A 72,089-nucleotide genomic window follows, 5' to 3' on the forward strand; every position below is an offset into this window, starting at 1 on the left:
AATTTCAGTATTTGCGAAAATAAATAAATAGCTATGAATATGGGGGAACAGTTTTAAAGAGTTCCATAAAATCATTTAATTAAAAAACAAAATATCTGTAACATTCCATTATCAGAAAGTGAAGAATACGACATTTGATTAATTCTTTCGATGTATTCGTTATTAAGGGTTTCAATGTACCTAAATCTCAGTAAACTGTAAAAAAAAAATCCAAAATAAATTGTTTTCCAAATGCAGACAATTTTGATAATCTCTGAAGCAAAATTTGTTCAGATTTGATCGTCATTCGTCTATTTCTGCCATTTCCTTTTATCTTCAACACCTATTCTATAAATGAATTATGAATTATTTTATATCTTCGTATCTCTGTGGAGTTATTTTGTGTTCTTAAAGGGACTGTAAAATTAAAGGGAGTGACCGGCAATTTAGGGTGGTTGAACTGAATATGTAATATTGTGGAAAAGATTGTAGGATTCATTTGAGACATATAAAAAGTTTCTACGACGTATATTTACTGAGTTTGAGCGCAAAGTCGACGTTCAAAATTATGAATTTGGGTAGGTACGTTTTCAGAATCGGTTTTTTTTAAATTATTGAATAACGACGACAAAAAAGTAAACAAAATTCTACATTAAACTAATTAGTTGTTTAGGAATAAGTTGAGAAAATTAAAATTACCCTTGTCATCGAAAATAAGTAATCTTATTCAATTATTAGTTTCCATAATTTCTCAAAGTTCACAAAAAGTTTCTGCAGATTTTCTGGAATTTTTATTGAAAAGACGACATTTGAAGAATTTGTAGAAATCTGCAAACAAATTCATAGAAAAGAAGAAATTTAATGTAATAAAAATGATAATGATAATGAAAACGAAATAATTGATTCTAACATTGAATATCTTTTAAATTATTGATCAGATAAATGTTTCAAGGGTATATATTTAAATCTGTAATTGGAAAGCTACTTGAAATTACGTTAACGTCCCTGTATTCCCAATTATAAAGCCTTGCAATGTCATATTAGGTTTATTGAAATACATTTAAACTGATTTAATTCTAACCGTATGACTGTTGGAAAAATTTAGCTATTAAAATTCAAATTTAAATTTTTTCTTTTTAACTATTTTTTAGTGAACAGTCTCTTTTTAAAGTTTGTAATATCTCTTGCATTTTTAGTATCGGCTGTGTGGAGACCAATTAGTTTATTTTCTATCTTCATACTGTTCCATCTTAGGTATTATAACATTATTATTGACTAGCTTGGGAACCCTGGGGAGTCATAGTGAGTCCCTCTCAACGAGGTTATTGTGTACAGAGTGATGATCAACGAGATTATAGTGTACAGAGTGGCATTGTACGCTAATCCTTTACTAATTGTATATGCCATAAACTATACCGAGAGCGTACTGCATATTTGTTTATTATAAGTTGATTCTGGCCTAACATAGTATATCAATATTAGTAAACAGTTGTAAGTGTACAGTACAGCTAACTGAGCACACAGGTATGAAACCCCTCCGGTCTTTGTCGTACATCACGATTTTAGCTATTTGTCCCGTGAAATGTTGACGGACCTACTCAACTTAGAATCTCAAGAACAAAGCTATAAAAACATTGGCCTTAATCAAAATTTGAGACAAATCATTAGTCCAAGGGTTCCAGAGTTATAAAAGAACATAACAAACAGACACTCAAACAGAGATTACAACTTTATATGTATAGAACCAATACTGTTCCATATTAGGAANCTGGGGGGCAACATATGCTAAAAATAGAATTTTTATTTTTAAATTAAAAAATATTTTTAAATAATTATTTTGTTTTAAAGTAATTGTATCTATTTAGTATATATAACTAGACAGCCACGTGTTCAATCTGTTTTTCATCAAATGCAATTCTTTATTTTTAGAAATTTATAATAATTTTCAACATTTTGACATGAAGTACACATTTAAACACTTTTTAGTAGTTCACAATTCAAAGTTTAAAAGTTCGATATAACATTCAAAAAGTACGTTTACAACATTCTATTTCATATTATTTAAGATCATTTTTTGCCTTTTTTGCTTATTATCTTAGTTCCCTTTTCAAGGCACAATAGTTGTAATTTTTTGTATAAACATCTAGCAATTTTAGTAGTTCATTCAAAGTTTTAAAGTTCTATATGAAACATTCAAACAACGGTTTGTATCCAATAAAAGTCAAAACATCTCAACCGATCGAGCCCAAATTTTGTGTGGGACCTCACATGACCCCAGAGAAGGTTTATGGATGATAAAAATTTCAAAAATTTGCCTACAACAAAATTAGATTTTCAGTAAATTTTAAAAATCCACGAAATATTTATAAAATTCGCGAACTTTTTTGTTTTTGTGTTTAACATTGCAATGTATACAAAGAGAAAATATTCACAATTAAAATAGACCCTGAAAGCCTACTATTTTTGTTTAGGTATTAACCGATCCCAGTCACCTGGTCTAGCAGGTCAGGATCTGGATCAACATGTTCGAAACAAACGTCATCTGGAAGTTGATAACGTGGAAGCCAGGTAATATATTTTTTTAATTGAAAACATGGAGACCAGGTAACTTTTTATTGAAGATAACATGGAACCAGGTAACCTTTTCCTTGAAGTTGATAACATGGAAGCCAGGTAACATCTTGAAGCTGATAACATGGAAGCCAGGTAACATCTTGAATCTGATAACATGGAAGCCAGATAACATATTGAACTTATAACATAAAAGCTAGGTAGCATTTTAAATTGATAACATAGAAGCCAAGTAACATCTTGAAGTTGATAACATGGAAGCCAGGTAACATCTTGAAGTTAATAACATGGAAGCCAGGTAANAGATATCATTGCTTAGATTTTACTCAACTCAAACATTTTAAATGATATGGAAGCCAGGTAAAATTTTTATTTCTTAGGAACTTTCTTAAACTCGGTTAAAAGTTGTAAATTTATTCCCATTTATGATTTAAGACTACTTTTTTATCTTTAGAAATATTTTGGTTGTTATTTATATTTCTTTGTTTTTGATCCAAAAAAACTCAAGGACGGTCAAATTTTACAAATTTGCATGCACAAGTCAAAATTTAGTAAATTTTAGATTAGTAGATTTAAATCTTCTATGATTCCATTCAGAACTCTTTTTATTTATTACCTGTTGAAAAGAATAAAATATATAACCAAAAAAATGTTTCCCATAATTGTGTTTAATTAAAACTAAAGGAGCTACGAGGTCACGACGTCGGACTAGCAATTTCTAGCGAAGCGTGTTATAAAGGTTTTGATTCTCAAAACTGTTGTAAATCCAAAAGTGAAAAAGTAAAAAACTACGAAATATCTATTGTTATTAATTTGATCGAAAGGAAAATGTTTTCAGAGTTGAAAACTTTAGAATGGGATATCCTTAATCCAGATCGGTTAATTAATCTGGAGATTAATAACAAGAGGAGAGCAAGCATTATTTAATCTGGAGATTAAGAAAAAGAGTGGATCAAGCATTAATTCCGATATCCACCATTCAAAAGTTCCCAGCTCTGTTACAATTTGTATGTCATCCCACTTTTTTCTATCTGATTCGGTTCAAAAATATGCAAGAAAAAAACATTACAAAAGCATATGACTTGAGTTAAATAAATTTATGTTTTAGTCGAAGGAGAGCACATAAATCTGAATATTAGGATAAATGAGAAAATATGTCTGAACTTGAAAAATACATATGACTTAGCCATTTAAACTTTATGCTTCGCGCATTTCTTGAATTTAATTCCTGTTAATTAATAATTGTTTAAACACAGCCAATTAGGTAAAAAATTAAACACATATTTGAAAACATCAATTAATAAGTTCATAAATTAACAACGTAAGCAAAATAAAATTCGCCCTTTCTTGCGGATTTTCAAGTTGCTACAAAATAATTGTTTTTTATCGAAAAGATTGCTGAGGAGAAAGTATCATTTGTTAATTTAAATTGATATTAAATGGATTTTTACTATACAGGGTGTCCCACTTAACATGGAAATATAAAGACGACCAAGTAAAATATTGGACATACATTCCTTCTTGCTTGATTGACCGATTGATCGATGATTTATTGATAAATCGATTTATTTTCCAGATTTCTCTCCTCTAGTCTAATGGATGGAGGAGGAAACTCACGTGGTCTAGCAAACACGTGCTGCAGGCAGAGATGCTCACTTCGTCACCTGATTAACTTCTGCTGAACATCAGCTGATAAAATTCTGCTGAACATCAACTGATATAATTATGCTTAATATCAGCTGATAAACTTCTGCTAAACATCAGCTGATTAACTTCTGCTGAACATCAGCTGATTATACTTCTGCTGAATATCAGCTAATCAACTTCTGCTGAAAATCAGCTGATTAACATTTGTTGAACATCAGCTGATTAACATTTGTTGAACGTCTGCTAATTAACATTTGTTGAACATCAGCTCATAAGTTGCACCTAAACATCAGCGGATTAGTTTCTGCTGAACAATAGCTGATTACTTCCAGCCGAAAACAGTTGATTCGTAAAATGATTGATTTCTGCTGAACATCTGGTGATTATAAACTCCAGCTGAACATCAGCTTATTAGCTTCTGCTGAACATCAGCTGCTTAGCTTCTGCTGGCCCTCAGCTGATTAGTTTTTGCTTAATATCTTCTGATGTATTTCATCTGAACATCAGCTAATTAGTTTCAGCTAAACATCACTGATTAGCTCCTGCTGATCATCAGCTGATTAGTTTTGCATAATATCAGCTGATTAATTTCTCCATTATCCAACTAATTATTTTCTCTAATACATCAGTATAAATGTGTAGATGTGTTGTGTGAAAATCGACCTAAAAATAAACTGAATTTGTTTTTAAAAATAACAGATTAATTGAACATACAGTCGTACTTGAATTTTTTGAACTTTCTACATAAAAATCACACACAAATGATAGAAATTGCAATTACAGATGTTTGAGGGTTTATGTGCAGTACAAATTTTAAGAAAAAAAATGTTTTCTAGTTCATATTCCGGACAAGTTCTCTATTATATAATTTTTACTTTTTGGTAACTATTAAAAAGATATCATTGCTTAGATTTTACTCAACTCAAACATTTTAAATGATTCTTGATTTGATTTTGAAACTAATTAATGATCATTATTGTTAAGCTGTCTATACATTCATTATTTCTTCTTTTTATTCAAAATATTGATATTAAAACTATCACACCATAACATAATATATATTATATATAATATAATTAAATAATTTAGAGAATTAGATTAGAGCAATTAGTTTAAAGATTTAAAAAGATTTTTACAAATTACGGAAGGGGTAAAATTCGGAAATTCAAGCATGTTAAATTCGTAAAATAGAAGATAAGTAATAACACAAGTATACTCAAAAGGGTTTGTACAATTCAGGGAGGGGTCAATTCGGAAAATTGATCATGTTAAATTTGGAAAATATGAGATACATAAGATAATCTATATTCATTGATTAAGAATAATTATAGGACAAATTTTTTAGTAATACAATTCATCTATAAATTTTTTCAAACAAGTTAGATTTTTTGGGTCCAAATATAAAGGTTCCTTGAGATATAATACTGTTTTGGCATAAGAGTCCTTAAAACATTGAATTTGACCCGCCGCAAACTTTATTGGAAGAAGGGTTCGAACTCAGGTGTTGAGGCTTTAATGCTGGTTTGTTTTTAAGTTTGCATTTTCCATTGTGCTTTTCCCATGCATCTCCAAAGGTTCCCCCCGTTGACCCGCCATTACCGGAGTCCTAAACAGAGAGAGTTCTTTATATTCCTTTTATTCCAACATTTTACATGCATGGTTTTCATTAGGAATTCCATTGCGCGGAATTGCGCGGAGTTTATAGGACTGGTAATTGCGCGTAAGTAAAATCAAATTGCGTTGGAAACCCTAATTTTACACAGCTTAATCCTGGCTGAGCTGAAGAATTAATTGGATACCCTTAATCTGAATATCCACTAATTGGATACCATTAATCTGAATATCCACTAATTGGATACCCTTAATCTGAATATCCACTAATTGGATACCCTTAATCTAAATATCCACTATGAAAACTTTACATTTTCTTGTCAATCATCTCTTTTGAGTATCCCTGCTGGGTTCTAACCAATGAGAGTTCTCACATTGATTGTGTGCAACATTTTCCTGGCTTCTGATTGGCTAGTCGGTTTATGAAAAATGTTTAAACAATGGGTAGTCAATATTTATATTGAGAATTATGAATTATTTATATTGTTAGATAACAATTATGATTGCAAAAATAAAGTACAGGGTTATTCATAATACATTATTGGGTTATTGTCCACAATTATTTATTTCCTTGCTGTTAACTTGATTTAATGTTAAGTTTCTTTAATACTAAAATATAAGGAAGGTTTGACCTGAATAATCGGTCAACTTGGGTTCAAGTCTAAAGATAGATTAGGAGAAATTGAACTGTTGTTTTATATCTATTTTTAACTTTTAATTGCCTTTACTAACAAACTGTGTGTATTACTCATAATTTTAGAATATTAAATTAAATCATGAAAAGTCTAAAGCTTTAACTCGCTACCATATCTATCAAATCTCATAATTTAAGTGATCGACATTAATTACATACATATTTAATAATTCAAATAGAGATATACACGAAAAACTAACCGACATTTTTTACTTTAAGCGTTACACTGAAACATGGGTGCCGGGTTTTTAGGCCTAAAACGAGGAGTGTGAAAGAAAACAACAGAGGTGGGGTCAATTAGCCCCCACACCCCATTGTTAAACTTACCTTTATATTTCCCCAAGCATCCTGCACAGAGCTCTAGAAATATAAAATTATATAAATTTATTTTCAAAATATAAGGTTTTCATACAACTATACGAGACTATTAATCTTTACAATATAAGTTTTATTTGCTATAACGTTTTAACCCTAGCCCGCTTGGGCTATTATTGTCTATGTCTAATATAGATTGGGGGGATGTCCCCCCATGATTTTGCCCACAGAGTTGAGATAGGGGAGTTTGATACATGTCCCTGTTCCAACTTTTCAAGGCCTGCTGATTAAAAAACAAATTAGACTTCTGTGTATTTCTAAAACTAGGGTGCAAGGGAGGTTTTAAAAAAAGTTAAAAAAGAATGTCGGAAAAATGTTCAAAATTAAATATTTTCACTTTTGAAAAATATTGACATCTTTTATTTCTTCCATGTTTTTCAAGGGCTTTTCAAATATATAAATTTTAGCCCTGTAGCCTAATGAATAAAAAATTAACCATTTCTGATTTTTTTGAAACACCGACCCGCCGTTTAACTCATGTCCTTTCACAACTATGAAGTTAAAAAAAAATGAAATAGTTTAAGCGTTCTACTGTAAGCCGTTTTTAAGTCATTTAGAAAACTAAGCTATATGGATAAATGGAAATATTGATGAAATTACCATCTTGTATCTGGTTTAAGATTTAATACTGGAGACAAGCTGGAGACTAAACACGTCTAATCTTATATTTATATTTATAGTAAAGTGTTATTTTATAAACATTCTTATCAGTAAAATAGAGCAGACTAGATTAGAAAACAAGTTTTTTACCTTTTGAATGGGAGAGGGGGTTGTAAACAACCTATTTTTCTAAGAATAAACACCCAAGTGTCAAAACAACAAACTTTCAAAATACTCCAAATTTTAAACGACAAGCTTTTAATACACCAATCACACCCCAAACCCTGTAACCATCTCACTACAAAAAAAATATTTAAAAATAAACAGTATTTAAAAAAAATACTCAATTTAAAAAATATTAAACACTCAAGTTATAAATTATCAAACTTTTAAAAACCCAACTTTAAAAAAATCAAACTTTTAAAAAATGGCAACAGTTACAAAACACTTTCAAGCATCAAACTTTAAAGCAGAAAGCTGAAATTTTAAAACATTCAATTTTCAAAACGCCATACTTCTAAAACAGCAAACCTACAAAACACCTGATTTAAAAAAAAATTTGTTATAACACTTCAGGTCAAAGAACGATTAAGATTTTCAACCAAAGCTCAATAACGCCTGATTTCATGAAAAACAGAAACTAGTTTAAAATATTTAATCTGTTAATTATCTATATAATTGTTGAAATCTCTGTTTGTCTGATTGTTTGACCGATTTGCCTCAAATTTTGATTGATGAACTCGTGAGAACCAAGGGAATGTTTTTAGCTTGGTTTTGAGATTCTAAGTTGAGTGGGTCGACTTTAATGGCGAAAATTTAATTTCCCGATAAAATCGTTCAAGTAACAATTTACTCGTGACGTATCTATCCAGGTCTACTTGTTACCAAGATCAACCAGGACTAACTTCTCAGATTCTAACGAACACTCAGGTATATTATCTCAACCAGGATTAACTCCGAGGCTCTAAATGAAACACAGGCCAAATTCTCTACCACCGGCTTAACTCTCCGATTCTAAAGGACACAAAGTCCAAGTCTCAACCAGGCTTAACTCCCTGACCATTCTAAAGGACACACAGTCCAAGTCTCAACCAGGCTTAAACTACCCAGTTCTAAAGGACACACAGTCCAATTCTCAACCAGGATTAACTCCCTGGTTCTAAAGGACACACAGTCCAATTCTCAACCAGGATTAACTCCCTGGTTCTAAAGGACACACAGTCCAATGAAATTGCTTCACAGGCAATTTCTTAACCAGGCTTTGATCCCCGGTTCTAGATGACACACAGGCCAAATCTCAACTAGGCTACACTCCCCAGTTATAAAGGACACACAGTCCAAATCTTAACTCATATACACAGGAAATTTCTCAGCAAAGATCTCTGCTCGTCATGTTTCAACTAGAACACAGACTACTTCTAATACCGTAATCAAAGCAGAGTCTCAATCAACTAACTTTATACAAATAGCTTAGGTTACAAAGTGAACAGGAATTGACGAAATTCAATTCCTACGATGATGATATCTAAATCACATGATTAATACCATCGTATTACATATAAGATTAGATTAAGTGTATTATCACGCAGTATAACTTTCTACATACATATTTTTATCGCCTAATTCAATTATGTCGCATGATTCAAGCTAATCATATTAAATATTCCATTGTAACACAGTTTCAATGAATAATGTCACTATACAAGTTTACAACATTTAATTATTAGCAAATTCACAGAATATAATGCTGGCGCACTTTTTGCTACATGTTCACTACTGAAGAATTAAAATGAAACTATTGCGACGAAAGCATGTGATTGCGACGAGAAGAATAGTGTTGCAACATTTGTTGCAACAACTACAGATATTTAGACGTTTTCTAGAGGTTTATCTTAAAACAAAAAGTAATTTCATAAAAATTCGAAAATCTACTTTTTTATACAGGTTGTTATCCATAAAGAACGAGCCTTTAAGGATGACCTGAAACTCTATAAATAAGACAATCTTCTTTGCATGAGTACACGATGTTTTGGCAATAAAAAAATCAAGTTACAGCTGATTGAAAGCATCCATAAATGACAACATAGTTGCTGAACAGTCGTAACCCTGTAAAAAATATATTTTTGATCAATAAGTCAGAAAGCCTTTACTTTCGACCCTGTTTTAAATTCAAATTTAAATATCTTCTTGTTTATTTTGTTTTTGGACAAGTCGACGTTTTAAATATCATAGATAGAACAAAGCTCATTATTTTCTAATCCCAACCACCTTGTTTAATTTTTTTATATTAAATTCTTTGAAACGATTTGGACTGGCGGGAAGAGTTTAATACAATTTTTCTATTCCATTTGTTTGACCAGGGCCTGGCTGTATGAATTAAGTTTTTAAATTAAATATTACATAAATCAAGTTAATCATATTTATGCTTTAGCTAAGATAAAAATTAATAATTCACAACCTCTGACTTAAATAAGATTATATCTGGGCTTATCTTAAACTTGAAAAACAGGGGTGTACAACGTAGTTCAGGTTTACAGATATAGCGTTACACGATATTCATTACACATATATTTAAAAAAGCAAATTTTTTGAAAATTCGATCATCCATTAACCTTTCGTGGGGTCAAACGAGGTCCCAAAAAAAATTTGGGCCCGATCGGTTTAGCCATCTTGACGTTTATTGGAAACAAACAGACAGACGGATTAGTGACATTTAGCTTAGAACACTTTCGCCATGTACTCATTAGCCTAGTACACATTCGCCTAGTACTCATTCGCCTAGTACACATTCGCCTGTGTAAAATTTTGCCTAAATAACATTTTGCCTATGTAACAATTTGCCTTTAAAATATTTAAGTGTTTTTTTCGTCTAAACCATGATTTTCTTGAAACACTCACAAACTTTGAAAGAGGAAAACCCGCAAAACAAAATTGAAAATTTTCGAAATTCTGCAAATTCATTTGTATGTTTTTTCTTGAAATAGGCAGCACCAGGGGCGTATTCAGGAATTTTTCCAAGGGGGGCTTAAATTTTTTTCTCTTTCCAGTGGGGGGCTCAACACCCGTTGGGGCCTGAAAACCCCCTGAAATCAATAGATTTCAATGGCCCCCCAGAATACGCCTCTGGAAGCCTTCCATTATTGATAAAATCAACTCTTCATATATTGGAAATGGAGGCACAGAGACAACCATCTATTGCAGATGCTCTAGAAGACTACAACAACAACAACAACAAAAAGATCTCTTACAAACCGTGGAACGGATCAAGTTTTTATTGAAGGATTTGAGACTACTCCAAGGAGTACATACAACAAAATGCAAATGAGTTGAGCAGGGCAGCCATTCTATGCAGATAAATATGCTGTAATATTATGTTTTGAGAACATAATTCAAAAACCTGAGCTTAAAACTTTAGTATGGTGGATATCGATATTAATGCTTGATCCTCTCTTTTTCATAATATCGAGACTAACCTAATCTTGTACTTGTATCCTGAAAAGCTTATAAAATTCAGCCAATCAGAGTCGTGTATATAAAGCCGATAAATTTTAAAATTTTGCGCGCCATTTAAGATTATATACAGAAACGGAAGGGACTCTCTATTTAGAAAAACCGGTTTTTGTTTTTTCTTTACTAAATCCAAGAAAGAACGGTTTAAGAAGAAAATCAAAAGTGTGTCCATTGGATACTCAGATTAAGTAATTGGGATTAAGGATATCTCATTCTAAAGTTTTCAGCTCTGAGCTGGGAACTTTAGAATGGTGGATATCAGGATTAATACTTGATCCCGTCTTTTTGCTAATGTCGAGACTAACATAATCTCGAGATTAAATATTTAAATCAACAAATTTGATTCTAGAACGCCAGGAAAACAGGAAAACTGTTATACAGGTAAACTGTTATACAGGTAAACTATTATACAGGAAAACTGTTATACAGGTAAACTGTTATACAGGAAAACTGTTATACAGGAAAACTGTTATACAGGAAAACTGTTATACAGGTAAACTCTTATACAGGTAAATTGTTATACAGGTAAACTGGTATACAGGAAAACTGTTATACATGTAAACTGTTATACAGGTAAACTGTTATACAGGCAAACTGTTATACAGGTAAACTGTTATACAGGTAAACTATTATACAGGAAAACTGTTATACAGGCAAACTGTTATACAGGTAAACTGTTATACAGGCAAACTGTTATACAGGTAAACTGTTATACAGGTAAACTAAACAAATGTCAGTTATTTCGTTGAGCGGGAGATAAGTTTTTATTGGGCTTTATTATCGATTTCACAAAGATTTGAAATTGTTGAGTACACAGTTACATGCTATACATCATTAACTACCTTATCTCGCGATTTTGTTGTTATGCTATTTTTAACTGCTTGGAAAAATGAACGCAGTTAAAAAAAAAAAGATAAGAAACATTTACATAAATATACCTAGATTGCAGTACAGGTGTAGGCATGGATTGTTTTCACTTTTTTTAAACACGATCATTTCGATTTAAAAACGACGAAGAAAAAAAACGAAATGGTAGTTTTTGATAACAAAAGTTTTTGAATAAGATTGTTTTTTTTTATTATAAAACGAAGAAGGCGTTTTTAGTTTCGTTAGCGAAGTTATGTCGTTTTTAATTTTTGACGACGACCTTTCGTTAATGATCGTTATCGACGACCCTTCTTTAACGATCGTTAACGACCTTTTTTAGACAAAATACATTTTTTGGTCGGAAAACTCTTCGGTCAGAAAACATTAAAGTTATTTCTCTAGATAAAAAAAACATTTATGACAACATTCAAAAACTTATCTTTCTAAAAATAAAAATTTTATTAATTGTCATGAAACTCAGATTCATTAGCTATTTTTTTTAAACGATAGTTTTGTGACATACCCTTTTTTCTATAAATGAAAGGATCGTTTAAAAAATTAACAATCCTCAGTACTTGTACTAAGCTGTAAAATGCAGTCCACTATGTGTGTACAGTACACTGTACCATACAATGATACACAGTGCAATACAATATATTGCACTGAAAAATAATCCAATGTATCCTTGGAACTGTAGACGTCATTTCAAATAACCCTAATCCAACTAGGAAAGTCATGGGCAAGAAAGTATTTGAAAAAAAGTGTTTGGAATAGAAAAACACTAGAAAAAAATCCATAATTTTCTCAACGCTGGGTTCCCAAACTGTAGAAAATATTTTATTCTATTTCAAAAAAAGGGATAAGGAGTAAGGACCGAACTTTCAAATCTTTGTAAAGAAACGAGTTTTGAAATCCTTGTTTGCAAATCCTTGTTTGCAAGCGAACAAGTGTGCAAGAAAACAAGTTTGCAAACAAACAAATTTGCAAACAATCCAATTTTCAAACAAACAAGTTTGCAAACAAACAAATTTAAAAACCAAACAACCTTGCAAATAAAAAAGTTTGCAAACAAATAAGTTTGAAAGCATAGAATTATGCAAACAAACAAGTTTGCAAACAAGCAAGTTTGTAAAAACAAGTTTGCAAACAAATAATTTTGATAGCAAACAAATTTGCAAACAAATAATTTTGTAAGCAAACAAACAAGTTTTTCCTTCTTATGTTGAGAATTAAGATTGAAGAGTTATTTAAATACTAAAGATTTTGTGATATAGAATACTTAGATTACATGTTAAATTAGAATTCATTTGACACCGTTCACAACTTGATATTTAAACTCTTGTAAAATTTTAATTTTATTTTTAATTAATTAGTTACTCCGCATGTCTTGAGTGTGTTTAACGAATTAGAACGTTATTCCTAAAGATTGATGGTAAAATTATTTGGTTTTTGAGCTGAAAGTTTTTCTTTTAATAAGAACATCCTTTTAGTTAAGATTTTACAAAAAGTTTTAAGCATTTTCTAAGAAAATCTTATAAATAGCTTCTTTAATAAAATTTTGTAAAAGTAGATTTGCAAAATTTTGAAATAACGAAATTCTTCACGTTGCAAAAATATTTAATTGTTTTTTTATCATCTTACAGATAACTTATGATTGTTTTTTTCTTTAATTATTTTCTCTGTCTTTTTTTAAAGTTCGTTACGAATATTTTTTTTTGAGAAATCCTATTTCAAAATATCAAAATAAATATTTAGTTGGTGTGACTTGTTAGGACAGGATTATAAACATGGCTTGATTCCATAACTGTTGGTAAACATGGCCTGATTCCCTAACTGTTGGTTTTTACACATACTAGTTTCAAAAGTGAAGATACAGTGAAAACCGGAAAACAGGAAGGGGCTTTTAGACTCAAGTTATGACTTTCAATAGTCCAATAAACATTAGACAAAGCAAATTCATTTCACGAAATAAGTTGTTTCATAAGTCACTGGTAAAAAAAACATTTGCTTTGTAACTATATCCTTTAATGTCGTCAGCCTTTTCTAATGTTTTCTGGTTATCACTGTACGTCACAGATGTTTGTAAACAACCATTGTAGGTAGCCCCCTCTTTATAGTTCTACCTATACCTCCCTAGTTCTAGTAATTGATTCAATGTATCGTATGCATTAGTGGAGAGTAGAGAAGAGTATATAACAGTGTAGTTTCACATTTCTTCTAGATCTGTAATGATCTTCATCTATTCTTCAGTTCTGAACATCCTTGCTCAGGAATCCATCAAATCGACACATTTTTTGTAAGACATACATTTTTATACATGAACCAGACAACCTTAAAGGGAGTGTAGCCGTAACCATCCATTTAAAGGGGAGCATGTTCGATCCCAAAGGGGCCTTTTAAATATTTCGCTGAACTAGATGAGTGAGATATCCCTATTTTTCTATCGAAACATTGATTATTTATTGGTTTTTCTGTGAAAATTACAAGGGGGTTTATGCTGCGGACAACGAAGGAGAAAATGATAATTAAACACTTGTTATAACAAAGATATCTTCATCAATATTAATCAGTCAGAGGTTTAAAAGGCACGTTTTAAATCCAGAGAATTTACGAATGAACATGCAAATTTGAAATTGAATTTCCAATTGAAAATTCTCTTTCTCTGACAATTTGAAACTATATTCCTCTGACAATTTGAAACTATATTTCCCTGATAATTTGAAACTACATCCCCCTGACAATTTGAAACTATATTCCTCTGACAATTTGAAACTATATTCCTCTGATAATTTGAAACTACATCCCCCTGACAATTTGAAACTACATTCCTCTGATAATTTGAAACTATATTTCTCTGACAATTTGAAACTATATATTCCTCTGATAATTTGAAACTATATTCCTCTGATAATTTGAAACTACATTCCTCTTATAATTTGAAACTATATTTCTCTGACAATTTGAAACTATATTTCCATGACAATTTGAAACTATATTCCCCTGATAATTTGAAACTATATTCCTCTGATAATTTGAAACTATATTCCTCTGACAATTTGAAACTACATCCCCCTGACAATTTGAAACTATATTTCCCTGACAATTTGAAACTATATTTCTCTGACAATTTGAAACTATATTCCCCTGTTAATTTGGTACTATATTCTCCTGACAATTTGAAACTATTTGAACCTGATGGAATAAAGGTGACTACAGGATCCCAAATTATTGAAACTCGGAAAGGAAACTTTTTCCTCCAACTTGAGGAATTATTTAGATTAATATATTTAATGTACGAAAATTTAAATACATATTATTTTTTTGGGTTTTTTTTTCGTCCGAGAAACAATCAGGACTGGTTGCATTTTTTAATTATTTAAGGGACTATTGAAAATAATAATGTCTGATTCAGAGTGCTGTATAATTCTTCATAGAAGGGATATTCTTTAAATCAAAAAAGATCGAGATATCGTTTATTTTCTATCTGAAAAGAGTGATAATTGTAATTGCAAAGAAATTAAGTCTTTGTCATAAAACTCAAATCTTCATTATCCCTTTATCTTTCCAATTTTTGATAATTCAAACTTGACTATTTGATCTTACAGATACCATAGCTTGAAATATCTAAAGTTTAAGACATTGGGTGGCAAAGATAGGGATTAGAAAATCAAACGGCAAGAAAGAAAATTGACAGAGTTAATTTTTTTACTTAAAAATAAACAAAAAAAAATACATTTCAAGTGCGGCGTTTGTTTAGTTTTTTAGATGCTTGTTTCTAAAAATATTCAGCTAGATTATTTTGCTATAATAAATATAAATAATATTACATAATCATTCATGAATTATGAATTATAACTAACGTTCGCATAGACTAGATTGGGAAAATGTTTGCATGCAATAAATAATTGGAGTTATAAAGCATGCGGCAGGCACTGATCTTATTTAAATAGTCAAATCTGGACATAAAAATAATAAAATTTAACCAAATGACACCTTCCCTCAACTCTAATTTTCTAACCCCATTATTTGTACAACCTGTGGTGTAAATCATTAATTTTCTAAACTTTTAAAATTCGGTGATGGTGATGGACCAAACCTCTGTATAGTAAAAAAGTAGATGTTAGTTCCACATTTTATTGAAAATATATTTTGGTCAAGGTTGACACTCGTAAGTTCTTGAGATTGTTTCTGTCATAAAGATTAAAAGAAAACTTAAATTTTAAACTTTGACTGCTTGATCCATCAAAAAATGACGACAATGACAATATTAGAAATTTTTTTTCTTTTCAAATAATTATGATTGATGATTTTGAAAAAAATATTTAAATACTGGGGTTTCGTAGCCTCAGAATGGTAGAGGATATGGAAAGGGTTTGGATGTCCGGAGGCCACCCAAGCCAACCGGAGGAGATGATTATGCAGAAACCCCTCCACCCAGAGGTTACAGTTTGCAGCCTCCAATCCCTAGAGGATATGCCTCCGAAATAGAGTCCTCTATTGACCCTACTATTCAAACTCCAGGTAAAATTGAAGTCAAAATTTGAAAAATTTCACTTCAATTTTCATTTTGACAACGTATAAAATGTGAAAAATTTATTTAAAAATCAAATATTTATTAACTTTTTTGGTTTCCAGCTTTGTCAAGCATATTTCGCTTTTTTAATCATAACAAATGGCATCAGAGCGTTTTAGGGTAGTTATTTTGGAATATTTTGAACAAACTCAAGATTTTTCGTGGACCTCATCTTTCAACTGTCAAGAAATATAAGCATGTTTTTTGTTTCTTTTTCAACCACAGAAATTGATTACATATTTTAAACATTGACAGAATTGTTAAAGAGTTCTAAAACCATATTCCAGATCCGCTTGGAGTAATTGAACCTGGAGTACTTGGACCTGGGGTACCTGGACCTGGAGTACCTGCTCCTGGAGGAAGAGATGAGCATTGTTTTTGGTTCTTTTTTAACCATTCAATTTTTGTTTTTCCTGAACTGGACTGTAAGCGTAATTTCAAGTGACCCTTAATGCAAAGATGGCAATGACCGATCACAAGTTCACAACGTTGCTCTCTTTAGCTTTTACCTTTGTCTAATTAAGTATAGATTATAAATAGGTTGAAAACCAACTTATTAAGTAAAGTAGGTACCTGTGTTAATTTGGCAATTGCTGTCCATTGTTTAAAAACCCTTAGCCCGCGATTTAAAAAGTTCGGAAAAGTCAAGTCGAAACTTCTTAAGTCAAGTCGAAACTTCTTAAGTCAAGTCGAAGATCTTGCAGCTGTCAATTTAAGGAATTAAGGCTCGAGTCGAAGTATTTAAATCGCGGGCTCTGCATTGTTTAAAAAGAATAACCAAAAAACATGCCCATCATCAGCTGAAGGGTTTAATAGCAAGCAGAAGATTGAACAGGAAGCAATGAAGATTATGAGGTTAGTTTTTTTTCAGTCGTTAGAATAAATTCTATTTTTTTGTCTATAGAATGTTTTTGGGGGGATATACACTTCAAAACGGCTAAACCAATAGAACCCAAATTTCTAATATAGGTCAGAATAAAATCCACGAATTTTTGTGTTATAATCATAGAGAATAGAATATATGTAAATCTATATTCTATTCTCTATGGTTATAATACACTAAGAAAAAAATGTTTTACGTTACATTAAAAGCTGAAAAAGTTAACTTAATCTTTCTGCATTACATGTAATCTCTTATTGGCATATTTATATATTTATTTTTTGCAAAGAACAAAACAAGTTTACAGTTCCTGGGAATCTTGAATAAACAGAGACTATAAAAACTCTGTACAATCGTCTCTGAAGTCAAATTCTTTGTGGGTAACCCTGTATATGGAATAAATAAATCAAATGAAACATTAATTTGATTATTTTAAGTTTGTGAGCAAATTAAAACAATTATATATGCATAATATACATTTTACAAAGTCACAGTTCACAATCATGAGATAGTTCAAAATGAATTCTAAATGTAAAAAAAAGCTTTATAATTTTGATGAGTTAAAAATCTGAATGCATTTTTTTATTTAGTGAAACTAAGGCAGAATTCCACGATGAGAAAGAAGATACCAAATGTCAATATAAAAACTGGGGACCCTTTGCAGCATGCTCTAAACTCGAAACTGGTAAATTCCAATTCATCTATCTATATAATAGAGCTTTTCGCTAATCTATCTATTAATATTAAAGCTCTTCGCTCATATATATTTGTATATATGCTAGCTATTGCTGGCAATATGGCTGGACCGTATGGGCTGACATTTTTTTTAGGGAACCCTTGAGTACCCCAGGGGTAACATTTTTTTCAAATCAATTTTTTCTTTTAATTTAAAATTTTTTTTCGTGGGTAATGCCGGGTAATATTAGCTAGTATGTATTTCTGAGTGAAGAGCTTTATTATATAAATATGTATATTTATATAAATATGTATATATATGACAAATAACCAATCTTAATAAGCAATAGAAAATTTTCTTATTTTAATAAGATATATATATATGTCAGTTATAGCTGCAGCCAAACGGCTGGACCGATTGGGATGACATTTATTAAGTAAACCAATGGGTATCCGGGACATAAATTTTTTTATAGAATATTTTTCTTCTTCAAAATTCTACTTTTTTCTTCAAAATTCCAATGGCAACGCCGGGAAATTCAGCGAATATGTATTTATGTGTATATTTGTTAGCTATAACTGGCCAAACGGCTTGACCCAATTGGCTAAAATTGTTTGAGAAACCCCAAGGGTACCCAGAGGGGTAAAATAGGCTAAAAAAACGAAATTTTTGTTTTCAAAAATTGAGTTTTTTCAAAATTATATTATTTTACAAATTCAACGGACAACGCCGGGCACTTCAGCAAGTAAATAATAAATATCAATAGACTTTTTTACATATTTACAGAATAAACGTACTGCAGTTTCCCGGAGGATAAGAAACAAAACTGAGTTTGCTAATAGATTTTTTTGTTGGAAATAATTAAAAAAAAGGATTAAGAATTGTTTGCCCTTCTTTTATAATTGATTTAAAGGGACAGACCGGCCATGTCAGGTAGTTAAACTGAGTATGCAATGTTGTGGACAAATTNTAAACGTCAATTATCTAAACGTCAATTATCTAAACGTCAATTATCTAAACGTCAATTATCTAAACGTCAATTATCTGAACGACAATTATCAAAAAGTTTATTATCTAAACGTCAAATATCTAAACGACAAATATCTAAACGTCAATTATCTAATCATCAATTATCTAAACAGTCAATTATCTAAATGTCAATTATCTAATCGTCAATTATCTAAACGTCAATTATAAACGTCAATTATCTAAACGTCAATTATTTAAACGTCAATTATTTAAACGTCGATTATCAAAAAGTTGATTATCTAAACGTCGTATAACAAAACGTCTGTGATTCAAAACGTCGACTGCAACAAAAAGTCGAATTAAAAAACGTTGAAATTATAAAACGTCGACTGCTACAAAACTCAAAATTTACAAATTGTTTATATTTGTTTAATATTTGTTTAGGTAAATGTCGTCAGGCGAGAGTAAGGGAACCCATGTTTCCGGAACAATGTGATAGATTAAGCATTGAAGCTAAGGTCTAAACAATTCTGTTTTTAAGCTGAATAGTGCATACCCTACGGTGGACTTGGGTCAATTTGAATTCGAACCAGACCGACCCTTTGTACCGGCCCGACCCTATCATATGCCTGATCTGTTTCAACTTTGATGGCGCGGCAAGACTTATTACAGTACCCGGTAGCATAGGCCTATTTGACTAGCTATTGCTTAGTGTGACCCCCCACTCTATATTTAACCCTTTCAAGCTGAAGTTTATTTATTAAACCTTCAAAAACATTTAACACAAACACTTTTTCGCATTCTTAATCTCTCTCAAGCCAGAAATAATTATTTCATATTTTGACTTTTAGAATCAATGATTTTGAAACATTTTTAATGCAAGTCTTATTTTGATTATGTTCTCGTTTTTTCAATCAATGTCAAATAACTGTTAATTATATAGAACTGCTATTCAGGGAGGTCAAGGAAATTTAACTTTACCAAGCGCTGGAGAACCTAGTTACCGACTTTTGAGATGAAAATGCACGAATTTTTTCGCTAAACTTTGGAGAGCGGGTCGTTATTTTACTGAATTGTCCCAAGGGATATTTAGCATTTAACGTTCCTCTGTATGGCGAGGCATGGGTCGGTAATGTAGATTAAAAGCAGTAAATTTGTTTATGAGCGTTTTATAACAAACCATACTCCAACATGGCCTCAAAAGTAAATATTTTTCTGTCATGCTCTTTCAGCGTTGACACTTTTAAACTCTTTGTTTTTCTTTAAATCTTTATTATAATCTTTCTTATAGGGGTATTTCTATGCAAATAGATATAAAGCTTCTTCTGCAATTAATTCCTTTTTAGGAATGTAATTGTGAATCTGTAATTGATAACCCTGAAAACCCTACTGGAACTAACTGGGAGAATAGAGGTGATTGTTTTGCAACTTTAGCAAAGTTTTTTTTTAAACGTGTAATCTGAATATACCTAGAAAACCTAAAAAGTACGCTAATAGCCCTTCCTTTTTAGAACCTAGCAAGGAAAGTTCTAAGGATGTCAAAGAAACTACTGAAACCTTAATGGAAATGTCATCTACAAAACTGTCTAATATAGGTTCAACCATCCCTTTACAAAAAATCAACTCAACTGAATCTACTACCTTAGCTGCTGATATCAACCCAGCAGAATATACTACTGCAGCTGCTGCTGAGATCAATCCAGCTGAATCTACTACTGGAGCTACGGCGGTTATAAACTCGGCAGAATCTACTACTGGAGCTGTTACTGATATCAACCCAGCTGAATCTACTACTTCAGCAGCTGATATCAACCTAGCAGAATCTTCTACTGCATCAGCTGATATCAACCCAGCAGAATCTACTAATTCAGCTGCTGATATCAACCCAGCAGAATCTACTTCTTCAGCTGCTGATATCAACCCAGCAGAATCTACTACTGCAGCTGTTTCTGAGATCAACTCAACTGAATCTACTACTGCAGCTGCTACTGAGATTAACCCAGCTGAAAGTTCTACAACTGCTTTCACTTCAGCTGACAAGATATCTTCAAATGAAACTTCTACTACCAATTATGGTGAGACCAATGCAGACAAAATTACTACTGCTTATGGACATACCAACACAGATGAAACTGCTACCACCGCTTATGGAGTGACCAGCAAAGATGAAACGTCTACTACTGCTTATGTTGAGACCAACTCAGCTGAAACTTCTAATACCCCTTATGGAGAGCAAAGCATAAATGAAACGTCTACAACTGCTTATGTGGAGACCGATACAGATGAAAAAGATGATACTGCTAATGAAGAGCAAAACACAAATATAACTGCTACTACTGCATATGGAGAGCATAATACAACTACTGTAGCTAGTGAGATTAACACAGATAAAAGTACTGCTGAAATCGGCGAGATTAGCACAGATGAAACTGCTACTACCACAGCAGATAATTATACAATTTTACCTATCATCCAAAATGAAACAGATGATGCTGCACCAGGAGATCTAGCATCTACCATAGCATCAGATTTGGAAACAACTGAATCAGAGCAACCAACCACAATGGCATCTGAAAATGGAGCAAATGAGACAGCATCTTCCTTGGGCCAAGAAGTAGAAACTAATACAACAAATACTGGAGATAAAGCCTTGAATATGACCATATCACCTGAATTAGGAGCAAACCACACTGATCAAACTCAATCTAGCACAAGTACATCAGAAGCAGGAACTAATGAAGGAGATGAATCAACAACAATAGCATCGACTGAAACAGGACCCAACAGAAAAGATTCAGATGAGTTAGAAGATACTAGTACACTAGCAACAGCCACCACCTTGGGGTCAGAAAATTGGACTTCTGGAAAAAATGCTTCTGAAGAATTAAAAAAAGGTTACACTGAAGAGAAAGTAGATGAGGAAGGATCAACTGGAGGTTATGATGAAGGAAGTGGAGACAAAGCGGAAGGATCAGGTATAGAGGGGATAGATGATAGTTCAACTGATGATAATACTGAAAGTACAACCAAACCAACTGATACACCAGACATTACAACTTTTGATTATCAAAATACAATTTCTAACAGTGATATGTACACTACTGGAAAAGATTACAAGTATACCATGTTATACAATTACATTTAAAACTCTGTTTTTAAAAAATGGGCATAAGTAGTTAATGGAATCAAATAGTTAAATTGAAAGACAAACAAACCCTAAAATTTAATAAGCGGCTTTTAACTTAAAACCATCTTTAAATTTGTACCTTGGTTGTTCAGAGATAAGATTTTAAAAGCTTAAACCCAACTAAAACCTGGTCTTTGTGTCTGCTTAGACCCAAGTAAAGCTCAAGTCAAGACTAGGGCTGGGCACGTTCCGACTTTTTTGAAATCGTTCCGTTCCGTTCTAGAACGAGGGCCTTCAGCTAAATCGTTCCGTTCTCGTTCCTCTTTTTTTATCGTTCCGTTCTCGTTCCGTTCCGTTCTGAATAGAAGAACGGTCTTCCCGTTCCATTCCGTTCTGGGCGTTCTTAGTTGAAGAACGGTTGCATCCCTCTTGTTCTGTTCTTAATTAAGAACGTTTTCATCCCCCGTTCCGTTCTTAGTAACGGACAATTACATCAAAGACAAAAGTTTTATAGAAAAGAGTTGGTTAAAAAGTAAAAAAATTACAATATTTAAATAAAAAGTTCCTCACAGCCGTAAATAATACTTTAAATTATATATTTTAAAATTATATAAAATAAACATACTATGAAAATAATGTATCTACATAAAGTTTGAATTTTCGAAATTTACATCTCCTTGTCACAGCTGATCTGACAGGATTCTGTCTGCTACATAGAGAAAGCTTACAAAACAGTCTCTCATTGGTCGAATCAGAACCAATCCTGACTTGGGTTCTATCTAAGCCCGAGTTTGGGTTTTAGTCGGGTTTAAGCTTTTAAAATCTCATCTCAGTATTTGTTTCAAAAAATAAAAATGAATACAATCCAGATAAAAGGTCTTTCCTACAAGTGACATAATTTTAAACCAAAATAAGTATTTTAATCAAATCCTTTTAATTGATATTTGATTGATATTCAATATCTTCGACAAAATTATATATGAAATAAAATAAAAAGAAACATATATTATTTACATGTTTAGGCGAAGAGAGAAGATGAAAAATTTACTCATGAGTCATGACTAATCATTCTAGCATCCAAAATATACTGGAAAAATAAATATTTTAGCTCAAATTAATAAATACTTTTTGTAGTACAGAAAATAAAGATTAAAATTACATTTTTTCTCATGAAAGAATTGCGTTGTACATATTAAACTTTGGTACTGTATCTCGGTACAAAACTGAACAAACTTGACGCGTCAAAATATGAAATTTCAATCAAAATTTAGAATCAAACTTTGAGATAAAATGTGAAATATAGTAGTGAGATCTATATACCAAAAAATGTTTGAAAAGTTAAAATGCTTTGTTATAACAGATGATAGAATTTTAGCTAAAATAATTATTTTTCATGTTTTTCATTAATTAGGCATGTTTGTTCCTTAAAAAGTTTAAAGAGAATTAGAAACTGGAAAGTTCTCTGATCTTCATCTTGATTCTTGATTCTTGATTCTTGGTTGAGAACACAAGTTGTTGATCATAAATTGTTAAAGCTTAAAAACGGTTTACACTAGAACGATTAATCGTCTTCACTTTTTTAACTTCAGAAATGTGAAAAAAAAAAATTTTTTATGCATAGGGTAGGGTGGAGGACGGTCAAACGGTCTGTTCTTAAAATTAGTCCATAACGTTTTTATTGAATAGCTACAGATCAAAAATTTATTTATTTTAAAAGCCCTTGAAAAATGGATGTAAATAACTTACGATACATGTTAATATTTATCGAAAGTAAAAAAAAACTATTTTCAGCATTTTCCGACGTACTTATTAAAAACCCTCTACAGCACCCCTCCCAATAAAGTTGGAGGTCGTATTTCAACTTTAAGGGAAAAAACACCCCTCCCCCCTCATATCTATATTAGACAAAAATAGTCAAATCGAGATAGGGTTAAAACCAAACATGGAATAGTTTAATGATATATAATAGACAAGGAGAGGAAGCCCAAATACAAATAGTTTGTTTAAAAAAAAGAACTTCATTAAACTGTAGAGTAGAAAGACGACATTCAAGCGATATTTTGATTATTTGATTCTATATTGTTTTGGAGTAAAAAGTCTGAAAATAAACTTTTTCAAACTTTTATATGGGTCACAATTTTTGTATTAGCTATTGACATTTTTTGTGGTGGTAAATGTAAATATATTAATTGCAGTACGTTTGAAAAATGTCTAGCTCTCTACTCTATCACATCAATTAAAAAAATATCAAAATTTTAACTATATTTATTTAAAAAGATGAACTGGATCATTTAAACATTGTGAGAATATATATCATTCATAACATTGGAATTTAAATAGAGTATTGTGTGCGGCATTCTCCTGCATTTATGCGCACACAATCATGTGCGCATTTTCTCTTAAGGAAAATTAAACATAGATAAAAATCCGCGTCAAGCATAAACTACACATAAACTACTGGGCTATCCCAGAAAAGTTCTAGAAAAATTTAGGAAGAATTTGTCAATAAACTGTTGTTTGTATTAAAATCTCATGACTGAGGACTGTAAATGCGGGAGATTGTTCACAAATACGACTGACTGCTCTAAAGAAAGATCTAGCTATATATAGATAAAATCACACAGTGGATAGAATAAGAAAATCCTTAGTAAACAACTTTTAGTTCTACAGTATTTAAGATTATGAGATATATTGGGTGAGATTCCTTAAGTTCTTGTTTTTACCGCCATATTTATTTTTTAAACGTTGCTTAAACTTTGCATAGTTAGGACCAATCAAGCAAATGGTTTCTTCTTCTCAAAATAACTTTAACGGAATATTTTCAGAGACTATTAGCTGTACGAGGCCTTTTACTAATAACTGAAATTAAATGTACAACCGTTAGCAATAACTAAACAATTTTCAAATATATTATTTCTTTTAAAAGATCAAATAATAATATTGTTCCCGATCTTTCAATTTAAGCTTAAAAATTTATTTGAAGTCTGAAGTAGGCTTTCAAATTTTTAAGAGTTTCAAATCTAAAACTTTGCAAAATATAAAATTTACAAATTTGGATGATACTAAATTGTTAATCTTAAACTTCAAAGTAATAGCGATCTGTAAAAAAGGCCTCTCAGCAAACCAAAAAAAGATGTAATAACCTGAATTTAAACATGATTAGACAAATCCCAGATATTTGAGACCTATATAGGTACCCAAACTGCCACCAATGATCATACACAAGAGCATCATTATCTTCTTCCTACGCGCTTTACTCTGATATTCAAGCGCCTTCTTGGTGTCGTTGGTGGCGCGCGTAGTGTATTCAACAGCACTCTCAACATGGGCATCAATTCTAAAATATTTACTGTTTTCAGGGTCTGTCAAGAAGAAAAAACAGACAAAGTGAGAGCCAGAAAACTGTGGAATATAAAGACGGACAACATAGCACTACTCAGATGTACTCAATTTTATTATACAAATCAAAATAAGTCTAGGAACTTTATAATTACTTATTTCTTTAATTGTATATGTTTAAATTTCACAAATATTGTGTCTTAAACCAAGTCCGAAAGTCAACTTATTATTCCAGAGATTTTTGGTACACACTGTAGAAAATGAATACGTCTAGTCTGTACACTACACACTGTAGAAAACTGAATATGTCTGGTCTATACACTACACACTGTAGAAAATGAATATGTCTAGTCTGTACAGTGTACACGAGTCCTCGAAAGATGCTTAAGGATTTAAATAAAGGGGAAAATTCAACAAGATGTTTTCCGATATAAAGGGACTGTAAACATACTTTTAGGTGTCCCTCAAGGCAAAGATGGCAATGTCCGATTTGCAACGATACCCTTCAAAGCTTTGTCAGATCAAGCATGAATTGTAAATCCACGTTTTTGTTTCTTCAAACTCTTTTTTTCTTTTGAGGTTTCTCTTCAAAGTGAATCGCCCATTTTCTTTCACATAAAAAATAATGAATTATCAGAATTAACTACTTTTTGAGTCATTCGAAATTATTTTTTCATTTTCGATCAGATTAAGGTTTCAAGGGTAACATTGTAAATCGGGCATGGAAGGTACCGCATAGATCAATTTTTAAGACAGGGTCGACTTTGAAGTGTCGCAACACCTTGTGCTTTGATTTTATCACTCTGACTCCCTTATGCTTTTCTGTAGCCCTTTACATTTACATTTTAGCACTATTAAGCACTTGTGCTTAGCTTTGGTTTCGAGAAGTAATTAGCAAAATTATTTTCGATTTTTGGTTGAGACCTTTCCAATTCCATTGGCAATGCCGGGCACTTCGGCTAGAATTGCCTAATTTAAAAAGTCATATCTTGACATAGTTGAAAGAAAAAGTTCAAAGACTTTTTTATTCTACATGCTTTTAAATTATTCCTACAAATTTTAAAGAAGTTTATTATTCTCGAAAAATCCTTTTTCCCCCCTCCTTTTTTGAAAATAATTTTTTTCCGATAGCAAATATATTTTTTAAAGTATTATTTGATGAATTGGAGAAAACAAATGATTTTTTTTTTAAAAGAAATAAATGAATGAAAATTATCAAAAAAGTATCAAAAAGAATGAAAATAATTTTATAATTATGAAATAATTTTGCTTGATGTCACATTTTTCCCCCCAAATCATTAAAAAAAATTCCCCCCCTCCCCTCCTCAAGGTCCGAGGGGGGTTATTCTGAAAAAAAATCCCCCCCTCCCCTCCTCAAGGACCGAGGGGGGTTATTCTTTAAAAAAATCCCCCCCTCCCCTCCTCAAGGTCCGAGGGGGGTTATTCTGAAAAAATATACACCCCTGTATTTTACTTAAATTTAATCTCTATTGGAAAAAAAACCGTAATTAGAACAACATTAAGGAATTGTATAAACAAGGCAAGCCATACTTATAAAAAGGGTTTAAGATTAACATCAACAAAGGAATTGAGTTTTTGCCACAAATTCAAATTTTCTAATCCCTATATCGTGGCAATCTGATGGTGGAAAACCTTGATATGTCAAACTTATATTTGATTATTTGATTAATTTGATCGAAAGTTTCAAATATCTAAGGTCTACGACATTGGGTTGCAAAGATATAGGTAATAGAAAATCTGAGTTCCTTTGCGAATACGAGATAAAAAATGTTTGAAAATAATTCTTTTATCTGTTTAATTTTACTTTTCTTCAGTAAAACTTAAATTCTTATGGCATAGATAAAAAAGAAAAAAGAGAAAAGTTCAGATTGTTCAGAAAATACAAACTATCTATACAGCAAATTATCTTTGTTTCTTTAACAAAGTGCTTTTTAACACCCATAGAATTAAATTATCTATATATATATTTTATTCTGTTTTTTTGGTTGGTTTAGATCCAGTAAACGTTAAAATGACTGATCGGACAAAAGTATTGTAGGGACCTATTAGTCAGGCCAGGTCGGAGGATTCATGAAAGGTCATTATTTTCCTCGAATAAGTGCTATGAAAATAAATATTTTTGAAATCAATCGTTGATAACCCTTTCCAACCTGATCACACTGACAACCGTGACAAATTCAACCACCATGATTAATTTCAACCACCCTGACTATCCTGACAATCCTGACCACCCTGACCACCCTTATCACCATGACAACTTTGACCCCAACGACAACCCTGACAACCCCAACAACCCACACCATCCTGATCACCCTGCCGACCTACCTGTTGACCATCTCCCCCTGGTTCTCTATCAACATGGCGATATCCATGAACATCTCGTGCAACTCCTTGATGCTCTGTTCCAGCTTCATGAACATCTCGTGTCTAAACAAAATGAAAGTTAGTCATCAAATGTTTATACAGCCTCGACTTTAAAGTCGCCATTTGCATTTGGTTTTACTTCACCAACCACTTATATTTCTGTAGCTCTAGGAATATACATTTTAAAAGTGCAAATGGAGTTTGGAAAAATGCTTATTTTTGCATGAGAGGGTGCAGTTCACATCTTGGTTTGAAATGGCTGTAAGATGGTGAGAATTTTAAACATATCTTAATATATGTCACCATACAACTGAATTAGTAAATGCATCAATGTTTAAAATATTCTGAACCGATGAATAAAGAGAAGATATGGTGAGAGAACAAGATGAGAAGAATTATGACATGTACATTGTACAGTGGTCGGTGTTTATATAAACACAATGAAGACGACTTTCCGATTTTATTGATAAATTCGACATCGACTGTAGCAATTATTTAAATTCGGTGATGGTGATGAACCAAACCTCTGTAGAGTAAAAAAGTAGATGTTCAATTTTTAATAAATTTTTTAAGAAAGAAAACTTTTAAACATAAATTGGTTTAAAAAATCCAATGTTCAATAGTTTAAACAAAATTTATATATTTTTCCATACAAATTGCAGAAAACTTTTTTTTATTTAAATTTTCATCTTTTCTTACGAATTGTCGAATTATTTATCTGTGGACAAACTACGTTGTTTGGTAATCATGTAGTTTTGTAATCATGTAGTTTTGTAATCATGTAGTTTTGTAATCATGTAGTTTTGTATTCGACATTTCTTTTCAGTTTCTTTTAATTAATCATTAATAATATAATTCAATTATTAAGCTTCCACTCTTTTGGTTAAAACTTAATTATCTGTATTGTATACTTTTGTTTCATTTTGACTAATAGTTCACATAATGTTTTCAAATGAACAATGGTACATCGGAGTTCCGTCAAGGTATCATTGGAGTACCATCGGAATACCATCGGAATACCATTGGAGTACCATCAGTGTACCATCGGAGTACCATCAAAGTACCATCGGAGTACCATTGGAGTACCATCGGAGTACCATCGGAGTACCAATGGAGTACCATTGGGGTGCGATTAGAGTACCATCGGAGTACAATTTGAGTACCATTGGAGTACCATCAGTGTACCATCGGAGAACCATCAAAGTACCATCGGAGTACCATTGGAGTATCATCGGAGTACCAATGGAGCGGAATACCATTGGAGTACCATCAGTGTACCATCGGAGTACCATCATTAGAGTACCATCGGAGTACGAGTACCATTGGAGTACCATCAGTGTACCATCGGAGAACCATCAAAGTACCAATGGAGTACCATTGGGGTCCGATTAGAGTACCATCGGAGTACCATTGTGGAGGCACATTTAATTGATGCCCCAAAAGTCTCCTTCTTACTAGTTGTCCTATCACAAATCTATATTATCGAAGACCCAAAAACTAAAATTATTAACGACACACCAATATTTTTGTACTTCACAAAATAGAAACATTTTTGATAAATATGCTTTACCTTTGTTCAATATCATTGATGGTTGCACGTAGTTGGTCTTCATTTCCCTCTATCTGAATATGCCCGGTCAGGCGGGCACCTCCACCTCCCTGATAATAATAATAATAATGATAATATTGATAATAATAATAATAATAATAATAATAACAATAATAATAATAAATAATAATAATAATAATAATAATAATAATAACAATAATAATAATAATAATAATAATAACAATAATAATAATAATAATAATAATACCTCAAGCATTTGCTCCAACTCCTCATCAGTAGCTGTTTGACCAGCAATCTCAAGCTGTCTAGCTATCTTTCCCTTACTCTCCTCCCTGTACGACACCTACAAAAACAATTTTCAGAAGTGAGAAAGTCAGAAAGCCAAAGGTCAGAAGGTCAAAGGTCAGAAGGTCAAAGGTCAGAAGGTCAAAGGTCAGAAGGTCAAAGGTCAGAAGGTCAAAGGTAAGAAAGTAAAAGATCAGAAGGTCAAAGGGCAGTAGGTCAAAGGTCAGAAGGTCAAAGGTCAGAAGGTCAAAGGTCAGAAGGTCAAAGATCAGAAGGTTAAAGGTCTGAAGGTCAAAGGGCAGAAGGTCAAAGGTCAGAAGGTCAAAGGTCAGAAGGTCAAAGGTCAGAAGGTCAAAGGTCAGAAGGTTAAAGGGCAGAAGGTCAAAGGTCAGAAGGTCAAAGGTCAGAAGGTCAAAGGTCAGAAGGTCAAAGATCAGAAGGTCAAAGATCAGAAGGTCAAAGGTCTGAAGGTAAAAGGTCAGAAGGTCAAAGGTCAGAAGGTCAAAGGTAAGAAGGTCAAAGGTAAGAAGGTCAAAGGTCAGAAGGTCAAAGGTCAGAAGGTCAAACAGAAAAATATTAAGAGTTGTACTCAACCCAAGGTCAGAAGGTGCAAGGGTAAGAATTATGCATTCACAAACTCTTACAGTTAGAAGAATTTCTATTTACAAAGGTTAAAGGTCAAAGGTCCGATTTTGAGTACTAAAAGGTCAAAAAAAGATTCACTAAATATGAACTTTGCCAAACAAAATAAGTAAATTTTTAAACAAAATGTGGAGCTCATCATCGTTTAAAAAATATGAAACTTTGGTTTTCAACATTTAAAATAATTGAAAAATCTGGAATGAAGACGACTTTTAGACTTAATTTATTACTTTGAATAGTCCAATTCTAATGGGATACAGCATTTGTGCAATGTAAAGAGACCCATTTCACTTTATTAGTGATAAGTGTCAAGTCTAGTAAAACATTTTCTTTGTAACAACATCAAATACACAAGTATTGCTATAAAATCGTCTGGTTATAACTGTATAGATATAAATATACCTGTATCCTATTGTACTCGGTCATAACCTCCACAAACCGCCTGAAAATTAAATAATTTTATAAATCAGGAAACCGAGCGGCCAGATTTTGTATCTTGGATATCCGGATAAACCTTTGAATTAAGCGACTGACATCCATTAGACAAACTTTAAAGATAAAGAACTTAAAGTCCTAAATTGGGAAATCCTTAAGTCTGATCAATTCACTAATGTATAGCAATTCCAAGGGCAGCCGTAGTACATTTGAATTTCCGAGCCGGGTCAAACTTTCCGGTCCCAGTTTGTACTGTATCGACCAGACATTGGGTGAATAAAGCAGACACACAATAGTACTAGCCGGTGCAACAAAATTGGCACGGTTAGACTTTAGGTGGAATTTACTTTTACTAAAGGGTCAGAGGTGCGTGATTCACCCTTGAAATATATTCTGTGGCTAATTCCAAACTTAATGTAAACCATAGACATTTCAAATTATCAAAGGACTACAAAATTAAAATTCAGAAATTCAATGAATTCATTAGAGTTTGAGCAAATTATTTTAAGTCCTATTGCCTTTTTTTTAAATCTGTTTTTTTAAAATCTGTTTGAATATAATATTTTAAATCTGCTTGAATATACTATTAAAAATCTGTGTGCATATAATATTTTAAATCTATTTGAATATAATATTTTAAATCTGTTTGAATATAATATCATAAATCTTTGTGCATATAATATTTTAAATCTGTTTGAATGTAATATTTTAAATCTGTTTGAATATAATATTTTAAATCTGTTTGAATATAATATTATAAATCTGTTTGCATATAATATTTTAAATCTGTTTGAATATAATATTATAAATCTGTTTGAATATAATATTTTAAATCTGTTTGAATATAATATTATAAATCTTTTTGCATATAATATTTTAGATCTGTTTGAACATAATATTATAAATCTGTTTGCATATAATATTTTAAATCTGTTTGAATATAATATTATAAATCTGTTTGAATATAATATTTTAAATCTGTTTGAATATAATATTTTAGATCTGTTTGAACATAATATTATAAATCTGTTTGCATATAATATTTTAAATCTGTTTGAATCTGGGAATTTAATAAAATGTATTTAATTAAATTCTGAGAAAAAGTATCATAAAAATCTCAAATTAAATAGAAATAATAAATTCCACCGAAACTGTTTTTAGAAAAAAAAATTAGATTTGTTATCTGAGATTGGATATCAAATTTCAAATTACACTTGATTTTATTATTTTTTTTAAGTTGTTAAGTTGTTAAGTTGTTAAGTTGTTAAGTATGAAATTGCAGATATATTATTTGTTTATTTTTAATTAAATTATGAAAAACTTTACAAAGATCTAGACTGCGTGGATAAGTTGCATAAATTTTCAAGATTTGTGTCAACTTCACAGTGTTGGGTTTACTTCACTAACTTACATTATACTTTTTTGTAACCCTAGACATTTAAATGTTAAAACTAAACAATTGGAAAAATTCTCATTGATTTTAATATGAAAGGTTGCACTGGATCACTTGGAGTTTAGATTTCATACAGTGAAGCCCTTAATAACGAATACATTTATCAAATGTCGTCTTGACAATTTTTCAATGAGTTTTATACTATATTAAGTATTTGCGACAATAAATAAATAGCCATGAATATGCGGGAACAGTTTTAAAGAGCTCCATATAATCATTTAGTTAAAAAACTAAATATCTGCAACATTCCATTATCAGAAAGTGAAGAATGCGACATTTGATCAATTCTTTCCATGTATTCGTTATAAAGGCTTTCACTGTACAAAAAGAGAAGAAAAGCTTTTTTTGGATCTCTCATAATTTATCATCAATATTCTCTGTGGCAACATTTGCTTTATATTTGTCCAGCTTATATCAATATTAAAGGATTTATACGAGGAATATGAATATATTTTAATGCCAGAAAGGAACTGCGGTTTTGCCACAAACTCAAATTTTATAATATCTTTTTAATCTGTCAGTATAAACCCTTCAAACGATCGTTTGAAATATCAAAGATCTTTGAAATCGGGTTGCAAAGATATATGGATAAAAAATCAGAGTTTGTGAGAATCAAAATAAATGTTGCTACAAATCAGAAACGAAAATAACATGGTTGTGAAAGTTTTAAAGAAAAAGTTTATAATCACTTTAAATGAATTGCATATTAATCAAAATTAACAAAATGTTTCTTATTTCAGTTTTTTCATTAAATACAGTTAAACCCTAAATATTAAATACATCAAAAGAATTTATGAAATGTCGTCTTTACGTAAATTTCAGTTTTTGCAAAAATAAATAAATAGCCATGAATATGCGGGAACAGTTTTAAAGAGCTCCATATAATCATTTAATTAAAAAACTAAATATCTGCAACATTCCATTATCAGAAAGTGAAGAATACGACATTTGATAAATTCTTTCTATGTATTTAATATTTAGGGTTTAACTGTACCATAATAACAAATGAATAATATATATTCTCAGGATGTAAATCCCCAATAGTATTGTATTCCCTCCTGCATACTAAACAAATATCACTGCTTAATTATTTTGTATGTTTATATAGGGGTGAAACATTTTAAGAATCAAAAACGTATTTTACAGGGATTCTTAATCACGTTTATTAAGTAAAGTCTAATCCTAATCCTATTCTCCGCCGTAGCTCCGCCTCGACCCTTACCTTGATGCTCCCATATGTTGTGTTTTCCTAATCCTATTCTCTGCCGTAGCTCCGCCTCAACCCTTACCTTGATGCTCCCATAAGTTGAGTTTTCCTGATCCTAATCTCCGCCCTAGCTCTGCCTCAACCCTTACCTTGATGCTCCCATATGTTGTGTTTTCCTAGCAAAAATAGCGCAAAAGTTCGCAAAAATAAAATTTGCGCGAAAATAGCGCAAATTTTGCGCAAAAGATTTAGCCATTTCGTGGAAACCCTACTACGAAGGCGACATAAAAAATAATGTTGTCTTCGAACTTGGGGGTAACACTGCAGAGAAACTATTGTTGAAAATAATTATATTTTAAAGAGATTTTAAAGAGATAAACATAATTATCTTATTCATTCTTAGCCAGACAATGCTTTTTATGGTTTACGACTGGAAACTCGAAAGACATGACGATCCAAAGGACAAATTAGTCTTTCAATGGTTCATTTAACGAGTTGAAAAATGAAGAAACAAATTTACAGTTTGGGGGAATTATGAATTTAATGTATCTAACAGACAGTGTTAATTATGTAAAATCTAATCCTTTGTGGGTAACCTTGTTTTATCTTTTCAGATAGTGTGACAATGATTTAGAGAAATATAACTCTCTGCTCATTCTATACAATGTAAGAATACCTTGATGCTTCCATATGTTGTGTTTTACTAATCCTAATGTCCGCCGTAGCTCCGCCTCGACCCTTACCTTGATGCTCCCATAAGTTGTGTTTTCCTAATCCTAATCTCCGCCCTAGCTCCGCCTCAACCCTTACCTTGATGCTCCCATAAGTTGAGTTTTCCTGATCCTAATCTCCGCCCTAGCTCCGCCTCAACCCTTACCTTGATGCTCCCATATGTTGTGTTTTCCTGATCCTAATCTCCGCCGTAGCTCCGCCTCGACCTTTCTCCTCAGTATCCGTCTCCTGTTCCATCTTCTTCAATCTAAATAATATTAAATATATATTAATATAAAAATTTGTATAAACTAGCTAAAGTGCCCGAAGTTGCCCGTGGAATTTCAAAAACTCTTAACATAAAAATAAAAAATATCAATAAAACTATGGAATGAGAAGATAATTATGAAAATATATATTACTTTTGCAACAGCCCTTTATGTACGTGTGAGGAAACCTTACAATTTCACGGCAAAAATAGAATTTTTGGTTTTTAATATATATATATATATATATATCAGGAAACTCAGGATAAATATATTATAGGTGCTAGGTACTTTCCCAAAGGCATTTGCCGAAAGGCGACTTCCCAAGTGACTTACCTGGATCGACAACTATTCGCCATCTTTTTGATCTCGGCCATAAGATCGTCCATCTGCGCCTGCTGGGTCGAATCAACCTAAATTTAATTATTATTAAAGGGATTGTTCAGAAATTTATTAATAGAGCGCATTAAACAATTCACAAAGTTGTAACCCAAGAAATTTATCAAAAATTGTAACATTACTCTGTACAGTTAGAACAGAAAACAGTTGAAAAGGAAGACGACACAATAGCAATCCTTAACTGCATTTGATCAATAGTTTTATTAAATTTTGTATTAAGTAAAATGGGCTTGTTTACATGTTAATTTACTATTTAAAATCACAACTTGAACCGGAATGTCGTCTTCCTATTTCACAATTTTCTAGTTCTCACTGCAATTTGCTAGAACAAGGCTTTTAGGGCGCTTCGCGCCATCTTCTTTTTAAACTTTTAACTATTGCTTTATCTTTGAGCACTTTCTCTTTGAACAGTATAAAAAAAAATTTAAACAAATTTGCGGATTTCATAATATTTTTTCGCGCATTTTCAAAATTTTACAAAATTAAATAATTTAAGATAAAAATATTTTAAGATGACATATTTAAAGTCTGATTGGCCATAAACCTTCCCTGGGGCCACGTGAGGTCCCACACAAAATTTGGGCCTGATCGGTTCAGTCGTCTTGACGTTTATTGGATACAAACAAACAAACAGACAGACACCCAAGCAAAATTTATATATAGACTAGACTTATAGGGCGCTTCGCGCCCATCTTCTAAATTTATTGTGAACATGTGCTCTTTGTGTACATCGTAAAACAAAACAAAAATAATTCGCGGATTTTCACAAAAAATTTCGTGGATTTTCAAAATTTTCAAAAATTTAATGAAGATCGAATTTTGATGGAGACAAATATTTGAAATTTTGATCATTCATAAACCTTCCCTGTGGTAACGTGATGTCCCACAAAAAATTTGGGCCCGATCGGTTCAGCCGTTTTGACGTTTATTGGATACAAACAAACAGACAGACAGACAAACAGACAAACACCAAGACAAGCCAAATTTATGTATAGATAGTGAAAAATGACGATTGTGAATCTATTATGGTACTTTTTAAAGAAGGGTCATTTACAATGAAGGTTAATATTTTTATATTATTATGATTTATTTGTCCGAACACACAAATAATGTCTATTCGTAATAAATTGTCTAGGATTCCCAAATTCCAGATACTTGATATTCTTACAATTAATCCGATCCTAATACTAACAGTAGAGATAGATCAGAACAATAATAAGAATTGTATCAAAAAAATTCGTTTGTAAAAAAAGGTTCTTATAAAATATATACTGTTATTTACAAATAGATTACAGATGGCAACAGAGAAATGGACCAATAATACATGACGTCACAAGTGTCAAATAGGAAGTTAGTTGAACCCAAACCTCCTTGTTATACTTCTCTTATGGCGCATTTACTCTGCTTTAAAGCAGAATTTAATCCCTCAATAAGGAAGGAAAAGTCTATTCATGAGGCTTAGGCTCAAATTCCCATTAGAGGGAGAAATCAAGCTAAACTGCCTTTTTAAATCAGAGCTTAAAACTTTAGAATGGTGGATATCGAGATTAATGCTTGATTTCCTCTTTTTCTTGATCTCCAGATTAAATAATGGTTGTTCTCCTCTTGTTGGTAATCTCCAGATTAATTAACCGATCGGGATACAGTAAAATCTTTCGTTCAGAAAAAAAGATAGTTTTTTTTTTAAAAGTTTTTTGTTAAGTAAACCCCCTATTTTGTTCAATATTCCGCAAAACCGTTCGTTCAGTAAAAAACAATCGTTATTTCGAGATTTTTATCGTTTTTTGTTCGTTTTAAAAAACGAGAGTTTTTTCATTTCCCTGAACGATCCAAGATCTTCGTTCATCGTTAGTTTATTCCTGTTGGCACCATCGTTCACGAAAACTTTCCTTCGTTCACATTTATACTAAAATTTGAAATATTTACCTGGATCGGCAACTATTCGCCATCTTTTTGATCTCGGCCATAAGATCGTCCATCTGCGCCTGCTGGGTTGAATCAACCTAAAATTTATAATTGTTAAAGGGATTGTTCAGAAATTTATCAATAGAGCGCATTAAACAATTCACAAAGTTGTATCCCTTGAAATTTATAAAAATTGTAATATTACTCTGTACAGTCAGAACAGAAATTGTTGAATAGGAAGACGAAATAATAGCAATCCTTAACTGTTTTTGATGTTGTTACAAAACAAAAAGTTTTATTAAATCTCGTATTAAGTAAAATGGGGTTGTTTACACTGCACAATTTCACTATTTAAAATCATAACTTGAACCTAAAAGTCGTCTTCCTATTCCACAATTTTCTAGTTCTCATGTAAGTTTTTAGAATTGCGAAAAATGACGATGAGCTCTTATTGTGAACCTATTATGGTACTTTTTAATGAAGGGTCATTTACAACGACGGTTTATATTTTTATATTATTATGATTTGTTTGTCGAACACAGAAATAATGTCTATCCGTAATAAATTGTCTAGGATTCCCGAATTCCAGATACTTGATATTCTTACAATTAATCCGATCCTAATACTAACAGTAGAGATAGATCAGAACAATAATAAGAATTGTATCAAGAAAATTGGTTTGTAAAAAAAGGCTGTTATTAAAATATATACTGTAAATTGCAAATAGATCATCAAGTACAATAGCTGGCAACAGAGAAATGGACCAATAATACATGACGTCACAAGTGTCAAATAGGAAGTTGAGCCCAAACCTCCTTGTTATACTTCTCTTATGGCGCATTTACTTTGCCTTAAAGCAGAATTTAATCCCTAAAACAGGAAGGAAAAGTCTAGTCCTACCTAGAGCAGTGAGGTCATTTCCATCCAGAGTTCCTTAAATAGGAAGTTGTCGGAAAATGGCCCTGGTACCTAAGGAACTCACTTTACCTTCCTTATATAGGAATGATAAATGTTTCAAAGCAGAGTAAATACGTCATAAGAGAAGTATGACAAGGAGCTTAACTTCCTATTAGAGGGAGAAATCAAGCTAAACTGCCTCTCAATAATAATAATGACAATAAAATTGACAAAAATGATGATAATGTTTAAAAACTAAATATTGACCTTAGCACTGTTGAGTATCTGAGATTGGAGTTGTTTGACCTCATTAATCTTGGCATCAATCTTATCCGCTAGATCCCTCATCTCCTCAACCTCCTTGAAGAACTCCTTCATGTGCCCCTCCGTCTCCTCGTCCACCGGGATATTAAACGAATCATCGTCGTCGAAATAAGTGTTGGCCTGCATGGCTGCAAGCCTGTCCTTGGGTGGCCCCATCTTTGGTTTGGTTTGGTTCGGTTGCAATCAGCTGTTGGAAGATGGCGCCTTCAAAATGGCGGAAGAAATCTAAACAAATAGTTTTTGCATAAACAAATTAAATAAGAAAAAGATAACTTCCCTTGTACTCTAATCTTTTAATCCGTTGATTTGCTGTCACACGATTCAAACAGTCTAAGTTGGAAATATTAAAGGGTTACCCCATCGAGTTGTAAAAATAAAGGTAATAGAAAATTTAAGACAAGTAAAAAGTAACCATGGAACCTTTGTAGAAAAAATGGGAGATCGATCTAATTATTGAAAATTTAAATAATTGGACTTGGGTATGAGAGTTTGTGTTCAGTATTTTAAACTTTAACTTAGTTTGATGGTAAATGCGTGAAATGAAATTTAAAAATCTCCAAAAGTTTTCTACCGAAGAAAACTTTTCCTTTATACAAAATCAATAAAAAGTTTGGGAGTTTTTTGGATTATTTCCATTCGACTGCACAATGATTGATATAAGTACAATTGTTTCAAGTCGAGTTGTTTAGATAAGTCAAATTGTTTTTTAGGTTTGTCTTTAACGGAATCATTAAAATACAATTAGATTACATTAAATTAACGAAATTCGTCTCATTTAAGTAGAGAGAAAAAAAATAAAAATTTCTTTCGTTATGTGATAACCAGAAAATTTTTAAATAGGAAGACGACTTTTAGACTCAAGTTATAACTTTAAAATGCCCAATGAGCATGAGAAACAGCAGTTGTGGGGGTGAAACAGACCTATTTCGCTATATTTTTTATTTATTAAGCAAAACTAGTAAAATTATTTGTTTTGTAACAAAATCAAATATACATATTGTTATAATGTCGTGTTCCAATATCTATAGTTTCTGTTTATCACCTATTTTTAGATTATATGGGATTAATCGAAATCTTTTTAAACAATTCCTTTTAATAAACATTATTGTATACGATTCAAATAATTTTAATGATCCCATTTAATAAACCTCATGTTGCATACAATCCCTTTGAACTCACCTAATGTTGATTACGATCCCTTTAATTCTAGCGTAATGTTCGATACGATCCCTTTGATATTAGCGTGATGTTGAATACGATCCCTTTAAACTTAATTAATGTTGTCTACGATCCCTTTAAACTCAATTAATGTTGGCTACGATCCCTTTAAACTCAACTAACGTTGTCTTCGATCCCTTTAAACTCAATTAATGTTGTCTACGATCCCTTTAAACTCAATTAATGTTGGCTACGATCCCTTTAAACTCAACTAACGTTGTCTACGACCCCTTTAAACTCAATTAATGGTGTGTACGGTCCCTTTAAAATATCCTAATGTTTGTATGCGATCCCTTTAAGCTGACCTGATGTTGTTGTGAAGAGGGGTTTGGTAAGAATGTATCGAATATGCTCCCTTTGTCAACGGCATACAGTCTAGAAGCAACCAAAATATTAATGAAATGGACTGTCGAAGTGTTGAGTGTCGAAGTGTCGAAATGTCGAAGTGTCGAAGTGTCGAAGTATCGAAGTTTCGAAGTGTCGAAGTGTCGAGGTCTCGAAGTGTCGAAGTGTCGAAGTATCGAAGTGTCGAAGTGTCGAAGTGTCGAAGTGTCGAAGTGTCGAAGTGTCGAGGTCTCGAAGTGTCGAAGTATCGAAGTGTCAAAGTGTCGAATGCCCCTCCATGTATAGAGGGGTATTCTCGATTCATAAGGATACCTTTAACCATTAAAAAAAATAGACAATTTGCGGATTTATGTAGCAGAGACAAAGAAGTTAATTGTCAGAATGTAACTCTTTTTGAGAGAGAGAAAACGAGGATATCTTGAAATTTCATCAACAGTCAACTCAAGAAAAGTGTTATTTAAAAAAAAATTTTATTGATGAACATTGGTTCTAAAAACATTTCAAATTGAAATAGATTTGTTTTCTCATCATGAAATATATTATGTATATAATATACAGAGCCTATGAGATTAAATTTAAGATAAAATAAGCGTTTAAGTTTTTTTAAAGGTNATTGAAACCAGAAAAACATGACAGCTAATTGAACCCAGCAAAACATGGCAGCTAATTGAACCCAGCAAAACATGGAAGCTAATTGAACCCAGCAAAACATGGAAGCTAGAAAACAAGAAGATTGGAAAATAATTATCTGCATTCTGCATTAACATTTAGCAATAAATTTGTTTCATAAAAATCTGGAAAAAGAAATTAAATAAGAAATTTTTAAAGAGAAATGATATTTGAATAAAGATGCAGTGTCCGAATTTAATTAATTTAAGCCGCGTCTCAAATCCCCCAAAAACCGGTTTCAAATGAGCGCCGGCTTACATCTTGAAATATTAAATACAATTTTAAGTGGTACCAACCATATTTGAGCCACGGCTCAAATTCTCTAATAATTCGGTCTCAGAACTTTCTGATTACATAATTCTTCCACTTTTAACGGAAACAATCTTAAAAGACAATTTTTCTTCAGCTAAAATATATTTTTTTTTGGTTAAAAGTGAATTTGAGGATTAGAAAAATTAAGATTTGAATAAGCATTTAAAAATATTTCTAAAATAAGTAAAATTTGTATCTTTAAATTTTTATAAAAACACTTGCTGTAAAAGATTGAAATAAGGTAATTTGATTCTGTATTTTAGATACCAAAGAAAGATAATTGTTTAGCAGGAAAATGTCCGAAAAAATGCATCCACATCAACAATATGAAACATCCGTTATTGATATTGTATTTTTTGACACTTTTAGCAAATATTTTTGATTATTGCAAAAACAAATGCTTCAATCAGGTTGCATAGATTTAGGGATTAGCAAAGTTGAGTTTATGGCGAAGACTCAATTCCTTTAAGATACAAATTTATCACCTTGACGTTTTGAACTCAATTCATCTACATTTTTTCAGACATTTTCATGCCTTCATATCATCTAAAAGTATAAAATAATCAATATATAATTCACAAAATTTTGTATCATCTAAATTGGTAACAAAACTTTCAATTATAATTCGAGGATTTCGTTGGAAGTTTCTTTTAAATGGGGTATTCCCCTTAAAACACTGAATCTCCCAAAATAAGAGAGAAAAAACAACAACATTAATTAATAAAAAATGTGATTTTGTTAACATGAGGGGGTGGGGCGGGAAATCAACGTTTAACAAAAGTTTTTGAACCATAATCGTAAGTTTTCATCGTGATTTTGAACCATAATTGTAAGTTTTCATCGTGATTTTGAACCATAATTGTAAGTTTTCATTGTGATTTTGAACCATAATCGTAAGTTTTCATCGTGATTTTGAACCATAATCGTAAGTTTTCATCGTGATTATGATACCAATTTAAAAAATGTTTTACAGAGAAGTCTAACCATACAAAAGCAATATTAATAAAAATAAATAAAAAAGTAAGAATTTCTAATAAAAAAATACTCTGTAGATATATTTCTCTCTTATATGAACAAAAATAAATATTATTATATTCCTTAACATTTAATATTCTCCAACGGTTACACGTATATCTATGCTATAAACGAAGTCTAAAATTAGAAAACTATAGGAATAGAAAGGTTATAGGAAGGCAGGAAGCTACGCAACACAATATATTCATTTAAATCATATCAGTATCACTGACAAATGAAATTCGTTCACTTTCAGAAGTCGGAAAAAAATAAATACAAGTACGGTGTAAAAATAAATTAATGCATGTTATTGTTACACTGTGAAGTGTACAGTATGAATCGTTAAGCATGTGTATAATTTGATTAGATTTACAAGTCTAAGATTACAGTGTGAATCGTATTTGTGAATTATACTGGTGTACATTCTAGGTGTACAGTGTATGTAAGCAGCACAGTTTGAATTGTACATGTGAATAATACTGGTGGATTTACAAGTCTGTGTGGACAGTGTGCGCAGTGTAAAATGCATGTACGTGTGAATTATACTGTTGGATTTATAAGTGTAACGGTACGGTGTACAGTTTGAACTGTACGTGTCAATTACACTGACGGATTTACAAGTCTAACTGTACAATGTACAGTGTGATTTGTACGTGTAAATGATATTGACGGATTTCTAGGTTTAACTGTACAGGTGCGATTTTTACGTGTGAATAATGCTGGTGGATTTACAAGTCTAACTGTACAGTGTGATTTGTACTTAAATAAATAATATTGGCGGATTTACAGTCTAGGTGTGGGTGTATCCACTGTACTGGGATCACATGATGGTTGTGGAGAGGGGGGGGTGGTTGGGTGGCCTCACTAGGATGGTTAAAAGGGGGAGTCTGGCCTAGAACTGCCTGCCACCGGCCTCAGGCAGCCTCAAGCCTAAATATACTTCCCTTAATCTTCTCTACTCTATTCATCCAAGATTAAATAATATTTACAGGTTAGTAAATAATATATATATATTATGTAAATGTATAATGTACATATTAAATAAACTTAATGAAATGAGAAAAATCAAATAACATTCTGAATAAACAAAATACTTTTCCTCTATTTACTATAGCACTTGCTAGCTATTTAGCTATTTACTTTTGAACTAGCTATCAATATATATATTTACTGTATAAATAGCTATCTATATCTATATAACTTATCTACTATTGAACTAGCTATCTATTAAAATATATACTATTGAACTAGCTATTTCCATTTACTATGGATCTAGCCATTTATTTATCTATTTACTATAGCACTAGCTATCTATTTATCTATCTAATATAGATCTAGCTATTTATGTACTATTTATGTACTATTTATTTACTATTTATGTACTATTTATGTACTATTTATGTACTATTTATTTACTATTTATGTACTACCTATCTATGTACTATAGAATAGAACTAGCTTTCTATTTATCTATTGACTATAGAACTAGCTGTCTACTTCTTTATTTATAAGTATTGACGAACTATCTATTTCTCTATTTACTATTAAACTTTCTATCTATTTCTCTATTCACTATTGAACTTTCTATCTATTTCTTTATTTACTAATGAACTATCTATCTATTTCTCTATTTAGTATTGAACTATCTATCTATTTCTTTATTTACTATTGAACTTTCTATCTATTTCTTTATTTACTATTGAACTAGCTTTCTATTTCTTTATTTACTATTGAAATTTCTATCTATTTCTCTATTTACTATTGAACTATCTATCTATTTCTTTATTTACTTTTTAATTAGCTATCTATATCTTTATTAACTATAAAACTAACTATTTGTTTCTCTATTAACTATTGAGAACTAGACAGCTATTTTTCTATTTATACTATTAAAAAGGCTATCTACAATCTACATATTTCTCTTTATACTATTGAACAGGCTATCTATAAATTTCTATTTACATTATTGAACTATGCCAGCTATTTCTAAAATTACTACTAAACTATTATATTATCTAAAACCATATTCACTATTGAACTAGCTTTTCCACTAAGACTAATCTAATTAGCTATCTGTTCTCAGATCTTTACTATCCATTCCAACTATTTACTACATAACTATCTTTTGAGCTTTCATTTGAGTTATCAATTTATTTGGTCTCGAAAAATCTAATTATTTAAAATTATTATTTATAACTTGAATCAGTCTATAACATGTAACCAATCTTAAATTGTAATTATCTACTAATTATGTACTTTTACTTTTTCAATTATTCAAGTTTGTGTTCAAGCTATCTACCTATCCTCCGTCCAAAACCTTTTCATAAATCTCCTACAAAATATAATGCAAAACGAGTTTTTAAACTTTCCCGTAAACGAGTGAAAAATTAAATTTTTAAAACAAAATTTGCCTATTATTTAAAAATCTTTTTTTGCCTTCTATAGTCTGTATGAATTTATTATGTATTAGCTTGGAAGCCCAGGGTAGTCATTTTTAGTTCTATCGTTTACCCGCGCTTTGTCGTAAATTACGAATTACGAATCTCAAAACCAAGCGAAGAACACCTGTCAAGTTCTCCAAATCAAATTTTGAGGCAAATCGGTCCAGGGGTTCCTGAGTTATGAGCGAACAAACAAACAGACAGACAAAAAGAAATTATAACTTTCTATATATAGACTAGCTTGAGAACCATGCGTGTGGATCAGGGGGTCATAGTTAGTCCCACCGTTTACACGCCCCTTGTCGTAAAATACGATTTTAGCAAATTTTTGATAAATAGATACTGACAAACTTGTCTACAAGGTTACCCTAAAGAAATAAGACTTTAAAGACAACTGTACAGAATTTATTCGTCCTTTTCTTTAAATTCATTGTTCTCTTACAGCTATAATTTCTTTTTTTTCCGGAGTAAATTTCATCTAATATTTTATTTAAAGGCATGTATCCGAATTGAACCTTTTTCTCATTAAAAAAATAATCTTAACCCCACAGTTGAAATCTGATTGGTTGCTCAAAAACTGCATTTTTCAATGATAAATGCATATTTATCTTACAAGAAAAACAAGCGTTCGTATATTCAATACCCATACAAGCGTTGAATTGTCTAGATTGAATAAGATGGGCCTGTTTTTTTATTGATTATCATCATTTCTGTGGGTTCCTTGTAAAAGTGTTTTGAGAAGAAGTAAATCTAAAGAACAATATAGGAAACATTGGAATTCAACACAATTTTTTAACTGTAAGGTACTTTCCCAAAGGCATTTCCCCAAGGGCAACTTCCCCAATGTGCAATTTCGTCAAAGGTTAGGTTAGGCCCTCTGAGGCGTCGCAGGCTGCAATGGGGACCGAGAGCGGCGACAAGGACACACTTGAAAGTTGCCGCTTGGGAAATTGCACATTTGAGAAGTTGCAACTTGGAAAACTACCCAGGGGAAGCTGCCACTTGTGAAAAATCCTTTGGGAAAGTATCTAACATCTGAAAAACGACGATATCCTCCACATTTTTGAAGAAAACCATTGTGAATCGGACATTTAGTCCCCGTTGAATGAAGAGTGACTTGAACTTACAACGTATAGTCCCTTTAATGCACAGCTGTAAGCTATAGTATCACCAGATTGTATAAAAACCTAGCCTAATAAATATTCTATCATATTATAGACAAATATTCTATCATATTATAGACAAATATTATATCATACTATAGACAAATATTCTATCATATATTCTATCATATTTTAGACAAATATTCTATCATATTTTAGACAAATATTCTTTCATATTATGAACAAATATTCTATCATATTATTGACAAATATTCGATCAAATTATAAACAAATATTCTATCATATTATAGACAAATATTCTATCATATAATAGACAAATATTCGATCATATAATAGACAAATATTCGATCATATAATAGACATATATTCTATCATATTATAGACAAATATTCTATCATATTATAGACAAATATTCTATCATATTTTAGACAAATATTATATCATGCTATAGACAAATATTCTATCATATATTCTATCATATTTTAGACAAATATTCTGTTATATTATAGACAAATATTCTATCATATTATAGACAAATATTCTATCATATAATAAACAAATATTCGATCATATTATAGACATATATTCTATCATATTATAGACAAATATTCTATCATATTAAAGACAAATATTTTATTATATTATAGACAAATATTCTATCATATTATAGACAAATATTCTATCATATTATAGACAAATATTCTATCATATTATAGACTAATATTCTATAATATTTTAGACAAATATTCTATCATATAATGGACAAATATTCTATTATATTATAGACAAATATTCTATCATATTATAGACATATATTCTATCATATTTTAGACAAATATTCTATCATATTTTAGACAAATATTCTATCAAATTTTAGACAAATATTCTATCATATTATGGACAAATATTCTATTATATTATGGACAAATATCCTATCATATCTTAGACAAATATTCTATCATATTATAGACATATATTCTATCATATTATAGACAAATATTCTATCATATTATAGACATATTTTATGGTCTCCTTAACGAAGAATGTTTTAAGTGTTCAAAGAATTTTATATTTGTACACCGTTTCTGAAACAAGCGACATATTTTTGTTAACACTAGGTATACAGGGTTAACCCACAAAGGTTGAGACTATAAAGACGATCTGAAACTCATAAAATGACAATTCCAAGGTTAAACAAGTTATAATTGAAGACTATCCGAAGAAAGCTTCGCCGAAGAAATTATTCTGAAATTTTGGTAGCTTAAGACTTCCACTTCCTGTACATCCTTGAAATCATCTCTGGATTGTTCGGTAGATTGACCTATCCAACATCTCAAAACAAAACCCCTCCGGACATTAATTATTTTATTAATAAAAGGCTTATTGTTTCATCATAGCATCTTAAAAGTTCTTCGATTAATACCTAGAATGACCATCTTAAACTCAAACAAACCTTTTAGTGGCCTTTTAAGCAATTTAACAAAGATAGAAACATGTTTACAATTATTGCAGTGAGAATCATAAAGTAAGGAGCAGTATAAATGCAGTACAATCGTACAATCGTCTCTGAAGTCTCTTTCTTTGTGGGTAAACAGCTAGCTGTAGATGCTATCTAGTTAGAAATATTGATCATTTGAACTACTCACATGTACGCGCAATAGTTTGAATAATCAATGTTCAAATTCACATTTTTCAAACTGATTTGAACTATTGATAAAATAGTTCATTCAAAAATTAAGTTCCATTGAACCATACATAGCTAAATTGAACATAAAAATGGTTAAAGTGTACATATAATAGTTAGAGAAATATAAGTTCGATCCAAAACATGTCTTCGACTATGTCACGTACAAAGTATGGAACAAAAAAGAACCGTTTTTCAAATTACAGACCACAGGGCGTCCCATATCATAAAGCTTTATTCAATATTTCAAATTCAATGCTTATTTTCTACGGACATTCCAATAAGGTATGGGACCTACTGTCTTTTAGTATAACTTTGAATCAAAACCGACCATGATGTCGTCTTTGAATCCCAATGTAAGAACAATTAAAACCCCGATTACCAACTCAAAAAATACAAAAAAAGAACAAAAATAAACTTTTTCAAAAATATGGTTTGCACATAATATATTTTCTCATCTTTAATCTGTCATTTTAACTATATAAAGGTTTCGAAAGATTTGAAAATGCATCAGATTTATCTTGTGAAGTTCCTTCCATGCCTCGGCCTCTCATCCCTATCCTTCCCTCCACGTCCTCCAAACTTATCCCTTCCTCGGCCTCCACGCTCCCATCCGCGTCGTTCCCCCCGGCCTCTAAACCTCCGATCCTCCCTAGGTCCAGGCCTAGCCTCCCTACCCAGGTCCCTAGGTTCACTAGTCCTATATCCTTCAGGACTCCAACCCCGGGAATCCCTCCGAAAACCGGCTCTTTGTCCGTTACCCCTAAACCCCCGCCCCCTATCCTGTCCTCTGCCACGCCCTCTGAAAGGGGGCGGGAGAACAGGCTCCCTGGTTGCTTCTCTAAGCTGTGAAGGTGGTTTAAGAGCTGCGGCAGCTTCGCGCTGCGCAAACAATTCCTTTGCGGCCTTGATGGACTGTTTGTTGTACCCGGTTGGACCGGTCGGCTGCTGACCTTTCAATTCTAACACTAAAAAGTCGTCCACATGGAGGGATGGTGGACGACTTGTGTTCGGCGGACGAGTTCTAAATGGGTCGGGACGAGTGAAAGTACCTCGGTTAAACCGTTGAGTTCTAAGATTAATCTGTCCTCCACTCTTGAAGTTTGAGATGATACTTTTGTTGTAGATAGCTTTAGTCTCAAGAGCAGACTTCTTCACCTTCTTCTTCCGTTCTAGAGCTAGGCTTGACTCCTTACATACCTCCAGGCACTCCTGAACCAGGTTCAGTTCCGGGAGGTACCTAGAGTTTAGATCCAGTAGATCCGTCTCTTCTCTCTCATCCACCAAACCTGAAATAAATCAGAATATTGAGGTTTCAAACTTTTTCTAAATATCTAACTGTCACAGTTTAAAATATTAAAGATGTATAAGATGCAGTGAGACCCATAGAACTGTGGAGTAGGAAGACGATTGTTACTGTTAGATTGAAGTACTGATCTTAGATCAGGATCCGGAAAAATATGCGGATCCACGGATCCGGAACCAGGGGGTAAAATGTCAAGCAAAAACTGAAAAAAAACTTGTTTACTCCTAAAACCCAAATCTGAACTTCTGAAAAAAGGGAGATTATAAAAATTTCCTCATTTCTGAATGGTTTTAGGATCAAAATAAGCGAAAAAAAATAAAACAAAAAATTGAAAATTATTTTTTTTGTTTAAAGAATTCAGTAAATCTTAAAGAAATGAGCTGGATCCAGATTTTGAATCCGGATAAATTTTTTTCCATTGTGGATCCAGGACCCGCATCAAAATTAAATGAATCCTAAGCACTGTTAAAAGTCAGTGTTTATTTGTTTTTTTTTAGTTGTAAAGTACAAAATATTTTATTGGTATTCACATATGTGTGAAAAAAGTGACAATGTCAAAGGTGGCGTGATTTTAAAACATTGGAGCCTCTGGTTTGTAATAAAAATCAAGAAAATTTCAGTTCGAAAAAGCAAAACAAGTAAAAATTGCAATTCTTTATTTTTTGACTCACCATTAAAAAATGTCACCCAGGAAAATAATAACCTTAATCAAAGAAAAAAAGAGCAGACACATTTTTTTGTTACAAAAAAATCTGAAAGGGTTGTTGATAACATTTGTAGATGTGTTTGAAACAATACCCCATTTCGAAAAACACTAGAAACTGTTTACCCTTTTTTTATACCAAATATCGAATTTTAAAACAAATTGTTTATTCTTAAAGGTTTTTTTTCCTCAAGGTAAAACAAGGTCGAATAAATGTTGAATAACAGATCCCGTTAAAGGGACTGAAAGGGTAATTTAAAGTGACCCTTTATTCAAAGATGGCAATGCCCGATTTACAATGGTACCCTTCAAATCTTTTTCCTGTCAAGCATGAATTAGATATCCATGTCTATATTTCTTAAAACTGTTTATTTTCATTTCCGGATTCCCTGAGAAAATTATTTGCACATTCTTTATTATAAAAGCAATGGGAAATTCACAGAAAAACATCGGTATCTTTCGCTATTTTAATCAGATTTCAAGAGTACCATTGTGAATTGGGCATTGCCATCTCTGCATAAAGGATCACTTAAAATTACGCTTACAGTCCCTTTAATATTAAAAATTATAAGGGAGCGAGATAATTTACCCGTGTCAGTTGAGGACGAGTGCAGACCGAACCAGTATTCCTGAGTAAGATGAACTGTCTGCTCCGGGTGTACTGTAACCTGTCTCCAGTCCCACTGTGTGAGTAGAGGAGTAGGAGAAGGAAGGATGGATTCCTCCTCCTCTACCTCCAATCCTTCAACTCCAGGCCCTCCAACCTCAATATTCTCCAGCTGCTCCATTAGCGCCTCCAGCTCAAACTATACAACAAGAAATAATCAAAATCTTTAAAGGTTTAAAGGGACTGCGCCGACTTTATCTTTACCAGGACATAAATAATCTTTATTTTTTTAAGTGAATAACTGGACATAATTGACAGAAACGAATGATATTGGGGAAAATGATCATCTGCAATAAAAACTTGCATCTATCAATTACTTGTCGCTTAAAAATTGTAATTTGTAAAATTATGAAAATAAAAAATTCCAAATTTGTTGATACTTAATATTTGCTTGCACTTTACCAACTGTTAACCCTTTTCCCTGTACTTTTTTGATGATACAAATTTTGCATAGTTTAATAAAAGCGAACTTACACAAAATACGGTTTTGAAATATTGGAACCTTATTTTTATGGTGCCTTTTAAAAATCCAAAAATTTTAAACTCATTAAAAAAAAGAAACAAGATACTTCGAACGAACATATAGGTGCCAAAAAATGAGACATCCATAGTCCACACATCAATGCATCGCAACATTTTATAACTGTACGAGTACACATTTAAAAATGGAGAAACTGTAAGATGTGGATCAATTTCATATGCAAAACTGTACTCTTCACAGGGAAGGAGAAATATTCACAAATTATTTGCATTTTCGCGTTTAAACGTGCGCCTAGCTCTGCATGAACTGCAAGGTGTCCCACGAAGCACGACAGTAGCAAGACGATTAGAAAGTCATCTTTGATTTTTAACTTTATTTGTCACATTTAATCGTCAACCTACTTAAACATGTATGATATTTGAAAACAATAATCACAAAATTCTCCTAGTCCAAGCGTTTCCAAATGTGGTCTGCCTTTTTGTGCTGTCAATATTACAAAAGATTGCAATTTTATTAACTTCTACACATCTCGGGTAATATTGAAAGAAGAAAAAGGCAAACCAGATTTTAGAAATGCCAGGATTTGGGGTATTTTATGATTATTAACTCTAGAATTTTACTTCTAAAATTAGGTTGACAAATAAATGCAGCAATTTATATCAAAAATCAAAGACTTTTGCTACTGTTGTTTCGTGAGACACCCTGTATATTATCACCTTTGTTTGGTTCAGATTTGGATAGGCCTCAAAATGATCCTTTATACTGTTCTGGATGAGTTTAAGAGGATGTTCTTTCTTTCTCTCATCTCCTTCCTCCTCAGATTCCTGCACGGTTCAAATATTCATTAACAAGATCCTATTTTCAACTGCTTGACAAGACTGCTTATTTTTGGCGGGAGAAGCCTTTTGGTGGATTTTGACGACGTCCTAAAATGCTCAGTCTCGAAAATCCACCATTATTCCGCAAAAAGTAAGGCATTTTTAGTTAATTAAAACAATGCAATTCTTCCCACTTACCCTTCTTTTTATTCTGACTATTTTTGAGGGGGGGGGGGGATAAATGGAAGAGTTTGCATATGTATCTCAATGAATGAATCCATTTTAATTTTAATCCAGGAAAATCCTCAGAATTCAGAATCTTTTAACAATTAAAAATTCTGAATTGTTAAGGAAAATGTAAATGAGGAATTAGGGGAGTTACGGTCAAGTAAGTGAAGTAAGTAAGGGTAGCAACAAAACCCATTATATTAGATTCGTAAAATTTCTTTATCGATAAAATGAAAATATCTTGATTCCTTATTTGCAATAATTATTTTCGCAGATTCTTCTTCAAAAGTCGTCTTAGCAATATAAGCCAAGGAAATCTGAAAGTTTTGAAACAATGACTGAATATATGAAATCAACACTAATAATATCCTGACATTGAATTCTATAATGCTCTCAACCCAACTTCCCTTTATGCTGCTCATTCACTTTAATGCAGTTCTATTCAAACATTTCTAAATATTCACCATAAAAATATTTTTAACTTTTTAGAAAACTTCAACTTAAATAAAGTTCACTAGAACTTGTAAAATATTTCTTTTAACTAAAATCTAGAAACAACGAAATAGAAAATATTCAATTAGGAAAATGGTCTTTAATTTCTAAAAAGAACTGAACATATGCCTCATACTTTTCAAGAAAACCCCTGTATCATTGCAACCTGGTGTGAAATTTTGATATTGCAGATCTAGTATTATTCAAAGTTTAAGATATCAAAGGTCTAAGAAATTAAGTTTAAATGTAGGGATTTGAAAATCAGAGTGAGGAAAAAGTTGGCAGTTCCAGAATTTTTAATGAGAAAACAGTTCTAACATTGTAAATGCAGTCAAAGAATATTTTCCTGAGGTATATTGTACTGAAGAAGCCAGGCTAGCTCCGGGACGGATAGAACCTGAATCCGAGCAGGAAATCCGTCCTGCTCTGCTCCAGGTACAACCAGCATACGGAGAAACTCCACCGTCTCGGTCAAACAATCTACGTACACGGGATCACCGGGATCAAAATCCGTGGCGAGGTTCCGCAGAAAGGAAAAAAGCGTCCGATGCTTAGTATTAAGACAAAGTTTAAGCCTACTAAAACTATGACCGTTTCTTGTAAACATTTTAAACGTCCGGATGCTCAAGAGCTGGATTGAATGATTAGTCTTGAGCTCGAATGTGTACGGGTTGAGTAGAACTCTGACGAGTTCAAGAAGTGAGTTTCCATCAGGAAGTGAGTCAGATAAATACTGATCCCAACCCTCAACACTTCCTAAAGGTTTAGTTCTTAAACTAATCGTTGGATCACAGAGGCTCTGTATAACTGAAATGGCGGACTCTTGGCAAACATCTGAACCCTGAGTAAAGCAGAGTTCAAGAGTTCTTGATAACTCTGTTCTAAAACTCTCCTCCTGCAGCTGGGAGTATATCACACTCAGAACATGAGGTAGAGAGGAGATCCAACTGAGAAAATTCATATTTCTACCGGACACAATCATTGCTTTACTCTGCAGAGCACTAGTACAGATTCTCACCACACCCTGGAGTATACAAACTGCTACTGGTGGAGCTAGTCCTACAAGTTGTTCACAAACTTGTTTCACCAACTGGAGTAGTGGAGGATATGCAACTCCTACAACTTGTTCAACTAGTCGTCCTAGTTCCTCCTGCAAAGGGTGCAGGTGGGCGGACCATAGCTTCCTCGAGTTTAAGACCACACGATTTTCCTCCTCGGAGAGAGGGCGTGGTGAAGGCATGGGTAGAGGTAGTGGGAGTAGTTTGGATACAAGACTTAAGCCTGGTATATAGAAACAAGGAGACTTGATCACGTGACTTAATACTTCACGGAGCATCTCAGTCCACAGCGACTTTGATATATCATCCTGCAAATACATAACGTTTTTAAAATTAAAAATATTTTTAAGAATCAAAAATCTAAAAAAATTTGGTTCTCCATTAATGACTTGCATGTCCGATTCCGGATTCAGAAGGGCAACCCCTTAAATGCTTTGTCTAAAGGAGAAAAAGTGAGATATCAATGTTTTTCTCTTTGAAAAATGGTTATTTTTAATTGCAGATTATCTACACAGTCCATGGAAACAACTACATCCTTTTCAGATAAGAATTTAAAGGTTACAATTGTAAATCGGACATACTCCACCCTAAAGTTTCACTTGAAATCACGACTTACAACAGTCCCTTTAATGGACAAAAAAATCCTGAAGTTGAATAGAAAATTGCATCGCAGAGACAAAACCCGTATTTTCGTAACCTTTTCTGTTTCTGTCTAGACATTCATATTTAGCTCTAAACCCGAAATTTTAAAGAGTATCGTTGAATGAAACTTTTGAGTTTCCTTTTTGGGGTCTTAACATTTTGTAAATTTTGATTTAAGAAATTCGACAAAAATGGAGAATATGAAAAAAAAAAATTCATAGCAAGAATATTGATATCCTTAAAACCAGTGTTTCGGATCCGTATCATTTGGTCGGATCCGGATCCGTATCAGAAAACGTTGATATGGATCCGGGTAGCGCCAAAAATTAACCAAAACCATGGAATAAATAAATCAAAATGGTTCGTAAATGTATTATTTACATGACGAAAATTTTTCAAAATTATCTTTAATAATTTAATGTTTACATTTATATAATAGTAATGACGACATTTTCAACTTTAGGATTACTATAGTTTATAAATTATAACCTTGCATAACATTTAATAGGGAAAATCCGATTCACAGAATCAAAAGTTACCTCGGATCCGGATCCGGATCCGAATCAAAATGATATGGATCCGAAACACTGCTTAAAACTGCCTAACCCCATTCGTAAAACCCGGATTTAAAACTGGTTTTCATAACGACACCCTGTCTTAAGTTTTGGGCTCTGATTAAAACTTGTAATTCGTTTTTCAGGCGTGAAGCAGCAACTAAAAGATTTAATGAATATTTGCTTCTATAAAAGCTTTCCTCGTCTGTCTGTCCGTTTGTATCCAATAAACGTCAAAACGGCTGAACCGATCGGGTCCAACTTTTGTGTGGGACCTCATTTGGCCCAAGAGAAGGTTTTTGGAGGCTTAAAATTACAAAAATGTGGGTCGAAAAGTTTTAAATGTATGTAAAATTTTCAAAAATACGCGAAAAAATAATACTAAGTTCTCTCGAACTTTTTTGTTATTCTTATATATTGTAGAAAGAGAAGATGCTTAGAGATAAAGCCACAGTGAAAAGTTGAAATAGAAGATGGGCGCGAAGCTTCCTTAAAGCCAAGTATACCTTATCTGGACTGAGTGTAGGTTTTGTGAATGAAAGAAGAGTTTCCACAATATCTTCTGAGCATTCCTTTGCCTGGTGTCAGAACAATATTGATAGATATTATAATTCGAGATTTATTGCGTCAGATTCATCAAAGGGACCACCGCGCAAATAGATTCTAGTACAATAGATGGAAACGTAGAATTTGTATACTCTCAGTACAGCTGTATTCTTACGACACAAGTGTCAATTTAGTTTTTGTGGCGGACAAAACTATTAGTAATCGTAAAAATTTTGGAACAAAGTGCTTATCTTACAGAGAAATAAGTGCAATTTTATGTGTTATTTATTTTCTGTTTTTACGCTTTTTATTCAATCTTGGAAAACATGTCAACTAATGTGAGAAAATTTGTTTTCCTTGTTATATTTGACACTTGTGACGTCGTGTTTATAATTGGTTCAATTCTCTGTTGCCACCTATTGTACTTGATAATCTATTTGGGGCCGCGTAGTTTGGTTTAATCTTCACATGCAGTACGAGGGGTATTTTGAGGACCCATTGATTTTCAAAGAATTTGTAAAGAATGTTAAAAAACTGGATATCAACTGACCAGTTTTCCTCCTTTTCTTATTTTCCTCTGAAGTCAATAAAAAAAATCGAGATTTATCGCTTTGTGTATTAAAGGTAACGCTTTATCTCCACCTAAAGGGTTTGTTGAAGTCCCTTGGTGGGGGGGGGGGGTGATTTTTAAAAATTTTGAAAAGAAAGTTTGAAAATTAGATATTAACTGACAAGCTCTTATCCACGTTTGTCAGACACTTTTAACTCAAAGTCTTGATTTTATTTCACAAAAGAATTGCAGTTTACTTCATGATTTAACAAAACTAAGGGATTTCCTAATCAATATTTTGGTTTTATTCTTTTAATGAATTCAAACTATTGTTCCTGTAAATAATGGGCAGATGATGCTGGTACTACAGCTAGGAGAGTATAACATCGTATCAGGGTTCCCAGGGGAGTCACGTCATGGTAGTCTGATCCACGCGCAGATATCACAAGGTCTAAATATTGAAATATATTAAAGGGACTGTCAACGTAATTTCAAGGGACCCCTCATGTCAAGATTTGCAACGGTGCCCTTTAACCTGCGTGATTAGAAAAAATGGTGAACATATCTTAATTTTGTTTCGAAAAAATTATAATTTCTAGCTAAGTGACTTACAAAGAAGAGCTTAATTTACAAAACTCATTTCACTTTTTAAAGATGAAAGACGGTGCGATATCTTTCACACTGTTCCACAGATAAAGATTTAAAGCCTAGAGACAGTGCTTAGGATCTGGATCCGTTGGATCCGCAAGATTTTGGCTTCCTGGATCCGGATCCAAAGGGCAAAAATTTAACCAAAAACTGCAAAAAAAGTTTACTCTCAAGACCAGAATCTAAAAAAGAAAGGTTATAAAATTTCCTGATTTCTGAAGGTTAATCATAAAAATAGGCGAACAATTTGAAAATTCTGCTTTATACATTAAACGTATGTCCTAATATGGAAAATGGAAAAAAGACAAATTATATTAATTACGTGGAGTAAAATATAATTATGTTACCTAGAAGATTGTTGAGTATGGCTAGAGTAGGTTTGAGAAGATAATTATGTTACCTAGAAGATTGTTGAGTATGGCTAGAGTAGGTTTGAGAAGAGCAAGTATAAGCCCCCCCTTAGTCCCAACCAGTGTAGCAGTATGTAGGGCAGGTTGTGAATGCTCTTCACATAGTTTATCTAGGAGAGAAACTAGGCACTGTACTCCCTCCCTAGAGTAGAGGAGGAGGCAGGCGTAGTGGTACTTCAGGTCGGAGCTCAACCCGTTCTTCATCCCTCTCATCCTAGAATAGTCATTAGTACATAGTGCAATTAATTTCTATGAATATGTATTTAATTATCAAGAAATACCTCCCCAGGGGCAGGGTAATTAATTTCTATGGTCTGGAAAGAAAAGTAAAATTGAAAAAACTGAACTTCAGTGCATAGTGCATATTTGCACTATGCACTTCATAGTGCATATTTGCACTATATTTGATATCCAATTCCCCCAAAATATTTACATTTCCCCAATTTAGCGAGAAAAAAGTTAGATTTCTTTTGCGCTTTAGAAATTACTGAGTTTCAATAATTTCTATTTGATTCGTTTAAACCCACATAGTCTCTCATTACCCCAAAAATGAAAAAGAATTTCATGGATATCAATTTGGGTTGAACTAAGGGTACAATTCTAACTATTGATTTCTTATAAGATTGGTATTTCCACTTTTAACAATAATTAAAAATCTCCCATATTGTTAAGTATATTTCAAGGGATGGGCAACAACTATATTTTTCCAACCAGAGGGGGGGGGGGAGGCGTGGGTTATGGGCCAAGATGATAAATGTTAGGGGACAACTCAAAAAAGATTTTTTTTACGTTAACAACCCAGACATTAGTAATTTGCCCCAAAAAAATCTTTATTTCCTGAATGAATTTTTTTAACATTTCTAAGTAATTTTAAAAAAATCATTATTAACATTGGTACCAGGAGGGCGGACTGAAGAAAACTTTCCCTGGAAATATATACCCCTGAAATCTAGTTACAGCTACCTGTTTGGATACTGTGGGATGGTTAGATGTGCAAGGATCCTGAGACACGTAATCACCTCCTGGGACACGTGACTTGAACTCTCTACATTCTTCTTGATGGAGTCCAGCAAGGCCGGGATACAGTCCACTGTGATGGACTCCTGCTCCCCGCAGAGCCGGGTCCAGTTCACCAGTTCAGATAGTTTACTGTGCTCGTCATGTTTACCAAGATCAAGTAGAACCTGAACATTTTCATATACAATTCAGGGATTTGAATAAATGAGTAATTAAACAATATACATCAACCGTCATTCCGGAGAGATCTAGGATCAAAACACAAATATCAACTGTTTACTACTAACCAATTTTATTAAAACTTCATAATTACTAAATGGTTCATTAAGTTTAAGAATAAAAATATGCGAATTAACAACAAAATTTGAATTTTTATTCTATCTTTTAATTTTTTTTAGTAAATCTTAAGGACATGTTCATGACCTGGATCCGATTTTTTTTTCAGGACGGATCCAGGATCCGGATCCGCATTAAAATGAATCCTATGCACTGGTTAAAACATTTAAAGATAGTTTACCTTAGCGTACTTAGAGAGGAAGTCCATGTTCTCTGAGAGACGAACACAGAGGAGAAGCAGCTCGTTAGCATAACCTCGGACAGCCGACTTCTTCATGTCCTTCTGTCCATCCATGGTGGAGTGGTTGGTCAGGACGAGGACGGTTTCAATATTGTCTCCCAGACAGAGGACATGCACAACAGCCTCTAGTCCTCGTCCTGTCAGGGTCATACCGTAGAGTACCTGGATAACCTCGAGGATACGAGAGGTTTCCATCCCTCGTCTGTCCTCTGATCCGTCCTCTTCAAATCTGAGGTTATCTATACACTGTACAGCGTGTATCCTGTGAACCAGGGTCAAACCACAATGTTTGGCCGAGGAATTGATCAGATTTGGTTTACTATCAATTCCGTTAGCAAGAGGGAGGGTCACACTGGTGTCCATAGCTTGGGGGGAGAAGGGAGAGGAGGGGGAGGGGTTGGGTTCGGAGAAGTTAGTCCGTAAGAAAACTGATATTAATCTGTTCGTTTCTATGGTTTGACTTGAAAGAAACAATAATCCTGAAAAAAAATATTTATTAAAAACTGTAAAACATATTGATTTTTGATTTTTAACTGATTTTGACAAAAACGGATTTTTTTTCATCGCCCCTTTTAAAAAAAACCATGTGCATTTTTTCTTTCTTTTTGTTTTTGCTAAATTCGGGAAAATAAACAAAGTAAATTTTAACGAAAAATATACAGAGAGTTTATAGACTTAATTTGATAAATGAATTATGCTCCTTTCAATTTTCTTAAAATTTCCAAATATATGCAAAAATCAAGAATTTATCAACAAGATCAAAAACCCGGAATGTATAACACACTCATAAAGAAAAAGGCTCATTTAACCCTATTTAGCCTGATGTCTGCTTTGCTGACTGGCTGCCGGTAATACAAATTTATAACATTTGATACGTTTTTGGAAAGCCTTTGGACTTTACTTTAATAATTTGCAAAAAAAATGACAAATTTGCAAAAATCCAAATGTTTATTGAAAAATCTAGTTAAGCAAAAAATGTGCAAAAAAATGCGTAAATTGCAACAAAGCATACATTTTTGAAAAGAATTCAAATAAGCAAAAACATTTTTTAATTTGTAAAACCTTAATGTGTATTCAAGAAAAACTAAAAAAGTGCGAATTCCCGTTAAAGGCGTCTGTGCAAAATTTCTTTGCTAAAATTGGTAATCTCCTTGCTTTTGACATAGGCTTTCCAAAGAGCTATCCAATGTTGAAATCCAATTATTGAAAGTAGGTCTAAATATAGATTTATTCTGGTATGGGTAAGATAAGGCATTAAGGCAGTATGCCTGATACTCAGGCAGCAGGTATAAAAGCCCAACTTTTAACCTTAAGTGAGGGTGATGTGAAAATTCGAGCTTTTTTGCTCAAATACTTTTTGAATTATCGCAAAAAAAACGATACTTAATTTTCCTAATGAAGTTATCTTCTAATAAGTATTATATCAAGAACCCCGTTATATATATATTTAAGTTTGCAATTTTAACCTACTCACAAGAAGAGCTCAAGAAAATTTTTATTTAAACAATTTTAACAACATTTTATTTGTTATTTACATCTTAAGCTTAGTAAATTATATGGTAATCGAACAACATAATACAACAAATTTAATCTTTAGTTTAAGATACACAAACTTTTTTCTACCTGGAAGTGAGTTGACCCATTGATGTAAAAGTTCGTAGATACAGGAAGTAAGGTTGACATCTGCCCTTGCAACTTCCAGTATACTGGACAGAAGTGATATTACCTCCTGTGTCGCCATTAAACTGAAAAACCCCCGCTCCGGTCGGTTAAATATATCCTGGTCCATATTAAACCTTCTCCCGCAGGGTAGATATCTAGAGGGATGCGAGATAGACTCAAGGTTGGAGTAAATTCGTCCTAGCTCTTTAATCCCTGATTCTAGAGCGGAGAAGACCTGTCCGTCCTGTAAAGAAGAGCTGAGCTCTTTAAGTTCGAGAACTAGCTCGTACAGATGTATCTTATTAACTAGACTGGACAAAGCAAACTTAGTTCTTGTGCTCTCATTTTTGGCGAGGATTTCTACTATTTCCTGATACAAGGAACCTGATCCATTGTTCATTACAACCTGCTCCATGCCCTGGTTAGAGTCTAAAGTTCTATCTATGACCCGGAGGATTAATAGTTTTCCAGGTATTGTCATAAACTGTTGAACAAAGAGACTCCATAGTTTAGAGATAACTCCGGAGTCCAGAAGTTCTCTCATTACTTGTTCACTGACCTCCATTAGTTCTAGAACAAACTTTGTTCCAGATTTGATGTGGCGGAGTTTATTTGCCGGCCTAGACTGTTGAAGAGCTACATTGTAGTTTAAACCAAGACATGCTATACGGATAACTGCCGGATGTATTGACACATCTATAGAGCAGCCAGGCTCCTCCTGTAGCTGTCCTGTCAGTTGTTCCAACAATTCAATCCACCGTTCATCGATCTCAGAGATAGTATCAAGTTTACTCACAAGGTTCAACACTCCTTCATTCCATTCCTTGGATGCGGGGAGGTTTCTAACCCTGTTGGGATAAATATAGTCGGCGGGAGAAGTAAGAACAAGAAGCGGTTTTAATTCAGCCTCAAGAGGATTAAAAACTTTCACAGGGTTTACTGTCTCCGTCTCAAGATCGAACTCGGAGTCACTGAACCCCAGAGGTTCAAAATCATCCGACCACTCCGCCTCCTCATCCGATATCTCCTCTATATCCTCCCTTGAAATGTATGTTCTTGTGATTGAGGTCTGACCGACGACCTCCGTTTGCTCCTCTGGCTCCGGCTCTGGCAGGTCTGGGATATCTCCTTCCGATATATCAGATACATTGTCTAAGATCTCTGAGTCTAGTACTGGACCTGCGGCGGGCTGATGGACTGCTGGAGGAGGAGAGGTCTCTCTGAACCCATTCCTGGAGCCAGGAGGGTGGGGAGCCGGAGATCTGGAGTATCGGGGGGAGAAGGGACGTTTCCCCCAACGATCTGGGGATCGAGATCGCCGATTAAATGGAGATCTACTTCTTGATCGGTGAGGACCGTAACGTGGGGATAATGATCGGTTTTTTCTTGGAGTTAATGATCGTCGGCGAGGTGAGACGGAATGTAGGTTGCGAGGAGAATGAGATCGCCTGATCACAATTTCAAATTAATTATGTAACTTGATATATTTTGCTAACCCCACCAGCCCCCACCCAACCATTCGTCTTATAAATGTTTTCCAAGTGGTCATAAAATATTATAATTGACTACTTCCGTCTGCAAACACGATTACAAACTTTAAATCGGGGTGAAACTATTTGGCACTTTTTTGACAAAAATGTTAAGTCCACCTTACACCAGTTATCTATGATACAGTTAAAAAAAAGATTACGAGAATTTTTTTTTTCAAAAATCGCAAATGTAAGCCAGAAAAATATCGTCAAAATAAATCAAGATAGATATCAAAATATCCGTCTTGAAAAAAAGGGACAAAAGCAGGTTCTTTTTTTAGGCGTGAATATCATTTTTTAATCCTTAGCTTTCGGGTTTGGGGAAAAAATGAAGAAAAATGGGAAAAGGGAGATAGAGAAGGGGAAAGGGAGAAAGAGAAGGGAAACGGGGACAAGGGAAAGGGAAAAGGAAAAAGGCGGACTTTATTTTTTATCAACTGGTTTTGGCTCTCACTGGAAACTCAGCATTTTTTCCCTCAATAGCAATGTCTGGTTTTTCCCCTTTCAAATAGTTAGTCTGTTACTGTGCACATTCGTGCCTGAAAAGTTTAAGAATTTTTTTTTTTTTAATTCTCTAGGGGGACATGGTGAATGCAATTTAACTTTTTAGGACACCAAAACGCTCCTAAATCCAAAAATTTTCTTAACTCTGTTGCAGCAAACATCCGTGGCTTTTGGTGGTCAAATTATTCGATTAAGGAATTCTTAGTTACAAACTCTGAATTTCTGATCCCTATATCTTTGCAACGCTGTCTTAGACCTTACATATTTCCAGTGTTTCGGATCCGGATCCGGATCCGTATCAGGAAACGTTGATATGGATCCGGGTAGCGCCAAAAATTAACCAAAACCATGGAATAAATAAATCAAAATGGTTNAATTAATATACACCCCTGATTTTTTAAAATTGTTAATTACTAATTGTTAATTTTTTTATTTTTTTATTCTTTTATAATTGCTGCTATTCATTTTCTACTGTATAAATTTTTGCTGGCGCACAAGGATTTTTGACATTTTTTGATGAATATTTTAAGGAATTCTTAGCTACAAACTCTGAATTTCTGATCCCTATATCTTTGCAACGCTATGTCTTAGACCTTACATATTTCTTTGAATTAACTTTGAATCTAAGTACAAAATATCAGATTGGTCAGATATTGGGATTAGAAAACTAATGATAGTGGCAAAGACACGATTCTTTTTGAATAAATGATGATCCCAGTCTCTAGAGAGGAAATAAAGTTAACATTTGAATTAGACACTTGGATAATTCGTAAATGGATTGCATTTCCTTCTAGAAATATTGGCAATCTATATATAAATTTGGCTTGTCTGTCTGTTTGTTTGTTTGTCTGTCTGTTTGTTTGTATCCAATAAACGTCAAAACGGCTGAACCGATCGGGCATTGGGTAAAAAATATGAAAAGGATGAAAAATTAAGGGTTTAATTTGTTTCATTGGGGAAAATAAACTTTTGGGTAAAAAATATGAAAAGGATGAATAATTAAGGGTTTAATTTGTTTCATTAGGGAAAATAAACTTTTGGGTAAAAAATATGAAAAAGGATGAAAATTCAAGGGTTTAATTTGTTTCATGGGGGAAAATAAACTTTTGGGTAAAAATATGAAACAGGATGAAAATAACTTGCTATTTCATGTCCAATTTTTAATTTTTTCTCAAATAAATATATACAAAAAAATGTACACCCCTGATGAAATGGAAAACAATCATATTTCGAATTTGTTAGTTCACGACCCCCATCAAACTATTCCCTATAAAGTAGTTTATATTTGAAGTTTTCCTGGGGGAATGATGTCTTCTACTCCCGGATGAATGATGGGAATTCTTGTCATACTCCCGTGGAGAACCATCCCTTGAATAACCCCTAGCACGAGGTGAACAGTCTCTTGAGTAGTCCCTTGGACGGGGAGATCTATCCCTAGAGTAACTTCTCCCTCTAGGAGATCTATCACGACCATAGTCTCGTCCGCCCAGCACTCGGGGGGACACCTCCCGAGCTAGTGATCTCGCGGCGGAGGCTCGACCCGCCGGAGAATAATCTCTAGATACATCACGGCGGTAGGGCGGAGTTAAATCAAGTTTAGGCGATCTATATCCTCTAGGAGTCCTTGATCTAGTTCTAGGAAGAGCAGGGGTGAGAGGACGAGAGGATGAGTTGGGTCGGGAGGGAGTGTGTTTACGAGCTGGAGAACGGATACCGGGAGAATGAGCTCGAACTGAGATAGGATATTTCTCTCTCTCTGCTGACTCTCTGAAAATCATCAATATACTTCTCAAATTTTTTATCAAACTTGAGTCAAATGGTTTTAAAATTTTAGGAGATGGAGGAGGGGAGGGGGGGGGGGTTAATTCAAATCTAAAGGGACAGTTTACATAATTAAAATAACCTCTGTTTGCCTGCTACCCTTAAAACCGTTATCTGAGAAATAATGAGAAAGATGTCAAATTTTCTTTCAAAGCTATGTGAATCGTCAATTTTTATCCTAGTCCCTTTAATAGATAACCAACCACTTTTTAGCTGGAAAAACAAAGCTATCTTCGACACTGTTGCAAGTGTACTATTATTAATCAGGCATGCAACTTACTGAATGAACGGAATTTCGTTAACAGTTCGTTCATGGTTACCTACAGGATGTCCCATGAAACATGACAGTGGCAAAAAGTCGTCTTTCATCTCTGAAATAATTTGTGGCATTTAAATGTAAAGCTTGTTCCTGAAATAAAATTTAAAATTTAAAAATCACAAAATCTTGGCAGTTTCAAAATGTGGTCTGCCTTATTTGGGCTTTCGATATTTCCGGAGATACTAAGAATTTCGTTCAGATTTCGACAATTTTGGTTTTACTTAATAAAATTAAAATCTGAACAAAATTCTCTATATCTCTGGTAATATTGAAATCACAAAATAGGCAGACCACATTTTGAAAATACCAGGACTAGGAGAACTTTGTGGTTATTGTTTTAAGAATCATGCCTGTTAAAGTAGGTGGATGACTGAATGTCACAAATAAATTCCGACTCTCAATTCGTCTTGCTAGTGTCATGTTTCTTGGGACACCCTGTATGTTTCAAAGAAAATGTTTCAATGTTAACTGACTAAAAACTCGGATATAAAATTATAGATATATATTATATATATTGATGAAGATTCCTGTATCGATCTCTTGAATGATTTCTGGATCTGGGTCTGAAAGTGCCCTTCAACGAGTTCTCATATGATCGCCGTGGATAACTTTCATGCGATCCTTCGCGGGATTTCAATCGATCACGTGATCCATCTCGGGATCGGGAACGGTATCGATCACGATCAAGTGACACGTCCCGAGACCTAATTTAGAACAAACAAATTCATATATTTTAACTTAAATTTAGACAGTTTTAATTATGTTGGTACATTATCAACCAATCAAACTATGCAGCAAATGCCGTACTCTTAAGTTCGTCCCCCACTAACAGCTGCCAAAACGATATCCCTTCACATTTTTGATCTGGTTTAAAGGGTAACTTTGTATATTTTAGAAATTCTGTATTTTATGTTTTATAATTGTTCTGTTTCCTGATAGTCAGAGGATATCCTGGAGATCTGTATCCAGGACTTCTAGATCCAGATCTATACCTGGATACTTCAACCTTACTCCTAGTACACACAATCAATCAATACAATCATAGGAACCTAAACATATCTGAGGTCATAATTATGAGTTGTTTAAAGGGACTGTAAGCGTAATTTCAAGCGACTCTCCATGCAATGATAGCAATGCCATATTCACAACGGTACCCTTAAAAGTGCATTATTTATACTGACAGACGGTTTAGGTTTCTAAAAATGGACAAATATTCAGATCTTTACTCGTAGAGCCGGTATGCATTAGATATCCTTGTTTATAATTTTGAAAACCAATTATTTTCAATTGGAGTTTCTCCATCATAGTGACTTGCGCATTTCTACTTGGGGAAATCAAAAAGGAATTATCAGAAATAAACCTTCCTCTAAGGATTGCAAAGGTAAATTTGTCAATCGGGCAATGTCATCTTTGCCACTTAATATTTCACTTACAGTCCAATTTAACGTCATTTTTATACGCTTTAATTTCAGCTTATTCAAATGATATTGATTGATTGATTGATTTGCCTGTATTCTGTTAAACCATCTCCATATTGGTTTACTACTTCTTTTTTCACTTTACTCAAGTTTAGATTATTATTTTCTTTATACTCGGGTCCTTTATCTTCTTCCTTGATATTTTTACTTCGAGTTGCCTCAAGATCAGTTTCTACTTTAATAGTCTGATTCCATCCACCTTGCAGATACAATGTTATTTATCTTATATATTGATGTTAATTACAACGAATATTATTTACCCTACCCCCAAATGAAATAATGGGTAAAAAATCAGAAGAGGTTTTAATTTTGAACGCATTTGCTGACATCAGACGCAATATAATTAATCGATTTCATCTCAATAAAGGTTAAGCACAAATTTGGGGTCCGTCCTTGTATACGATTTTTGGACCCCCCCCCCTCCTATCAATTTTGTACATGACCTAGATTTCACATTTTTTCAACAAAAAAATATTTATTTTGTATTAATTCAGGGTTAGGTTAGGTTATGACAATTTCTAGGCCGAGCGCTGCTGTTAGGACGGGCTAGGGGGCCAAGCGCCGAGGCCAGGACAAACCTTCAATTTCAGCTATTTTCAACAAAATTAGTATAGGTTTAGGGTTAGGTTAATTTAAGACACTTTCTGGGCCGAGCGCTGGGGCTAGGGACTAGGGTAGGACAAGAGGATCTTTATCTTGTGTCTTTTTTCTTTAAAACTACCTAAAAAAAATGATGAACAAAATTGATAGAAGGTGGGGATTTTTAAAAAAATCGCTTACTAGGAAATTACTTAAATTTGATATGTCAAAGTGAACAATTTTTGACCCCTCCCCCACACTCCCATATCAAGTTTGTACAAGACCTAGATTTAAATTAATTTTCAACTTTTCTCAAAGAAATTACCCAAAATGTGATAATTTCTTGGATAATAAGAGTTAAATTTTTAAGATTAATTGGAATATCAATTTAGATTAACTCATTACTAATCTAACTTCAACCAACTTGTTCAAATAATTTTTAACTGTTTTTCAGATTAAAAAAAATTTTTAGAGTCGGCAATTAAAAATTAATTTTGAAAACAAATATTTAAAATTAATTTTGAAAACAAATATTTAAAAAGAATTAAAACAGATAAATGTTATTCCTTCGTGGGAAAGCCATTCTTCAGGCGGTTCAGCTTTAAGCGCTTCCTCACTATGCTTAGCCGTCCAGGTCGCAGCATAGCTTTCACCGATAGTTCGACCATTACCATCCGGTATCGGGGACTCGGGAGGTCGAACCGGCTCCTCTTTCACTCTGATATCAAGAGGATTTTTACTGTTTTGTGTTTGCGAATTTGCCTGTCTGGCCAGCTGGTCATGGGAAGCATCTGATAGAACACCATAAACGGCCAGAGTTATGGTGGAGTAGTGTCCTCGCAAAACCAAACCATCGGTGGCAACCGTTTTAGAGGAAACCATCGATATCGCATCATTCTGACTGTATTTCAGCACACCGATGCTTTCAAATGTACTGGCACCCGGGGCTCGAAGGTTATTCACGAAGAATTCGAGATCGAATTTTGTTGGATTGGTTGCACCGAGTCGAACTCCACCAGGGAAGTTAGCACTGACCCTGGCTCCGAGGGGAACCACACGTACCTCCTTGACATAGACGGGGCTGGGGAATTGAACAAGATCAAGGTTTAAATCACTACATGAGGCAGAATCATGAGAAAATGTATCAAAAAATAAGAGTTGCATTCTACCGGGTTCCACTTGCAGCCATATCACGCACACAGTGAAATATTCCCTTGTTTCAGAACTTGATTTTCTCCGTGGTATTGTAGAACTGATTGTCGTGTTTGTTCTGAAGAAATGCCAGATAAAAGAACGAGGTTGCGTGGTTATTATTCATGCCGAATTTCTCTAAAAACAGGTTCATCTCATTTCAGGGATTATTAAACTCTCCTAAATAAGTTGTAATTATTAACAATACTTTTTTTGGTAATTTCTTAAATTTTATTTTCAATATTTAATTTAGATTTTTTACCCTAAATATTATGATTCGAAGAAAGACGACTTAAACGAAAATTAGGTTTTAATTCTCTTTTACCCGAAAATTCAGCAATTAAAACTCTAAAAAAATTTTGATATTCCGCGCAAACAAACCTATAACTTATGTAGGAAAGATAATTTTGATGAATTGGGGGGGGGGGGGACTTAATATCAAAAAGCATGTTTTTATCCTTTTTATTACTACATACCCAAAAATTCAGCAAATAAAACCCTACATATTTGTGTGTGCTGCTCCGCGCAAATATATCTAATTTCTCGGGAACAAAATAATTTTGGAAAAATTTTTAAGAAAGGAAGTGGGTTTTTGACACAACCTCAAATTTTCTAATCCATATTTCTTTGAAAACTGATGGTGTAAACCTATCAGAATTCATTTTTTAAAATATCAAAGGTCTACGAGTACGACATCGGGTTGTACAGATATAGGGATTTTAATTTTAAGTTTGTGGCAAAAATTAATTTTCTTTGCACCTCTGATATATAATTAACAAGCAAAGTCTATAAAGTATGAAAGACTATAATTGGTTCTTTAATTTAGATTAAAAGCTAATCAATACTTTTGTCAAAATGGGGTTTTTTAGGGGGGGGGGCACAAAATCTTCTGGAGGTGAAAAAAAAAATTGTACGCCTGACGGGTTCAATGATCATAAATATAAAAATAATAAATGCATGGAATAATGACTGCAACAATTGGCCAGTCTTTACAGATAACCATAAATTTATAAGTTTATGTGATTATTGACTATAATAAACCATGGTTAAAGAAGACAATTTCTGCCCAAAATAATGAATTGACAATCCGCAAAAAAAGAAAAAAATACAATTTTTTTAAATGGCAGCTGAAAAGCAAAGGTCTGTCTGCTATGGAAATTCCTCAACACGGAAACGGACCCAAAGTGAGTTAGGGTCCGTTTCCTTCTTTTTCAAGAATTATCGGAAATCCCTCAAAAACTAAAAAGTGAAGAGGAATTTCCGAATATTTTGGGTCGGTTTCTGCTATATTTACATTTGCTTCGTTTCGCCCGGTTTTTTTTTTTTGGGTCCGTTTCCTCTTTATTTTTGGGTCAGTTTCCGGTTTTCAGAAAAAGTTTTAAACCCTCAGTTTGTTGATCGGTTTCCCATTTTTTTGGGTCAGTTTCCTCTTTTTTGGGGTCCGTCTCCGATTTTCAGAAAAAGTTGTAAATTCTCAGTTTGTTGATCGGTTTCCTCTTTTTTTGGGTCCGTTTCCTCTTTTTTGGGGTTTGTTTCCGATTTTCAGAAAAAGTTGTAAATTCTCAGTTTGTTGATCGGTTTCCACTTTTTTTGGGTCCGTTTCCTCTTTTTTGGGTCCGTTTCCGGAGAGGAAACGGACCCAAAAAAAGAAAACGGATCAACAAACTGAGAATTTGAAACTTTTTTTGAAAACCGGAAACGAACCCAAAAAATGAGGAAACGGACCCAAAAAAAAGGAAACCGATCAACAAACTGAGAATTTGAAACTTTTTTAGAAAACCAGAAGCGGACCCAAAAAAAGACGAAACGGACCCAAAAAAAGAGGAAACGGACCCAAAAAAGAGGAAACCGATCAACAAACTGAGAAATTTAAACTTTTTCTGAAAACCGGAAATGGACTCAAAAAATGAGGAAACGGATCAAAAATATTGGGAAATCCCTCAACATTATAAGACTCTGATAAACCGGAATCCGACCTAAAAATCGAGGAAACGGATCAAAAAAACGGGAAATTCATCTAAAAATTGGATTTGAGGGATTTCCGATAATTTTTGAAAAAACAGGAAACACCTCAAAAAAATTCATTAGGAGGTTTCTGTTTTTTCTGGGTTGAGGCGTTTCCGTGTTGAGGCGTTTCCATAGCACCATAAATCCCAGGCTCAAAATGCTACACAGGGACACAAGCGTTATAGCTATCAAAATCCAGCTACTAATACAGTGCTCTGAACGCCACACAAGGACACAAGCCAAGCTATCAACAAGCTATAAGTCAATCTCAAATGATGGGGACAATCCGCTCAAAATGTTTTACATAGGACTCAAGCCTAGCCATCAAAATCAAGTGAAGGGGATGATCCAACTTGGCTATATCAATGCAGGGTTTCAGTACTATGAATGCCACACAAGGACACAAGCCTAGCTATACAACAAACTATATATTTATCCTAAATTAAAGGAGACAATTCCGTCTGATTATAAAAACAGGGCTCCAGGTTTACTCTCACGCAGCAAACAGAACGAAGTTACTCTATAGAACTAACTTTACTTAATATCTTATGTCACAAAGTTTACAGGAATTGACTTTGTTTCAATTCCTACGATGTTATCTATATTACATGATTAAGACCATCATAATACAAATTTATTGCACAATTAAACTTTAATGTACATATTTAGAGAGAATAGAAATAACGCAGTTAAGCTTTTTCTACACATGTTTTATTGCGTAATTTAACTGGGATCCCAGCCCATATCCAGAGTAAAGCTAAGTATGTCGCATGAGTTAAGCTAATCATGTTAAATATTCTATTGCAACGCAGTAGAGAAAATAGAAAATAGAAATATAAGTATTTACTGTAAATGATATTAAAAGGTGCAAAGAGTTAAACTTTAATGTACTTTAATGTACTGTAATGTACATATTTTATTAATATGAAAACTACCAAATCTGGCCTTGCTCAACATGCTGCCCTTCAACACCCTAAGGTAGAAAAGTCTAAGCCAATTACTTTTCTAAAAGTTATTTTTCTTGAAAGTGTACGAAAAGAAGAAAAGCTTATACTAAGATGCAAGAGCAGTGAGCCTTCAAACCAGCCAACTTACATATTAACTATAAAATTGTAAAATTATTAGATTATATTTTATTTTATTATGTATATTTTTTTATATTTTGTTATGTTGTTTGGTATGTTCATTAGTTTTATAGTTTTTTTTCTACTTTTCGTTTTCCTCTATATACATGATGGAAGAAGCCGGATTTACTTACTAATCTTGATCGGATCATTTTAATTTTTTTACAAACATACAAACTGTTCTGAAGTTACGAATTCTTCAACCCCACTCTCTCTCTATTCCCCACCATTCATAAAATTCAAACTCTTATTTATTTAATTTTCGGTCGAGTTAAAGCAAGGTATCACATTTGAAATCTGTCTATTTGTTTTTGTTTATATATTGTTGCTCTTATCTTTTAATTCTTTTAAATTTTAATTCTCAAACATTTATTATTCAAGTTTCTTATTTTGTATGTTTTTCAGAATATGCCCTGAAGATGGTTAAATAAACCAAAAATTTGGCAAAAAGAGTTTTTGTTTCACGGATCTGAGTGTCAGATTTAGAAAAATTGTATTTAGAGAGAATAGAAATAACGCAGTTAAGCTATCTCTACACATGTTTTATAGCGTAATTTAAGAATGTCGTTAAGCTTATCATGAAAAATATTCTATTAAAATGCAGAAGAGAAAAGTAACATGAAAAGGAAAATGGGAAATAGAAAATAGAGATAGAAATATTTACTGTAAATAATATTCAAAGGTGCAAAGAGTTAAACTTTAATGTTCTTTAATGCACTTTAATGTACTTTAATGTACATATTTAGACAGAATAGATGTAGAGCAGTTAAGCTATCTCTACACATGTTAATTACAGCGTAATTTAAGTATGTCGCATATGATTTAAGCTAATCATGTTAAATATTCTATTGAAACGCAGTAGAGAGACAAATAACATGAAAAGGAAAAAACTAAAAAGGAAAATGGGAAATAGAAAATATCTTATATAATTATATAATTATTTACTGTAAATGATAAAGGTGCAAAAGACGTAACATTATCTGTCCTTTTTCAATGTAGATGATTAAAATTAAATATGTATTTTGATGTTTTAACAGAATATATGAATGTATCATTTACTCTCAGACAAATTAGAATCAATGGAAATTTAAACCCCTGAGGAATTCAATGATAAATTGTCATGAGAGTAAATGACATTCCTTTTTAAAGAGGGGATTCAATGATAAACCCGAGGGCTTGCGGATTTTGCGGATTTTTTTTGCCTTTGTAGATTTTCAAAGTATCTTTCAATGTATAATATCCCGGCGGGATTAGATGAAAATTGTTGCATACCAAAAAACCAGCTTTTTATAAAGGAATGATTATTTCTTGTAATTATATCTGTAATTAAAGTAAACCATGTAATTTTCTTTGGCGCTCCGCGCACACATGAAAAGAATTGATTGACTCATATCGTTAATTTTACAGTTATTAAAAAACACAAGAAAAAAATGATTTGAATTGAACACAGCCAAATCATCTGCAACAACTGAAAATTTCCTTTTTTTCGACGGAACATGCGATCCTTTTTGTTTTCTGTTTAACGATAAGATGAGATTTCTCTGGGGATTCTGGGATTACTAATAGCAAATAGAATTCAATGTGGGTATAGCTCTTATAGCTCCTCATTTAATTATTTTATTGAAGGCTGGACCAAAGCCCCCCCGGAAATAAAGTGAAACCATTTCAATTTTTAAATTGAAATCTAATAATTAATATTTCCAATCTTTTCTTCTAAACTTGATATTTAAGTATATGAAATACAATAACGATGTTCTTCACTTCACATTTACTTTTTTAATGTATAAAAATTAAAAATACATATTAATTTGCCGAAAGCATGCAGCATAGTGTTGAATTCAAAATTGAATACGCACCCAAAAATATTCTACTGTCTGTGACATTCCAATATGATTATACTTCTATAAAAAGATTTTGACAGGTGAACTACGCGTCGCTGTCCCGTGGGCCGACACCCGCGCTACCGAAGTAAACTAAACTTTATCATGAGTGGCTGTGGGACTGAGGGACTACTGAGTACTCACTGTATGTTATTGACATTGTCTTAGTCGGACGTTGGACTTTGACAGTGAAACAGCAAACGCAGGGTGTGGAGCCTCATTGAATAAATTTTGATCTAATGAAATCAAGAACTTTAGAATAAGAGGATATAGACACAAAAAACAATGATTTATAAATCAGTGATGAATATGATTTAATAACAGTTTTCTAAAATATGCACTTATAGTGACAAATTTTGGCCCAAAAAAGAATGGCGATGGAAAAACAGAACGATGAAATTCTAGCATTGTTGGAAAGTGCCCAAGTTCTGCTGGAACAGGGAAGAGATAATATGAAAAAAGGAAAACTACCAATGCAAATAGAAATAAGGTAAGCAATTAAATTTGAAAACTGGCAAATGGAATTACGTTTTAGTTACAATATGAAACAGAAATAAGGTAACACGTATATTCAGTGCAGAAAACTGCCAATAT

At 32.8% G+C, this 72,089-nt stretch overlaps 4 protein-coding genes and 2 long non-coding RNA genes across 9 annotated transcripts in view; 3 read left to right on the top strand and 3 right to left on the bottom strand.

Moving 5' to 3' along the window:
* Positions 1-1,151: 1,151 nt before the first annotated feature.
* LOC111699746 (uncharacterized) lies at positions 1,152-4,910 on the top strand. The gene is made up of 3 exons (XR_002764806.1): positions 1,152-1,233; positions 2,451-2,547; positions 4,127-4,910. It is a non-coding gene; the product is annotated as an uncharacterized LOC111699746 (long non-coding RNA).
* A 749-nt stretch (positions 4,911-5,659) lies between these two features.
* Positions 5,660-8,179, bottom strand: LOC111699747 (uncharacterized). The gene is made up of 3 exons (XR_002764807.1): positions 7,478-8,179; positions 6,830-6,862; positions 5,660-5,803 (listed from the first exon to the last, which is right to left on the bottom strand). It is a non-coding gene; the product is annotated as an uncharacterized LOC111699747 (long non-coding RNA).
* A 5,030-nt stretch (positions 8,180-13,209) lies between these two features.
* Positions 13,210-23,239, top strand: LOC111699740 (cell wall protein IFF6). Of its 3 annotated transcripts, none has more exons than XM_023470473.1 (11): positions 13,210-13,286; positions 14,027-14,124; positions 15,061-15,120; positions 16,198-16,375; positions 16,715-16,786; positions 17,228-17,282; positions 17,898-17,992; positions 19,397-19,470; positions 20,299-20,365; positions 20,464-21,927; positions 23,102-23,239. In XM_023470473.1, the coding sequence occupies exons 2-11, from the start codon at positions 14,083-14,085 to the stop codon at positions 23,116-23,118; spliced, it is 2,124 nt and encodes a 707-aa protein (XP_023326241.1). In that variant the 5' UTR covers positions 13,210-13,286; positions 14,027-14,082; the 3' UTR covers positions 23,119-23,239. The 3 variants fall into 3 exon arrangements, with proteins under 3 accessions (XP_023326241.1, XP_023326240.1, XP_023326242.1); XM_023470472.1 differs by having other exon boundaries at positions 13,232-13,286; positions 14,076-14,124; XM_023470474.1 differs by having other exon boundaries at positions 13,232-13,286; positions 14,076-14,124; positions 17,234-17,282.
* A 1,087-nt stretch (positions 23,240-24,326) lies between these two features.
* Positions 24,327-41,007, bottom strand: LOC111699744 (syntaxin). 2 transcript variants are annotated; one of them, XM_023470476.1, is made up of 10 exons: positions 40,927-41,007; positions 39,421-39,490; positions 37,841-38,122; positions 34,709-34,785; positions 34,273-34,374; positions 30,703-30,742; positions 29,621-29,716; positions 29,374-29,462; positions 27,765-27,866; positions 24,327-25,416 (listed from the first exon to the last, which is right to left on the bottom strand). In XM_023470476.1, exons 3-10 carry the CDS (start codon positions 38,051-38,053, stop codon positions 25,239-25,241), a joined length of 897 nt encoding a protein of 298 aa, XP_023326244.1. In that variant the 5' UTR covers positions 38,054-38,122; positions 39,421-39,490; positions 40,927-41,007; the 3' UTR covers positions 24,327-25,238. The 2 variants fall into 2 exon arrangements, with proteins under 2 accessions (XP_023326244.1, XP_023326245.1); XM_023470477.1 differs by lacking the exon at positions 34,709-34,785 and adding an exon at positions 36,698-36,774.
* A 6,126-nt stretch (positions 41,008-47,133) lies between these two features.
* LOC111699716 (protein virilizer) lies at positions 47,134-66,580 on the bottom strand. Its single transcript, XM_023470444.1, has 15 exons — positions 65,860-66,580; positions 64,745-64,913; positions 64,169-64,249; positions 63,764-63,940; positions 62,393-62,863; positions 59,025-60,511; positions 57,342-57,880; positions 56,771-56,991; positions 55,798-56,021; positions 55,085-55,200; positions 54,160-54,231; positions 51,746-52,765; positions 50,578-50,685; positions 49,303-49,519; positions 47,134-47,993 (listed from the first exon to the last, which is right to left on the bottom strand). Exons 1-15 carry the CDS (start codon positions 66,455-66,457, stop codon positions 47,221-47,223), a joined length of 6,273 nt encoding a protein of 2,090 aa, XP_023326212.1. The 5' UTR covers positions 66,458-66,580; the 3' UTR covers positions 47,134-47,220.
* Positions 66,581-71,574: 4,994 nt separating this feature from the next.
* Positions 71,575-72,089, top strand: part of LOC111699743 (neurogenic protein big brain) — a 4,785-nt gene continuing 4,270 nt past the window's right edge. The window contains exon 1 of the mRNA XM_023470475.1: positions 71,575-71,985. Within this exon, the coding sequence (XP_023326243.1) occupies positions 71,867-71,985 (119 nt within the window). The 5' untranslated portion in view covers positions 71,575-71,866. The remainder of the gene's footprint in view (positions 71,986-72,089) is intronic.

The sequence above is a fragment of the Eurytemora carolleeae genome, unplaced genomic scaffold (assembly GCF_000591075.1).
Source record: "Eurytemora carolleeae unplaced genomic scaffold, Eaff_2.0 scaffold262, whole genome shotgun sequence".
Lineage (NCBI taxonomy): Eukaryota > Metazoa > Arthropoda > Copepoda > Calanoida > Temoridae > Eurytemora > Eurytemora carolleeae.

What these genes read in the sequence shown, in the direction of transcription:
- LOC111699740 (XM_023470473.1), top strand. Translation starts at nt 14,083, where the DNA reads ATGATCTTCATCTATTCTTCAGTTCTGAACATCCTTGCTCAG. An exon ending in GATTAAGCATTGAAGCTAAG is followed by an intron (nt 19,471 to 20,298) that starts GTCTAAACAATT and finishes ATTCCTTTTTAG; the next exon opens with GAATGTAATTGTGAATCTGT. An exon ending in AACTAACTGGGAGAATAGAG is followed by an intron (nt 20,366 to 20,463) that starts GTGATTGTTTTG and finishes CTTCCTTTTTAG; the next exon opens with AACCTAGCAAGGAAAGTTCT.
- LOC111699716 (XM_023470444.1), bottom strand. Translation starts at nt 66,457, where the DNA reads ATGCAACTCTTATTTTTTGATACATTTTCTCATGATTCTGCCTCATGT. An exon ending in GATGGTTTAACAGAATACAG is followed by an intron (nt 64,250 to 64,744) that starts GCAAATCAATCA and finishes TGTGTGTACTAG; the next exon opens with GAGTAAGGTTGAAGTATCCA. An exon ending in CTACACTCAGTCCAGATAAG is followed by an intron (nt 52,766 to 54,159) that starts GTATACTTGGCT and finishes ATGTATTTGCAG; the next exon opens with GATGATATATCAAAGTCGCT.
- LOC111699744 (XM_023470476.1), bottom strand. Translation starts at nt 38,053, where the DNA reads ATGGGGCCACCCAAGGACAGGCTTGCAGCCATGCAGGCCAACACTTAT. An exon ending in GCGAATAGTTGTCGATCCAG is followed by an intron (nt 34,375 to 34,708) that starts GTAAGTCACTTG and finishes AATATTATTTAG; the next exon opens with ATTGAAGAAGATGGAACAGG. An exon ending in CAGGGGGAGATGGTCAACAG is followed by an intron (nt 25,417 to 27,764) that starts GTAGGTCGGCAG and finishes TAAATATTTTAG; the next exon opens with AATTGATGCCCATGTTGAGA.